The following is a 72,089-nucleotide window of genomic DNA, read 5'->3' as shown; positions in this document are numbered from 1 at the left end:
TTACACTCACCCACCGATGGTCTTCTCCAAAGTGACATATACTGTCGGTAACCAATTCCATTGGAGCAGTTCAGAAAAAAGGACCTAAACTACAGCGGCAGGTCAAATTCGAACCCGCGACCTCGGGATCCAAAGGCCACGGCTCTAACCGTTACGCTATCTGCCGTCCCGCGCCTCGTTTGATGAGAAACACGAGGGGAAGGAGTCACGCGGAGACCTCCCATGTTAACCGTGCCGAGGTGGGACGTCGTTCAGGTCTCGATCGCAATCTCTTCCGTCAAACCGGTTCACGGGAAACGATGAACGATTCCGCTCCTGCCTCGCGGCCCGAAGCCAATTCTATCGCCATCAGCGGGGCGTCCCTGCACGTCTCGCACGGAGTCCAGCGATGAGAGAAGCACGCGGTGTCCACCTGTCACTCCCCAGAGGCCCTCGAGCTCATCCAGGGTCTAGACCAAAAACCAAGTCGGGCGCTCACGTCGGCATGTTGCCTGATCTGTGCTCATAAAACCCGGCGTAAGCATCTCGAAGCTCAAGAGACGTTCTCGGCGAGAGGAAATCGCGGCGTTTCAGCAGAGGGACTTCGCTGCTTCGTCGCCAGGGCCGAGCAAAAGCTGCCTACTCGCCTAGAAGCGCGAGACGCGGGTTACCGAAGTCAACACTAAATGCACAGAAGAAGCAGGGCGGGGAAAGAGGTTCTAGGGCCGAACGAAACAAGGGGACATTTCTTTGCGGGAGGTGAAGGAGGACCCCGAGCTTCGCTCCTGGCGTAGCCTCGTGTCCGAGGACGGAATATAATCATACTCGCCGTCGCTGCTTTTTGAAGCCAAACTTAGGGAGAGAAAGAGAGATAAACATTGTTCGACCACCACCCACACATTTGCTCCGTGCCTTCGGTATTTTGAAAAACCCCTCACAAAGAGTGCTTTGCGAAGGAGTGCAAAGTGAAACGGTACAGCAGGGGATTGCCTGTTCGCTGTGCTTCGCATTATTATAACAGCAGGAAGGACTCGCGGAGCGCCGGGCAGCAGGGGGGTCAAAGACACGGACTTATAACCTGGAGGTCGCTAGTTCAATACCCACTGCTTACTCCAGCTGCAGTATCCTTGAGCAAAGTGCTTACTCTGCTGTATAGACGGGTCAAAAAAAATTCACATAAGTGGATATGAATAAAAATGTCAACTGAGCCTCAAACTAATGATGACTTTGGGAACAAACTAGGAATACCCGTGCGCTGCAGCAAGAATATTATCCGCATATAGGTACACACACATATACAATATCTATATGCAGCTACTTGTGAGATGTAGACTGGTTTATACAGCAGTACGTGACAAATTCATTGTAACCAAGAATCACGTCTGCACCCACATCCCTCCTTCGGTTGGTGCGTTTGCATTGTTTTCTGAGATGTATGTCACTTTGGAGGAAAGCGTCTGCTAAATGAGTTGTAATTGTAAATCGGAACCAAATTCTCAGCTAACTGGATACATACAGTGCTGCTTGAAAGTATATGAACCCCCTGTGTCCCTTAGTTTTACCATGAAATGGTTATTTAATGAGGATCAGTGTGTCTCATGTGACATAATAGGTGTGTAATGACCAATTCCATATGTTTCTTTGGAGGAAACACACAAGTAGTGCAGGTGTAAAAATCAGTGAAGCCCAAGTTGAACTGGTTACACCAAGTAGGTAAGTAGAGTCGGGGGTGGAAATCACAGTCATTCATTCATTTTATAAGATTATTTTAAGATTGAGATGTTTATTTCACTTTTTTTTTTTTTTTAAAAACAAGAATGACCATCCCTATGGGGCCCCACATATGTTCAAGCATCACTGTATGCACTTCTTTTTTGCTCATAATTACGCAGCCTGTCGCAAAGCCAAGAGTGACTACAGGTGTATAGCGGCTGTGGGACACCTTTGGTAAGTCAAACAGACATGGATTTATCTTACATAACGCACTTACCTTGAGCTCAAACCTGCCTACATAGGTCAAAATAAACCAGTCTAAATAAAGAAAAGAAAACAAAACAACAGAACGAAACCATGAATCACCGCCCTTGATGTGTAAATAAGGAAGTAAATCAATTATTGTTGATTAAAGCACTCTGAGCTAAGCGTGTAAATGAATAAACGTAAGCAGGCCTTGCAGAGATCAGAGACGTCCATGATGTGACACACACACACACACACACACACACACACACACACACAGACACACACACTAGATCCTGACAAACACCGCAGATAATCAGATGAGTATCTCTCCCCCCCACCCCCTCCATTGTTCTTCCAGTTTAAGGCTCAGTTATATTTCACTTTACCTGCAACCATACAGATACGTATCTGTCTGGAACGACAACAAAAGCTGCAAATCTGTGCCCGTTTATCATGTCTAGAGTCATGTGTTTTCATAAACATGGTGTGTAAAGTACAGCTGAGAAGCTTAAAAAAAAAAAAAAAATAAATAAATAAATAAATAAATAAATAAATAAGTACATAGGCAATAATGTACCCTGAAGATGCTACATAACTGCTCCCCAGTGAAAGATCCTCTATCTTTAGGGGAAAGAAAGGAAGACCTGCACTTTTTTGCTAACACGCTATCGATTGCAGATGCAGAGTTGATTTTACGATGACATCCTCCAAGATCACGAATGTAATATTTAGTGTATTTTATTTTTTGACATGCAGGGTAAGTGCGATGCATTTCTCATCTTTCAGCGGCCCTCCAGAGGCCGCCAAGAAGGATACCGATGGGCCGAGCCGCACTAATTCGAGGTTGATATTTGGCAAAGGGCTCGTCCTGCCGGAGCGACGGCACCTCCTGGTCGGAAGTGTCACGGGGTTCACCCCAGAGGACAGCTAAAAGCCAGAAGACCCAGGAGTGTAAAAATTAAAAGGTTTAGCATTGATCGTGACTGGAGCGAGTCCACTCTTACGGGGTCGGCAGTGCTGGGCTGAATTTATCACGCCTGCGGAGCTCAGACCGACTGCTTCAGGCTCTTATCATATGTCTCCTTTCTGCTTGTGTTTGTATTCACAAGTGGGTCTGGACAAAAAGTACCTATTACACATCGTCACCGAGAAGATGCTCGGTGAAGGACACATCTTGGGCTCAAGCTCGCTGACATGCTGGAGAGGTCAGGAGACAAGGGGGAGAGAGATCAGCACCAACACACACCTCTACCTGCTGTCTGCTTCACGGATCAACCCGTGAGGCCACACCCAACCGATGAAGACAACTAAACTTGCTTGTTGGTGGTGTGATGGCACCGCAGTCCATTTCCCCAAGGAGGGAACGTAAGAGGGCTGCGGAGGAAATGGAAACCGGGAGAGCACCGTTCCGAGAAGGAAAGAAAAGAAACGAGGAATTAACGGCAGCAGTTCGGCTCCGTCTGCCTCCATAGGCGAGGTCAGCTCCAGTCCCTGCTGGGATTCAGCCAAGGATCTCCTAGGCAACTGACAGGAGCGCACCGGAGCCACAAATAGAACGGCACACACCCAGTGCCGCTCCCGCCCCAAACACAGCACGCATCGCACCACTGTGTCCCTTCTCCAACCTCCGACCAGACAAGGTATGTGTGCGTGTGTGTGTGTGGAGACAGGGAAGCACTTTGAACACAGCAGGTGCCACTTTGGAGGATTTCCTGCTGCCTCGTTTCCAGTAGGTCAATGGGAACCTCTTACACAATTCTACCCTAATTCACAACCATAATTCAAGTGATCATCGCAAGGGCGAAATCACGAAAAATAATAAAATCAAGTACACAGTGTCTGCATTGCCGTTTGGATACGCTCTAAGGCTTAAGCGGGTTTCATGCGTCGTGTGTTTTAATTGAAGATCAGTTGCTGCAGAGCTCAGAATATTAATGATTTCCTACTTGTTACTTTACTGTTGGGACTAAGGTGGTACAGTTAGGGTACAGAACTAAGAATCACACCTGTGCTGCTGTGGGGATACAGCATTTGGTGTGCTGTTAATGGAGATGCTTTGGTTTATAAAAAGAGGCGGAACACCCCATGGAGACCAAAGGGTATAAACAGATCACCCACACCTTTACTTTGCCCCCGAGGGCCTCTCCAACGTCCGGAATGGAAGCACGTCCGTCCGCCTGACACGTATCGCTCCTTTTGGCCCCCCGTTTCCCCATTAACCCAACCCCCCCCCCAACTTCCGGGGTTTCGTGAAAACAGCCTCCCAGGAAATGTTCCAGATGCCAGCATGAGCAGCACCCTCAGTGCCAGGGAGGAAATAGCTGTCGAGTCCGACATAACCCCCATCGACTGTCCGCCGCCTCTGCTCCGCTCCCTCGCTTATCACCAGCGCTAGCAGCTCAGTCTCAAGCATACTCCTTCGCAACAGCTTGGCAGGAGAAGTGGAAGAGCCAACAAAGCAGGCATTTCCTCAGGATAAACTACTCTGGGGCTCAAACCGAACCCCCTTCCCCAATATGTACCCAACTCCCCAACCCAAGGAGCTATGGATCATGGGAGGATTCAGTTCACAAGTTCACGCTAGATTGCACAGCCTCTTCATCACTGCCTTTAAAGCCCAACCCCGAAACCGTAGACATCATTCACTGAGCTTTGTTTTCAAATAAGAGAACCTCATTTCCTCTGTCTGAATGGCTGTTCTAGGAGCGCGCTTTTAATCACCAAAAAAAAAAAAATCAAAATCGCACTTAAAAGCACTCTCCTTCCGCTCCGACACTCTCCTCGCCACTCAAGCGGACTCTTTACACTACCCTGGATACGCACTTCTCGGTCGCTGCTATTATGTCTGCAGGAACAAAAGGCAGAAGGAGCGAGGATCCGAAGCAAGAGGTACGTGCTCTCTTTGTTTCATCGCAGAGGAGCAACGTCAAAGAGCACGTGGTATAGAACCAGCAACCGTCGGAAAATGCGGCGTAACGTGATGCTCTGCCAAAAATTTCAGGTGCAAAAAATCCCCCTAGATTTAGCCCATAAGTCCATTCACTACTGTCTGATCACATTTTTTGGTCGCCCAGTAGTTGACAGGTTGTCCTGCCACACGATGCACATTCTTCCCAGCTACACAGTTCATTGGGACAGAGCTGCTCTTATTCACTTTGTGAATTTCCAGTGTTCCTCCACTACCTCCCCATACTAGAGGAGAGACAAGTGAAGCTCTAGAGGTTTTTTTTTGAGGGAGAGGTGGCAGCTGTAAGTTGTTTTCTCTGCATGAAACATAGCCAAGTCTCTACACCGCAACCTACAGACAGACTGAATCAAATTAAATGAGATTTATGGCTGGTCCCCACGCCCATCAGACTCAACATTATAATTTAGAAAAATGTTGACGGAACTTCCAGGAAAGTTTAGTTTTCCTTCCTGAAAAACCATTTAGTTCTGAAACCCGTTGATATTGCAAAGCTCCGAATCCTGTCTTACACTTTGGGCAAACATTACATAATATTGACTTACGTAATGCTTGTGATCGTGGAATACAAAGACACGTGTGAACTGCAAATTCAAATGTCATCAGTTCAAACCGTAGTCTTGGAATTTGCCTCGAAAGTCGACAAACACACGAGTACAGTCTGTAGATGTCTCGAAAATTAAACGAGGGAATTAAAGAGTTAACCTTAGGGTTCGTGCCTCATTCGGCTACCGGCAGCAGCCAGAGCAATCGGACACTTTGTTAGAAGAAGCCCTTTAAATTTCAAAAAGCACACCTGCATTGTAGACACATTCGGCAACACTGCATCCTGGTATTTGCATGTAACGTGCAGCAAGACATTTTTAACGTGATGCCAGCATTAATTGCACCTGCACCCATGTTATTATTAGCAGTTCTGTGGTTCCAATTAGCTTTAATTACACAACAAATAGCATGGAAAATTCTAAACGCCAAGCCTCGGTGCCACAGCCCTCTAGAGACTACAAAGCAAATACAGAAGAGCGCAACAAAATCTCTGAGGAACTGCCAGGGAACATCCCAGAAAACACCCACAAGTCAATACTATTGTATATTTGGCACAGAGAAAAGCATGAGCTCAGATTCCCTCAAAATGTTATATAAGAAACACCCAAAAAGTCCCAACTCAACACTTACAAATACATCTTCCTGGCTCTTCCAAACACTTCTCCGATAAACCACGTTCAGGGGTCTTCCTAATCCTGGTCATTGATTTCAAGAAGAGATCATGTCAACACTAATGACATTTGGGATGGTTTCTGCACCGCTGTCATGAATTTTCAAAATATTAAATGGATTTAGGTTGAGATCAAATCAAATCAATTCCTAAAGTAAGTCTGAATTATTTAAACTTAATTTACCACACATTCAATCAAATCTCTTCTGTGGGTTTCCAAACTTTGGGGGGGGGGGGGGGGGGGGGAATCCTCTGGTACCTGGACACTGCAGAGAAATGTCCTGAGCTCTTCATCAAGCCTCTGCTGTACTCAACAGAGCGATACTGCATTGTTCACAAGGGAAATAACTTGCTGACACAGATCTCAGCAATCCTTACTGTACACACAAAAAAATGAATAATTCACAGCTTCTGAGGGAACAGATATTTGTTTAAGTGAGAAAGCCAAACCTGATCTCTCTCTTTTGACATTCTCTTTACACAATAATGCAGCTCATATAAAACAAATTCAGAATTGCTATCAATACAGGATGTCACTATGCTGAAATGCAGGGTTTGTTCTCCGAATCCTGACAATAGTTTCATTAGAATCATGATTTTTTTTCCCCCCCCCTCCCCCAGATACACACAAACACATGGCTACAAATCATTCAGATCGTAGTGTTCGCTTTGTGTTTCTAAAACCCTACGATGTTTGAAAGGGTTAAGGGATAACAATTTCGTTATTCAAGATCTTGGGACAGAATTATAGTGCATCTAAAGGACTAAAGAGTGTTACCCATTTACACAGCAGGGTAAACGTTACTCTACTATTTCAGGATAAGTATCTTGACCAAGGGTAAAACAGCAGGAGGTGGGATTCGAACCAGGGTCTTTCGAGTGGAAGGAGCAGCTCTAAACCCTATGCCACCTGCTGCTCAATTTCCACTGATTTCAGTTAACACCTTTAATTGCTGTGTTGTCGCAAAAAACAACAGGTGACCTTCCCTGGGTGTGCTGTGGAGGATGAGCTCAGGGGTGCTGGCTATGGCTTGAATAGATGTGCACGGCATGGGTGTTGGTCGGAACCCAGGTTGAGGCCCTGCGCTGTGCACACTGTGCCAGACACAGAAACGCTGGCAACGAACCGGCCAAGGACTCCTCCTGAAGAGCCTCATCTGATTCCTCCATCCCATTGTGTCACGAGGAGTCCTTCCCAGGTAGAATAGTGATCAGGACATCATTAGTTGGAAGGGGGCTCCAAATGAGCTCACATCCCTTTAACAAATAACAAAATAAAGTAATTTATTAACAGAATAACAAAGAAAAAAAAAAGTGATTTATGCGCCTAGACACAGTCCAGATGGACTCTTCTCTTCAGCCTCGTACTCTAGTAGCACGTTATCTTTAGTGAAACTGGATTTCTTTTTTTATTGTGAATGTGATGGGGAGGCATAGCCAGAGCAGATGGAGCCCCCTGGAGAGAACCATGGGAGTTCTGGGTGCTTCCGCAGCGAGGGAATTGTGGTCAGAGCCCATGTGCGGCTGTTGTAGCGAGCAAGAGTGAAACGAAGGCTTTCGCTCCAGAGGGTTTTGGTCTTACAGTCCTCCGTTCACCTGCTCATTTCCCCAAAATGGCTCAGATACAACAGGCAGTATAGAGGCTAACGCCTTGTATTCAAAGGACTGAGGTTTGAATGCTGTTCCCGTCTTAGATCAAGGTAAGCGAAGGGTAAGAACTGCCAAGACGACATTAACTTATAGTGACCACGTGCATAGTTTTCATGGTAAAGGAGAGTTCGGAAGTGGTTTACCATTTGCTTCTTCCACGCATGTCTGTAGACCAACACTGTCACATGGAAAAAAAAAAAAATGCAAAATGTACAAATTCAGACCACGTTCTTACCCTGAAATGCTCCAGTGTATAAGTTGTTGAAATAGCTATCTAAACAAACAAACAAATAACTGTAAAAAGCTTACTGTGCCAGTCACACATTGTAAGTTACTCTGAAGAACAGCATTAGCAAAATTCATTATTCTTCTTATTACCATTATAATAATCATTGTTCATAATAATAAAAACAATAACACAAGAGAAAACATTTAATCTGTTTGCATATGCTTTTTTTCCCCGAGATTTTTAGTTTTTTTTTTTTTTTTTTTTTTTAAAAAAAGAGTTGACAAGATAGGTAGTACAAAACAAACAGCTTGTTCATCTAACTTGTATCTTGGTACACATTAATTTTTGCTGTGTCTTCCCAAGTGTTTCCATGACATCCAGTATTAAAAATAGTGCTCATCTTCAATAACAGAGTCAAAGCCAAGCGAGACCCATCTCTCCGGAGTTCTGAGAGAACTGGGGGGGGGGGGGGGGGTCAAACTCAGAGCAGCATCCTGCCAGGGTGGGGTGTGGAGGTAGTAGTTTTTCACCCTATCCATCCCATCACCTCCTAGGCAGTCAGCTGTGTATGTGCGTGTGTGTGCATCAGTCGCATCATATCGTCACATGTCAGGAGCAATCTACAAATGAGCTACTGACATGAAGAGCTGTAAACAGTTCTGGTTCGCTTTCAGTTTCCATCCTCCATTTCCAAAATTCAATTCCTGGCACTATAATCAAGATGATGAGCATCCCCATCTTTATACAACAAGGCAGTTTTGTCGCCCTGGGTATCGAGCAGTAATCAATAAAGCAGTGTGCTATAGATGTGTGGCAGCGTCACTGCGGCTCTTCTTGGAGAGACTGGAACAAAGTGTCTCCGGCTCTCAAATGGGATCCGAACAAGAGTCTTGTTCCCATCGCTGCCATCCAGAGAGGGGCCGTTACCAACACGGTCATTCCCAGGCTCTGGGGGGGTCACTGTCACTACAACAGCCTAACCTGCTGGCTACCTGCCCTCTTTTTTTCTCCTCTTCCTTCTCCTCCAACGTGGAACCGAAACCAAGCATATCGCCGCAATGCAATACCATGCCATCTATTCATAAATAAACCTTTTATTGTTTGGTAGTTTACCATCTGTATTCATACTTTTCCATTTCGGTAAATTGCAGAAGCGATGTAAAATGTAGAGACGTATCTTGGAGATACTTTTGCAGAGCATGAAAACACACATTTACTTTGATTTTACATGACAACATCTGCGAGATGAGCCTCGGAGGGATTCACTCAGCTTCCCTCCAAGTCCTGCCACAGCTGGGAGTGACAGGATGCGAGTGACAAACATGACAGTAACCCAGCGAGACCCCTGCTCATAAAATCGGACCAAATCTGCCATGTTTAAATGTGCAGCCTTATCAATACACAAGTGGGAATTTGGTCATTAAGTGTCGAACAAGGCACTGGACAGAAGTGGAGTCGCAGGTCAAAATAATGAGTGAGTAAGGTGGAAGTGAAATGAGCGCCCTTGGTTTCTTGGGGAACTGAGAGAAAGGACAGGATGCCAACACCCTGCTTGTGCCGTGTTCTCGGTTTCTGTACAAGCGTTTGCGGCGGTCAGCACGGAAGGTAAAATCTGAGCCGTTACTGCAAACTCCGCCCCCTGGGGTTAGTCCGGCTGCAGGCACTGCAGTTAACGTATGCAACGGCCCAGAGGGTCGAGGGGGATCTGCTGAAATTGCTCGTTTAGTATAGGTTTACAAAACAGTTTCCTGCTGATATTTAACGCAGACCGTGCTCTGCTGTCTCTCCAGAACATTCTGATGACACAACTCCATTAAGCTGCTCAATATCCTTCTTAGCTTAGTAAAGAGGTTAGAAACTTGAGAAATAACTACCTCCGTTGTGCTGCAGACTGGCTGTTGACAGCGGTTTCTCAAGCTCAGCCTGTACATACATATTTAACTGCCCTAACTGGAATGAAGTGACCGCTAATAACATATAAATCAGTGCATTCATCATCCAAGGGGTTTACAGACATGTCTTAAAATCAGACTGGGAATATTAGCTGATGTTGCTTTTGCAGCTTGAACAGCCCAATTAGAGATAGAACAGCTGTTCCTTTCTTTGGTTTTTAACTTGGATCTTAAGGGTCAGAGGTTCCTTAATCACTGCATTTGCTTGAGCGCATTTCCGTCGCCGCTTGATAATACATCTCGACGACATCTTGTGCCTTTCACAATTTTATATGATGCCCGCTGAAAAGCACCGGCCTTCAGTATGTGTCCAAGGGAAACAGGAGAGCTCAGGCAGTTATTCATCTCCTCTCTCGTAAACACAAGCATCTTAACAGGCTGCCACCGGGTGCTGATAAATCCTAGTTAACATGCTAGCGCAACCGAATTTTCCCAGCGTTGTCGAGTTGTCCCTTCTCTCACTCCTTGCCAGATATTGAGAGTCCTGGAGGACAACCAAGATGTGACAAAACGAGAGCATGGCCGCATTCCCATGCGCATCGCTCAAAGCAGAATTGGTTCATTGACACCAGCTGTAAACAAGATGCCTGGCTGAAACAGAAAATGCACCTAGCCTATATATTTAAAAGCAAAATCACGATCGATTGTCCTGATTTTGTGCATTCTATTTACAACAAGAATATCTGTTATTTTGAAGGCAACTGGTAAGGTCCAGATAAAGACGGTTAAATCATGAAAAATGACCCTGGCATTTTTGTGGCATTCCGTCATAACTGCAAAAGGGTCCGCTATATAATTTTAGACTCAAGTGTCAAACATAAGTCACCCAACAGAAACCTGACACACTGATCATCTCCTGAACAAGGCCCACATTAAAAAGGAAAACATATACTACAATTTGAACACAGTGCTTTGATTTAATCAGGTCAAAGAATTACAGCAGCGGCTCATCCTACTGCCATGAACCAAGGCCAAATTCAGCATTAAGCGTAGTGTCTGCATCAGCAAAACCCAATATGTTTTGAGAAAATGGACATACTGGCAAAAACGGCACCCTGACTTATGAGTTAAGGAACGTCTCTTACGATTACATTCTTTTTACCATCAACTGAGGTGTTTGGGGAGTTAAAGTGTCACTTTTTTTTGTCCTTGCAAGTGGAATCAATGTCAAGGTATCCCAGGCTCTCAGACCTTTATCACTGACGATGACTTCAGACAACAGAATGTGCAAAAATATATTTCTACATACGATGCAAGCCACTCATGGACCAACACTTGTAAAACACCTGAAACAAAATGCAGAACACATCAGACATGCACATGAATTCAAACAGACGAGGTCTAAATTTTCATCTGTGATGAAGATCTTGATCTCCGTTGCCCTCTCCTCCCTGTGTTTCTTAGGGGCCACCCTGTTTTCAAGTCTAAGGAGTGATCCGAGGAGTCCCGTTACAGATCTGTCAACTCAATCCCAAGGCCCCGGGAACTCTCGAGGCCTCTCAAACACCTATAAGCACTTTTCCAGACTCCACGACCCAACGTGTCGATGCCGTAGCAGACTATCGGGTTCCGCAGACACCAGAGAGGCTGGGAACCAGCGAGTCGGTGACAATGTTCCGGAGCGGAACTTGGACATTCTGACTAGGATTACAGGCTCAAATCGGGAAGCCCTGTGTTGCCAGGCCCTAATGAACCCCGTTCCAGAAGGGAAGAGAGGCTGAAAAAGCTATATGAGCAGGAACTGAATCACATGCAATTTTAGCACGCCTCTGGGTTTTGTGACACAAGTGGGCTGGCTGAGCTGTGTAACGTTTACTGCTGCCTAATCTCACAGACCTGCACAAGCCAGCGAAAAGCAAAACTGAACCCATGTTATTAGAGATAAGCAGCCTCTAACTGCCAAGCACAACCTGGGGTGTCCTAACTATGATGTACTGCCACTTCTCCCCCCATTCCGCTCTTAGTAACATTAACGTATTACATGTGCAAAACCAATGTACTGTACATGTGATCTCAATGAACTGTATGTTAAATGCCAATGTAGCATTTACTATAGTTAATAAATTACATACACAGTATATTGGCACTGAACATAGAAAAAAAAAAACAGCGTACTGCATGTGTAAAACTAATTAATTTTATGTACGCAGATTTTTGTAAAAATCAAGATACTGTACATGTAAAACTGCTCATGTAACATTAATGGACTGCATATATAAAACCAAGTACTGCATGTAAAATAAACATAACAGTATATGTAAAACACAGAGTGGCAATCCTCAGGAGTTGGCAGATATAATCTGTCACAGCTTCTTCCATCTTGTCACAACTTGTTTATATCGAAGTAGTATCATCCTATTTTTATCCTATCAAAACGAATAGCATCAAAGCGACACAATGATTAGATCTGCCACAAGAAAGAAAATCATGGCATCTAAATCAGACCTCTGAGCAGCAAAATTAAAATAAAATCAAAATACAGCACAACATAATGATTCTGTCCTTCCAATAACACTCTTGGAGCAATTCACAAACCCGGTGCCGTTGCCATAGAACAAACAGTAATAACCCATCAGCAATTAAAACCCTCAGTCCTAGACCGAAGTACCGCGTTTGGCAGTAATGGCTGAATTTTTACTTTTAAATTACAGATCATCGTGGCATGGCGGCTTTCCATCAGCATGTTGGTAGATATGCAAGGAGTGCTTTAAAGCCATTACGCTGTCCGAAGAGCGTACCGTTTCGTTATATTTCAAACTCGACCCTCTCGATCACCGTTTACTGCGGTACAAAGAGCCAAGCCCACATTAACAAGATCTGCGTAATTGTCCTGTTACGGTTATTCAATTAATGTGCAGGCCTGCATCTCCGAAAGAGCCCCGAATAAAATTATTGCATTTGGAAATTATATTAGGATGAGCTCAAGTAGGAAAACGATGCACTGAACGTAGAGGCCGAGCGCTTCCATTTTGCCCGCTGCACAGATAGAAGATCCTCTCAACAAGACACACTCATTCCTGCGATATCTCCAGAAAAACAAGCGATTAGGACACAGGCAGCTGGGGGACAGCTGGCGATAACGACACTGAGCACATTAGCTTAGGATCACGGCGCACATGATGTGTAAATCGCAGAAATTCTCCTGCTTAATAAAAGGATTATTCACTGCTTTGTTTCTTTCAGCCCCACAGCACTCAACCAGGAGCTCAGCACTAACATGGCCTTCGGAAACCTTAGAATTATGGAATTGTATTCGACTTTTACGGTAAAACCTCACTCGGTTTTTTCGGCAACAGGAAATGCAATTTCGGCTAAACATCGAGAGGCAGCATTCCCCGTTTTCTAACGTTTCGATAATTATCATCGCTGTGTCACATTACTTATGCAGTAACGTTGTAATCTCACAATGCAAGTAAATGAAGAATAACAGTGAATAATGCTGCTGTTGTCCAAGAACTGGGAGAATTCTGGGAATGTCTGGGACATTTCACATGAACCCACGATTCATTATGTGGAAGTAGAAGAGGGAAAAAAAAAAAAAAAACCCATCCCTTCTTCTGTAAACATCCCAGCAGCTACTGTGTCACTATAGCTGTTTACCCTGTAGAGCAAGAGATACAAAGTGCTGCTACTGGTCCGTTCGGCCTTCGTCTCCTGAAAAGAGTGCGGCGTTTGTTTATTTATTTACTTTAATTTTTCACAGTCCAGGTAGGGCTGGGGTAGTTTTAAAAAAAAAAAAAAAAAGGCATTTATTTCAAGATGCTGACCAAGCTAGCTGCCCAACGGTTCACCAGCAAAGGCAACAAAAACAGATTTGGCAGCACCTTTCAGCTGAGTGGCGAGGCACGTCTCCAAGTTGAAAATATCACGAGCTTGGATGTCAGCGCAACTGCTCCCGTTGCGGCGCTTTCCGTGCGCTAACCCACCGGGAGCTGTCAGGCTCACTTCCTGCAGCGCGCCGCAATTAGAACGGCGTGTCCGGGTTTTCCTTTCTGCTACGCCGTAAACGTAGTTGTGACACCGGGGTCGGCCTGAAGTTCATCCGGATGCTCGAAGCATTTTTTTTCCACGTAGCGTATCCCCACTGTGGTAACAACGCGGTCCCAGCAGTGGGATCGGGGTTACGGCGAGGGCATCGCACTGCACGGCGTCTCATATATGCATATATTCTCTAACTGGCCATTTGTACTGGATGCTGCTCCATATACACCTGTTACTTGACTGTGCGCTGCCTTTATGCTTAGACCGTGACCCAGCGCTGACCTCCGGATAACGCGTCCCAACCACGTCTCGCTTTACGTGCATCTCTGGGAATCTAAAAAGTAGAGACACAGCTTGCACACCTATTTTGCTCCAAAGCCACACCTAAAATCTGAGGTATAGACAATGTGCACCACTATTAAATCCCTTACTCTCTAGCGAATTTCGTTCAGCTAATACAACAGGAACACTTGTATTTTTGCTTCCCTTTTACCCCAGTAACTTAATCACATCTCAGATTAACTGTCTCCTCTTTGAAAGTAGAAAGGTTCTGCATGCACAACATCCTGTTTTCGCAATAAGATAAAAAAGTTCAGAGTCTAACAAGATGTATAATAAACGAAATGTTAATACGTAAAATCAACAACGGAAGGAGAGACGTGTAGGAAAATAATTCCATGCACTTCGTACCATTCATCTCAAGGTTAAATGGACAGTGGGTCTCAGTACTGCTACTGAAGCAACTGGTTTCAAAAGGTTTAATGCAAGGCGTGTTGCGCTCTAGAGAAAAGTGACAAAGTGAGACGTCATGGCTGAGAAAGTCACTGGATCTGGAATCCAAGGAGAATGTCTGCTGCCTGACCATCCTTTAGTCGTGTGCAGATGAGCGCTCGCACTGGGTGTGGACCTGCCGTCTCGGCTGTCGTGGCGGAGTTGGCTGTAGTGAAGATGGTCGGCAAGGACACGATGGTCCAAACAAGGCAGGCTGCAGTCAACTGTCATGATAGCACAACATGCAACTCGAACTCTACGCTTCTATAGATGAGCCATTGTTAGAATTTTTGGATCAAGTCAGGAAAAAATAAGTACTGCTGAGAGTGGTATATGGATTATATTCACAGTAAAATGATTAGTATCTACTGAAAAAGTTACCAATCCATTTGTTGCTAGGCAGTGAAGCCATTCCGAATATTAAATGTAAGCACTATCCATTGCATCAGTTGTGAGCCCCATCCACGGCATCTGCATTTAACAATGTCAGCGACAAGGTTATCGTTCAAGACATAAAAAACTGAGCGGTCCTGTTTGAGAGGGAGATGTAAAAACAAACAGAAATAAAATTAAATGCACCTGAAATACCTTTGCAAATTAGAGTGTATTTCAGTGTCATTTGCTTTCATGTCATTTTGTGATTTTCATATCTGAAAACCTAGGTCTTCTAATATATTATTTTTCGCACAGTACTTAGCTAACCCCTGCATAGGGAAACCTTAAAAACACCTTCAACAAGAGAACCCCCTTCTGTCTATAGCATCCCTCATGTTGCCATAACTACAGCCATTAGCACACCTTCCATGGTTATAGATCCCTGAGGCAAAGGCTGGCAGACCTTTCACGGGCTGAAAGGTTCACATTTAGACTGTTTCGCGAACTGTGTGTATAAAGATGCCTTTACCGCAGCATTCGCTGCCGGGCGAGACAGCAAACTAGCCATCACCAAGGAGGGAAGCCGACAGGTCAAACTCGAGAGCTGCGCACAGGGATCAGCCCTCACTGTCAAAGTGTTTTGTTTAAGTCTATCTCAATTCATCTAGAGACCCAGCCAGGTCCCACCAAGTGTGACCGGCACCAGAGCACGACGGTACACGACCTTCCTGCTTCTTGCCGAGAGCCGGTGGCTGAATTAAAACCGAAGGGTATCGTGAGGAGCCGAAAAGGCCGTCTGGCTTCTCCAAGTCACTCTGATGTCACAAACTGGATCAAAAGCAGAGCCCATGTTGTTTCCATCAGCGGGAGGGAGGGCCCACACCTTGCTGTCTGGTTAGGATTAAAATTAGACTTCCAACTGTCAGCCACAGAGCCTTCCAGGAGAGTGAGCTGGAGAGGGGCTATAGAACGACTCCCCCCACACAGTATGATCAACACAATCCATGACTCTGTCCTCCTCCATCAAGAGATGCTGCACTGACAAATTCACACCTTCCCCTTAAAAGAAGGAGAGTGTGGACTGTATGTCTGTGTGTACGTGTGGGGGGGGGGGGACAGTACTCCTAAAAGCAAATATACCAACACCCACAATGCTAACCTTACTCCCACTCAACCGAGAAAAATGCGTCAGACTTGGATAACAGCTTCCACTAGTCCGCTGTAAGTGTCTTCATTTTAGCCGACGGTGCGAGATCATTCTGATCAATGGTTTCCCTGGATTAGTGCACAAAAGACCCGTTAAAAGCAAGTAAGATTTAAATCCAACAGCCCCCGAAACATAAATAGACCTATCAAAATTAAATTGTACAAGTTCAAATAAAAACAATGCATACAGACACACAAATATGTGTCAGTGCTATATTTTAATAGTGAATTCTTGTATCTACTGGTCACTAACTAATGGAATCAGTTTCAATTTACTGGAAATTCTCTGCTGCGTAGTGTTTCCCGTGTAATAAAAATTACTCCCCCCAACCCAGCAGGGCACAAAATCATGGAATAGGTCCAGTTAAACTCAAATGGATTGCTCATCGATCTATGGTGTGCATAAATTTCAGCACGGAAGCCTTTGCGCTGCAAAAAAAAAAAAAAAAGATTTATACATACACACAAACACACAGTCCATTGATTTGCTCAAAAAACAAAACTTGAGCAAAAAATGCCAAAAATATTTCTTATACCAGCTATCCAACTCTCAATCATTAATAATTTACATTATTGTACATATTATATATGCATGTAACACACCCATATTTTACATTCAAGTTTTATGCACATGTAACAACACGTATCTGTACTTATATGTAGCTGGGTTTCAGTAAGGGGCAGTAAGGAGGGCAGTGTTTGCTTTACAAAGTGTTACAAAGGAGCTCCGTACGTGCGGTGCGCCGATGCTGCACGCACGTAGCAACAGGTTGGAGAAAACGGCATGGTGACAGCCTATACGAAGCGATCCCTTTCCGCTCCTGGACAAGACACGAGCAGGGGAAACCTGCTCTGTGCCTTTCGTTAAACTGCGCACTGATATCGGACATACAGGGTGAAGGGGCTCTCGGGCAAGGAGGGGACACTCCTGGGGTAGATCACAGAGGGTTCCAGAGAATGCTCCACCCTCGTAAGAACAGGACCGAGGTGCTGAAGCTGCAAACACACCAACATTCCCTGGGATGCTGACAATGTGCCCTAAATCACTGAATAACTAAACAAAGGAGCATAGGCAGGGATTCTGAATATGCCATCATCAGCACACTTCACTCAGCGTCCTGCGCTTACAGGCGATCTTAGAAGCACCAAGCATCTCTCCTTTGTGTCTGCAAAGAGCTCGCGTTCAGCTGGAGTGACGAGTGTCACGGCAGCAACAGAGCAGCAGGTGCCAAACATGTTCCCTGAGAACCGGGGCGGCATCTCTCTGCGTTGTCATACATGGGAGGGAACTCTGTTTACGAAGCGAAAGAATAGAACTTCCCTCGAAAAACTGCGAGAAGACGCTAATTAAAGGGAGACTGTTCCAGCGAGGGCTTACGCAGCAGCTCCCTGGTCCTCGTCGCAAACATCTAAACCTCAATACCAGCCAAGCCATGTCAACAAAGAACACACCCTTCTTGAGCGCCAACATCCAAACAAAGGCAACATCCTCCCAGCTTTCAACCCGAGACCTTCGAAAGGCTACCCAACCATCTGTTGGAACAAGTCGACCAGGAGCAAAGTCAACCTTTATTCTAGATGCTGGTCAAAGTAAGGTGAGACTCGCCGTGCCAGAAAGACACTTTTCGCATGTTTACCTTCTTGCCTTTCTTTTTGCGGTGAGCCGGCTTCCCGGAGCCCTTATCCTTGGCTTCTTCGCTCATTCTGGGGCTCTGGATCTCCTCTGCGTGTTATTCCAAACGCAAAGTGCCAGCGTGCGGCGACTCCCTCGCCCTCGTCGCTCGCTCAGAGACAGCCGAGGCGCATGTGGGGGGGAGCGGGGGGTGTCCGACACGAGGAAGGCAGATGCACTCCTGCCCGGCTCTCGCAGCTGCGCCTTCCGCGCCTTCTCTCCTACACACGCTCCAGTCGAGCTTAGGTGGAGGAGAAGGGGGTGGGGGGGGTTCGGGTGGTGGCGGTGATTGGGGGGTGGGGGGTGTCAAATCCAGGGAGTATTCCTGAAAAATCGGTATCCTTTGCTGGACAGTTACGGCTGCTTTTGGCCGCTCTTGCTTCCGCCACTGCTCTGGCGCTCTTCGCCCACCTCCAGTCTCTAAACGGTGCTGATGGAGAGACCCTTCCTTGCAGCCAAAGAGAGAGGGAGAGTGTGAGAGAGAGTGCGAGAGAAAGGGAGGGAGGAAGGCAGGAAGAGGCTGGGAGGAAGAGACACACACACACACACACACACACACGCACGCACGCACTTATACAGAGAACGAGAGAGAGAGTGTGAGAGAGAGAGGAAGAATAGATGGCTTCAGGCGCTCAGTGTCCTCCCCGCTGAGAAGGGTCTCCTCCCAAGCTCTCCTTGGCATTCAACGCGCGCCCTGGGAGTGCCGGGGGGCCGGAGTAGACCTTCCCATTAAGCGAGAAGCATCAGGTCCTTCCAGAAAAGGAAGTGTCCGAGCACGGAGCCCAGCCAGATCAGATTACTGGATGTTGAAGAAAACCCCTCCCTTTAGATGGGAAGGTAGAGGGACAAAGAGAGGCAACAAGACGAGCGTAGAGAGCGGTGGCCGGCGACCGAATGGGGCTGTTGCTTTGTTTATCTAATTTTCTCCCTCGCTACACGACGAACGAGGTCGTCTTCGCCGAGGCTCCGTTGGCCACCCGGCCCCTTGACGCAGACACAATAGGAGCATAGAATTACTGGACGGACGCCGAGCCGTCATCCCCCTCCCCTCGCGGAAATGGGTGCCCGCCACATCGCAACATCTCCTGCAACCTGCTAATTGCGCTCAGAGGAGCCGTGGGCATCGGCGACAGGGAGAGTGTCAGTCCCAGGCAATAAGAAGGGGCTTTCAGATAGCAGGACAATACAGCTTCCATTTCGTGTCCTCGGGCCCATTAATAATGCACAAAGCCGGCTCCTCTGGCGAGACGAGACATGACGTATCATCACCAGTGTGCCCCGCTGCGCCAAACCCATCCGCGCCACCTCTGCTCTGGCACTCAACACCACTGATGCCAGTATGGCATGATCCAAAAAAAAAAAAAAAAATATGTAACCCTTGGACATTCCGACTAACGCTCAGCATCTTCTCTTTGAGATGTTAACATTTGGAAAAAAAATTCGTTTCATTAATCGTCACTAATTGAGTGAAGGGAAGCTGACAAAAGAGGTCATAAGATTTGCGCCAGACAGGGATGCGGAACATCCAGCGTTGGTTAGAACCTGCAGGGCTTCGGCAGCAGAGCATAACGTGGCCTCCGCTACGCCGTTACCACGTTAAGTGTCAAGGGTAAGAAACCTTCCCGCGGGCATCCAACATTTATACAATAATTCACAGCATGGAACGAGCTGCCATTCGTATCATTTAGGAATCACGGAAAAATCCTACTGAGCTTCTTTAGCCGACTGACTTTATACGAAGGCGGGTTTTAAAATATCAAAATGCAAAAGGTATTGGGAGGAAGACGCACGCGCCGCCGCTCCGGTCTGCTCTCTGCTGGTAGGAGGAGGGCAGGACATAAACAAGGCCCCCTCTCCCTCAAACTGGCTCGACCGGGTGCGAACCTGTTGTTGCGAAGACCACGTAAGACACCGAACAAAACGTAAGAGGCCAAGAAGCCGCCCGCCTTTTTCGCACACATATTCCCTGCATCTGCACGGTTACAGCAAAAACGACATCGTTCCACAGACACGTCGGGAAAAACAAACGTGAAATGCGTCCGCTGCTTTCTAAATACCAAGCGGGCAACAAATCCCCTCATTAGCTTGGCATTCATTTTACATTTGTTTAAAACGTCACTGTTCTTTGGGGAGAGGGGATTAGAGGTTCTAATATTAGATGGAGGAATTTGTGGCCTTTTTTAAATTGAATTTACAACAGGAACATTAACAGGGTGGTTCCATCCTTGTGATTTTCCTTCTCACACAAACAAATCAATCTTTTCAGAACAAAAATAACTTATATTGAGGGTTATAAATTTCAAATCACTAATGTCACTTTGCCTTTCTACTGAAGTACATTTTCCAGATGCGGAGCGGAGCTTAATCGAGTTTCCGACGAAACGCTGCATCACAGCCGCAGTGATTCACTCGACGGGACAGACGGAGCCACAAAATGCATCCCTGTCGCTCTCCCTCGCTCTGAAAATACCAGGGACCCTCACCCCCTCAGTGCATCTTTGGTCTAATTGTCCTCGATTCGCTCTGGCAGAAGTGGCTCCAGCTTTTTCGCACCCAGACCGAGGCGAGACATCTGGGTGGGGGGGGGGGGGGATGTTCTCTCTGCTTCCTCACCACCACTCCATGACCTCATTCCAATTGTCTGGTGCTTTAAAGACACACAGCCTTGTCTTTAACGCTACACTAACAGCCTAGCTGGTCTTTTCATCGCCCTTACACTATACGCATAGGCAAACAGGGTGTAAAAAAATGTCGAACTTTCCGTTACTATACAATGTCTTCAGAGGCGTAAAAATAATAATAATAGTGGCTGGATCGATATGTTCTCGAGACTGTGCTGGGCAGTCGCAGGACACCTTGGCAGGGACGGCTGGGACGAGCACAGCAGGGCGCTGGACTTCACAAGGCAGCGCTCGAGACGTGGTGCAGGGTGAAGGTAAGGACGGGTCCTTGTACGCACCCGGGTCATGTGAAAGGAGGGCGGCACTTGTTCAGCGGTCACACCGTCAGCTTCTTCACCTGGAGTCCTCGTGGACGAGGCATTTGCAGATCACGCGGAAAGAATCTCGCTCAAGAGGTTCCATCGGCGCACGCCGTCCCTCAGCCGCCCAGCAGGGTGGCCTTCCGCCGTATCGATACGAGCAATTTGAGAAATACATTTCAAAAGGAGTGACAGTTTTGCACCTTTCCCTGTTTGACATCAGCTCCCATTTATACATCACTACCATCTGCTTCACAGCCTCACCCAAGTCCCAGATACTTGGCATCAGTCTTCAAAGCCACATCGCAAATGCGTTCAGTTTATAACACTTAGTGAAATTATCCAGATGTAACACAAAACACATTGTGAACATGGGTAAAGTTTTTTTTTTTTTTTTTTTTTTTTTAAAATATGCCGTTTACTCATTTGTTACTTTTTTCATTCCTACTAATTGTGTTGGGTGTGAATTATGCACTTAAACATAGGCCTAAGATCACCCAAAACACATTTTCATTTTTTTTTTTTTTTTCCTAAATTTAATCCCAATTAAGTTAATCAAGGGCAATTGAAGGGCTGTGTGTGTGTGTGTGGGCACGAATACAGTGAGTTTTGGGCTCCTACCAAAAACTTAGCCATTTCAGAATAATCGAAGAAGCATGTATTACATTAATTAAATGGATCGTCAGACTAAAACTTGAATGTAAACCAAGAAGCAAATGGAACAGAGTGCAGGCGGAAAGAGGGGAGGAGCTCCCACACCTCTACTAACCACAGTAATGGGGAGAATTATCACGTTACAAATGTACAGATTTCTAATAAAATAGTTATAATCTAATCTCCTGCAACGGGCACTCAGTCAGGGGTGGACGGCGGAGGCGTCGCAGCTAAATGAGAATTTTAACATCGACCCGCTGTTGGAGCTGGATGGCTGGTAACTGTCTGAGTCTCCCATGTTGTCAGAGTCTGTTCTTCACCTCAGATAAGAAGGAACCGAGAAGGAGAAAGCAGTGAAGAATTACACAGTGGAATATCGCACAGTGCCATTTTCCAGGCTGTGTTACATTGAATTATTCATTTGCTTCACTGACGCATCCAACTGAATGATGCGACTTCGTAATTTGACTTTTTTGTTTTTTTTTTTTTTTTTTTTAAACACACTTTCGCGGGGCCGAGTCTTCCGATTTGCATCGGTAGACAAATCGGATGACTAATATTGCAGGTTTTCGAGGATCTCAGGAAATACTCCCTGCTTGAAATTAGTGCTCGTTACTCCACAGATACTCTGCTCGGAAATTAAGTGGCCCTTTCAGGCTCAAGCATTCGGGCAGTAAAGGAGGTCAAGCACAGGCAGAAGGAACTCGAGAATGCGATGCTTCAGATGGGTTTAGGATCTGTCACTATTCATTTGTCTCCGGTAGAAGCGCGGCACGCCACCCCGGGGCAGGTTCTCGGCAGGGCTGCTGAAGACTTCGGTCACCTAGTTTGGCAGCTGCTGTCAGTGAGTGACTCTACACTCCTTCAATCAGTGTTTACCACTCCATGTGACCTCTGTACCGCAGTGCATAAAGGAAGGAATGAGCTATGAGGGGTGCGGTGTGTTGCAGGACAACGTGCCTTCAAGGTAGCCAGGTTGGGCGTTGTTAACTGCTGAGAAAAATAACTACAACTGAACTGGATGCAAAAAATTGAGGTGATGATTAAGGAAAGTTCCTTTAGTCTTGGAAATCCTGAAAACGTGCGCAATTAGAGCACACACTCCGATAATGTTGTCCGACAATAATGCTGTTGTCCAAACGTTGACCGAGGAGCCTGAAGAACACTCGGTAGCAGGTTGCCTCGTTCGCCCTGCCATTTGATCCCTGACCTTTTACCTTTTGTGTTCAGGTTTGTTCTTAAAACTAGCCAGATTTCATTTCAGCTTGCAAAGACCATCCCCGTTGAGCCAAAACTAAGGTGTTAACTCAAATCTGAACTAGAATAATCTATTAATAATGAAGAGAAGAATTCAGTTATATCTCTTTTCATTGGGAATATACCATCGTTATTCTTCTTGCTCTAAATTTGTGGAGGCAGTTTAACAAATTATTAATTTCTGGTATTTATTCATCAGTGTTGTTTAGCTGACATATATTATCCAAAATTAACTACAGCATTAGGCTGACTGATAACAGTTGAGTACTTTACTGGAGTAATTCATGGTAAGAATCCTTCTCAGGGGTACTGCAGCAGCAGGGATTGGGGCTTGAACTGACCTTCGGCTGAATCTTTTCAAGCAGTACATATGGCAAGTAAATCTCACTGGCCATTAAACGTAGCCCCTTAGACAAAAGAAAGTTGGGGAAAGGACTAAAATGAACATAAGCATATTATTGTGGCTTGAAATTTTAGCCAGAATAAGGATAACACTTTGTTTAAAAAAAAATAATCAATATATTTTATCAATGTATACATGCCTGCAGAGCTTCTCTGTGCATTCTTCACACTTTAGTCTGGAATGTAGCATCACATGATGAAAACTGGTTACGTAAACATGGCGTTCCGTGATGAACGCTGAAGGTCCGAGGCAAACGGCAAACAAAACCAGTAAAACCGTGGAGCAGAAAATTTACTCGGAGCGTAAGATACTGCCGTTTACTGCCTGCAGGAACATTCAGTTCCTTGTTTCCTGCTTCCGGAAGGTATCGGAGCCGGCGTGCCTCCAGAGACGATCTGCTAACTCAGCACCCTCCACGGGCACCGCGCCGCTCATGAGCCCGGGAACTGCCAAGAGTAACAGCAGCTATCCTCCCAGGACACTGGCAGGAACGGGCAGCACCGGGGTGGTGGGGGGGTGGGGATCAGAACCCGCGGGCCAAACTGTGCGCTCAGTTCCGAATCGAGTCGCTCTGTACGAACTGACACGGCACCACGAACTTCATCTGCCTTCCACAGCAAAATCTTACGGCTGCACTGGTCCAGCCAACATTCATTAATCCTTCACCCTGCTGGGTCTTTATCTGGGCTCATTGATCATTAACTATCTCGTTCTCAATCGGTGAAACACTAACAATGCGGAACTCGGGGCAGATATAGCACATTAGCTACATGTTTTGCACATAAAACCCTTTCTGTAACTTTGAGGGCAGAATGCATTGCCAACAATCTACTTGAGCAGAACTTCCCTTCAGGTCTACAATAGATTCAAACAAGTCGCATCGCAATACCCAGGCAAGCCATGCTGCAGGTATATCATTGAAATAACCATAAATCAGCAAACATTTCCTCCATTAGAGAGGCCATGAGCTCCAAACTCAATACGATTGCTATGACTATAGAAAAACCACATAAAGCAGCGAGCTGTATAATTTGCAAAGTGCTATAAAGGGAGAAAAATGATAAGAGAGAAAAACACAGTGCAGTATGAGTAAAGGCAAAGGTGATTTCACGTGCTCCTCTTGCTGGAGCGTTACAGTTTACATTAAGCACCACAAAGGGATTAGACTTCAGCAGCGACTTTTTAGACAAAACCAGGTGAACTTTGTGAAAACAGCACAAGCCTGGACTAGACCACTGCTGCAGCTACACACCCTTTTCTTAGTCGGCTCCAATGGACGCGTCATTAGGTAAGGACAGATGTATTGCATGCTAAGCATTCCTCCACCGATAACCTCATCGGAGCGAATCTGAACCCTCTCTCAAATGCCCCATATGGCACAACACATGCATATTAGTTGCGATATTTTGGAGGCGGTGTCTAGGCTCAAATAAGCTCAATTTGCATGTTTATCTTAAATACACACTCATAAGGATTAAGCGGTCATTCTGCCTGTCTGTAACACACAGCTGTAATGTATATTTTTACTTGCGTAGCTCTTACTTTTGTAACATTTCCCTGTTCCAGGCAGTGACTCAATGACGGTAACCCCTGCAAACTTCAAAATATAGAAGCAGCACGCATTGCGCCTCATGGGATAAGGTCAACAGATTCAGTTGCTGCTGGAAAATCTCTAAATGCTTCAGTTTGCTTAGTGTCACTGATGCCGTCTCTAGACAGGACAAAGCACCATCCATGGACCTTTGAGAGGGTCGCATCCTGTCCCGTCTTTATGGATTGCATTTTTCTCGGGCTCTGATCACTAATGTTAGAAAGCTATTGTCTTCTTTTTTTGCAGGAGGGTAGAGCAATCAAACCAGCATCATTGTATTTTATTTCTAAAAGAGTAATGGTACCGAGACAATGGTGCGTTCCCAATTTTATACAGGGACTAATCTATGATTGCAGACTCAAGCCATCTGTAATCACATTTCATGCCCGTACACTGTATTGCTCCACACAAAGAAAAAAACCAAAAGACATGGATCTCACATCTGTCTTCCTGCCAAACTGGTGATTTAGGCCATTAAGACATGGAAGAAAGGCCCAGGGAACTCCAGGAGTTGCATTACTCAGTTCTCGTCTACAAAAAAGGCTTGGACAAGAACCTGAAGTGTTGGGAAACTTCCCTCCTGGTCTTGCAAAAGGTGGGTCACTAAACCACCAACCATCCAAGCAGATCAGGCCTTTCGGAAGCGTCCGTCTAAACCAGACCGAAATATTGAGGTCAGAATACGACAAATGAAGTGGGATTGTTTTGGGGTGGTGAGTAAGGCAGGCGGAAGATGACTTTAGAAAAGAGGACACAGTGGGGAAAACAAAGCCAGTTTTCATGGGGGGAGGGGGAAAGAAAAAAAAACAGGTCCTAGGTTTGGTATGACAGCGTGTCGTTCGTGGACCACATAACCAACGAAAACCTTTTCATTTCATTTCAATGGGAACTAAAATGACTGACTTCTCAGGCTAGAATTATGTATTTATTTATATAAAACAAAGTTGCGAAATTGTGGCTGTGACACCAGTTTAAACAATGGCAGCATAAAGGCTGTGTAGTAAAAATCACCAAGATTTACAATGGTACCACTGTAAATTTAGACTTGCTTTTTTCCCCTCAGACAAAAACACTTTGGAAGGGGTCCGTTTTACTTGCAATCGTTTAATTTTTTATTACTACATAATCTTAAAGTTGTTCCATTGAGCAAGTCCTTGATAAATACCCACTTCCCAGTCTAGCGAGAGCACTTGGACAAAAACAGACAATGCGTCAATTAAAGCTGTATCTTAAATATTTTTACCAAGTGCCACACTATATGCATGTTTATAGAAGAAAATTAAATAAGCATAAAGACAAAGTTTCAGTGTAATTTTTTCACTAAATCTCACTTACCAGAACATGTTTTTACAGAATATTTGACACTAGATTTAAATAAGTTTTTTGATATAAATCACTTGAATGTAGAAATGCAGGATTCATATGTTGGATAATTTTTGGGATGTATATGATAAAGTGACTTTGATTTTATCAGAACTTCCTCCAAAGACTAATATTTGAGAACATTATATTTCAGATGCCATTCTTAAGCAGTGTGCTTCACAGGTCAGAGAACGAGGCCCCTGGTTGTGAGGGTCATGGGTTTGAACCCTGGGCGAAACACAGCTGCAGTCTCGCGGGTCAATGCAGTTATCAGAACTGGGCCAGGCACACCAAGTGTAAGCAAAGGTGGTTAATTGTGTGGTTAAGAATGGGCTGGGGAAACCGTGCTGAAACCGACCCTTGGAACTGAGAGGTCATTTGAAAACAACGCAGCTGCGAACGTGAGTTTTGCGTTTCTCGGAGCCGTCTTGTCCTGCCTCGTCCAGACGGAAAGAGCGATGACCACTGCGGCTGGGCCGGGAGAGGGGTATTACAACAACCGCTGCCCACATCAGTTCAATGTTTTCAACAGTCTTCTTCCATTGTCAGAGATGTACGAGTGTTTCGATAAGTCGACAAGGGGTAAAAGCAGCAGAGAAGTGAACAGTGGCGAGCCCCATAATTTGAGAAAACCAGATTTTGGCCAGAACAACTTTCTAGGTCTTTCCTCCTCGCAGTGACCTGCATGAGCTTCTTTCTTCCGGCGTCAGCTGGTTAAATATTGATTATACACACCATCACATTGCATTCCTTGATCATAACAATCTATCAGGGCATCACATCTACTATCAGACCTCTTCAAACTCCTCTCAACAGCATGACGATTTAGTAAACTTCAAGGGAAACCAAAGTCGCTTTTAAAATGGTAAATCTGTTCTGTTAAAGATGCATAAAAGCACGATTCATTTTCAGTTTGAGATTATGTATTGCATCCCACAAAATGCAGCTCAAACGTAGCCGAATGCATCGTGTTAGCAGCACAGTAAAAGAACTGGCGGTCAGTCGAAACCCTGTTCCTCGCGCTGTCTCCATGGTTGCTACAGTTCATCTGCCTTTTGGATTCTAGACAACTTTACACTACAGGTCCACACATTTAGCGAATGGAAAGGGAGTTCTTCCAACAGAATAACATTTACATGTATTCATTTAGCAGACGCTTTTCTGCAAAGCGACGTACATCTCATAAAAAATACAATGTGTTCTGCAGATGCATGATTGTAAAGTGCAGTTACTTTGTTACTTTCCCCCATATGAACCAATGCTCATCACATGAGTAGCTGCATAAAGCATAACATCCATCAAGATGCTACACAGACTACATTTCAAGCAGGACCCAATCAAAATCAATCACAGAGAACCAATCCAGCAGATTTACAGTAAAGTACATACCATGGTTTGCAGAGACACAAATGATGACTATGCCTGGAACAGAATTTAAAAAAAAAAAATGCAGAATGTGCACTAACTTCTGTATTATACTGTTCTTTGGCTCTTTCCTGCAACGCCGCATAAATTGCCTGGACAACTGCCCTCATGGCGTCTTATGAGCAAGGCAGCAATTAAGTGATCCGAGTTTAGGCCTGGCATCTGTGACAATAACTACAATTACAACTAATGACTCAAATAAGTAGATTGTGTTGCAGAGGACAAGACGACACCAAGTTTCCCTGAAGAGCTTTCTCAAATAGCCAGGTCAGTGAATCTTACCATACAGTTGACACAGCACAAAGTCACTTAGAGTCAGCTTAATCCTTCTGATAAATGTTGGCAGCTGGTTACATGTAAAGTTAATCTAGGAAACACAAAGTCTTCACAGCTGACGGGTGAAAAATGGATGGTATCATTGAGCCAGGGCCTGAACCTCCATTATCGGAATTTAGGCTGAATTTCTCAGTTCCTCTAAAGGAAACACTCGAGCATCTTCAAGGGAGATACAGGAATATATATAATTTTGGGTAACAATGTCACGCCTGAATCATTTCCCAAACATTTACTGTGTCACAGAGCAGTTATTTTTATCTATATCAGCCCTACTCAGTGTTGACTCGCCCTATTATGATGTTCAGTAAAATAATTTCTTATGTAAATAGAGGGATAAAGGCTTGAACCTCAAAGCAAAATATGACCTGACACTCTGCCAATGTGAAAACCAAGACTTGACTGAGTCCCATTCACATCACTTCTGAAATGAATCATCAGACAGAATTAGAGGATCAAAACAGAGCGTCACAGACATTTCACAAGGCATGTTTAACACACCGAACAAATTGTGGACATTTGACATTCTGCTGAAGTTGTAATGAAAGACACACCATTACACTGAGCTTGAGTTTAACGAGGTTAAGGCACTGAGGTCAGTCAACGTACCGTGAATTTCGGAGCACTTCAGTTTTCAGGTAACCTCACAGTCACAACTTTATTTTTAGTAAACATCCTAAACTTCAAAATCTCAAAGTACTGTGATCTTTAATACTTGCAGGAAGTGATCCACAGAAGACGAATTCACACAATTCAAGGAACTGCCAGTACACACAATTCTGCACAACAATCATCTCTTTTTAAAACAGAAACGAACTGACTTTAAAAGCATAACCTACACACACTTGCAAAAAACAGGAAACAACACCCTGGAATGCATTTTTTTTTGTCCATGTTGGCCATGCCATTAATTGATTTGGCAGGTAAAACAGGTTATTATTGTTTGGGGCAAAATTCCGATTCCATCCTGCTAGTTGCAACAGGTAGAAGATGAAACTGGGGGGGGGGGGGGGGGGGGGGGAAAAATAATAATATATCGATTACGAACAGGAAAGACGCTGCAGCGTTTCAAGATTGAAACGAGAGGAGACTATATCATTGGCTTCAACAAATGTGTATTTACGTGCCAGAGGCCCCACCTAGGTGCAACTTGTTAGAAATTACAGTATATGCATAAAGGGAATGTAATCAAGCAATAATTAAGTAGCTGAAATAATAAGTAACGACAATAACTGAACAGCAGCTGGTAGTGTACTGGTTAGAGCTGATTACTTTGTACCCAGAGGTCGCAGGTTCAATTTCCACCTCCAGCTACAGTGGGTCTGGGGTTCGAATCCCACTTGGAGTGCCTTGCGACGGACTGGTGTCCTGTCCTGGGTGTATCCCCTCCCCGTCCAGCCTTGCGCCCTGTGTTGCCGGGTTAGGCTCTGGACAAGTGGTTTCAGCCAGTGTATGTGTGTGTAAACGAGTAAATAATTGTAAATAGCTTAACATTGTAAGTTACTCTGGAGAAAAAGTGTCAGCTAAATGAATAAATGTAAATAACAGATAGGCAAAATTTATGCAAACCAGCTACATATGGGTTCAGACATTCCTTTAGCAACATAGTATAGTGGATGACACTGAACAACTTCACGGGACATTGCCTTACCAACCTGAAACGGTGGCTCCTCCTTATTAGAGATGACATTGAAGTACAGTTTCAGCACCGAAAATTTCCTAGAGGGATTGGATTTGTAGTCATGTGTCTAAATTGGTGCAGAAATTCTACTGGAGACTAACAGGGACACAAACCAAAAGCAATTTCATAATTCAAGAAATGAACAAAAAACACAATCAAGTTAACAGGCTGAAAAAGCAAAGTTCTCAGTATTCTCTGTTGCCTTACACTAAATTACTCTTGTCAACGTAGAGAGGAACGGGAAATCAGGACAATGCCGCCAATTACTAAACAAGTCATTTCTACTGTTCCATCTGCAGTTTTCAAGTCTTGGTCTATTGACTAGAGTTTGAAAACCTTAGCAAAGTAAAACCTGAATAAAGACCACTGGTCATGTGAAATAAGGCACCTAAAGCAATATTGTATATTTTAAAGTGAGATCCTCACATTTATACTTATTCCTTTAGCAGATGCTTTTCTCCAAAGCGAAATACAATGATTACTAAGGTCTTTTTAGTTGTCAATTTTATCCAAGGTCAGTTACAATGCTAAGCATACCACACTATACTACTCAAAATAATTCACCCATCTATGCAGCAGATTTATTTAAAGACATGGACAGAGGACATACAAAGCACGGGTGGGTGGTTACCCATCATCACTTGCTAAATATCAGACCGAACAGGAGCTGCAAAAGAAAACCAGGGGTAAAAATACAGGCTTATCTTCTTGCTAGATTTGCCTGAGCTACACAAACTTTGACATTAAATGAGCAGCTATAGCCAGCGGGGGTCCGACAGATTACCCAGTGCCCTACATGAACTCCCCTGTGTGGTCGGGCCAGAAACGGTGAGTTTTGCCAATATACGGATCCCATCGCCGAACACCTATTGGATGATGATCACTATTGCGGTCTGCTGAACTTGTTTACTTATCATATAGTGCCATCTGAATAGCAACTGCTTTGAATGGTATGCATAGTATGACCCAGGAACCTTTTCAATGTTGATCTTCAGAAGAAAAGCTAGCTATTTTAACACGCAGCCCATGAAATCAAAGCAGCCCCTGAAATGTCGGGATCAACTGTACTTGTATCTTAATTTTTTTTATAACATAGATCTGGCGGAGCCATTTATTCAAGAAATACAGTAAAATAAATGTCCTCATAATGGATCTATAAACTTTGAGGCCTGCTATAAAAGTGAAGCCTAAATTTTACATGTCTGTCTGAAGCCCTGCAGACATGCATAATACCAACACCGATCTGACACCACTGCACTGTGGTGTGTGTTCCAGAAACACTGAATAATGCCAGCAAGGTAAAGAGATGATTGTGCAACTATCCAGATGCAAGCTTCCTTGTTTCGTATCTGCATCTGCGTTAGCTTGCCGCCAACAAAGAGACGAAGACTGATGGCAACAGGAAGAGTCCCAAACTCAGCATTCCCTTAAAGAATGAAAACTGACATCAGTAATTATTGAATTAAAAAATAAAAAAATAAAAAACCACACACACACCAATTCCATATTTCAGATATTATATTTAAATATCATCCTCTGTCCTTCTGGTTTAAGTACATCTAAATTATTACTCTGATTCCTGAGCGCAGCTGACAGACATGCGTTTGTTATATTCCAATGTTGCCAAAAAATGACCCCGTCTGGCTTGAAGCCAAAGCCATGGGAGGCACAAAGCATAAAATGTTCAGGTTTGATTGCTTGAGGTGCATTTTGGCTCAACGTCCCCATGGCAACCAAACACAACTGCATGATTTCTCCATGGCAACCAGAGCTCCCTGGGAATACTAATGCATGCTGAGCTTCGACCACTTAGGAAATCAACAAAGGAGATGTACAGCAAGAAGGTAAAAGCAATGCTCTTTGGAGCTTGATTACATTTGAGGGTTTTAAAAAATAAGCGTTAAAAAAAAAAGAGGAAAAAACTGATTAACCTCAGAGGAGTACAAGATATATATATAAAAAAAAAAAAACTCTACGACACAAGTTTCAATGAGCTATTATTTCCACATTTTCAACAAAGCCACAATAAATTAAAGGTTTATAATGACTTACCTGTGTTGACACTGTACTTACAGACATCATGTTCATTGCAATCACAGCATCACCTGGTATTTAAACCAAATGAACACAGTGCTGAATTACAGAATACGTAATAAAAGTGGATGTAATCACTCAAGTACTTCAGCACACATGTATTTTCTTAAAAACATAGTATATTGGGTGTTCTAAAGAATGAACCCTTTGAGGGGCTAAATCATTTTTGTTGAGCATTAGCGCCTTCAGACACATTATTTGTGTATTTCTGGGTTCTGGCTCAAAATAAAAGGGACAGCTAACAAAATTCCCTCCATGTCTCACATCCATATATGTGTGATTTTCACACAGTAATGTTTACATTTCATTTATTTTGGTAAAATTCAGAAAGTTACATTTTAGATCATTAAATAGAGGAACAACTACTGTCATTGCTTTGAGACTTAAATGTCAACGCACGCACGCAGTGGCTGAAACCCCTTGTCCCAAGCAGGGCTGCAGCAAACTGGAGCCTAATTCAATAACACAGGGCGCAAGGCTGGAGGGAGAGGGGACACGCCCAGGACGGGACGCCAGTCAATCACAAGGCACCCCAAGTGGGACTCGAACCCCAGACCCACCGGAGAGCAGGCACCGGCCAAATCCGCTGCCCCCTACATGTCAACGGTTTTCATGTATTTTGCCAACCCAAGTGCACAAACACTGAGTTACGCAGCTAGGTGCAGATCTAAGAAATAACGACATGACCCAGGAATTGGTTCAGAAATAATTCAGACCCAAAAAATGTATAAATATGTTAAAAAAATGAACTGTCTGAGAGTTGGTCCGTCTATCTTACTAAATAATGCAATAACGTAGCGTGTGCTAAATGAAGACTTTGCTTCACGCGCTCAGTAATAAAACATGAACTTCTGTGTCGAGTAAATTCTCTTTGGATGTGGAATAGGTCAGCCTTCAGTGTTTAAGAAAAAACGACTTTAGAAAGATCAGTAATAACTCTTTTGTGACTTGCTCATCCTGCAGCAATTGCCAAACTAAAGTGAATTTAATGTTCGGACATCATCTGTTACAGCATTTTGCGCAAATGAATGGGGGGGAAAAATTAAAACCAAAATAAAAACTATTTTTCATAACTAGTCATTTGTTTACAATAAATAAATAAATGAAAGATTTAATGAATGAATGAATGAATGAATGAATGCAAAATTTACAGATTTTTATTAGGAATTGCTCTGTTTCTTTCTTCTCCTGCTCACTTTCATGTGATTTATTCTGCATGTATAGCAGTAAAACTGACAAGCCAAACTGGACTCATCTGTGAAAGCTTAATCCTCATTTAATTACACATATCTACAGTCATGCATTCTTAACATAACAAAGTATATCCTGCAAAGTCATTCTTTTGCTTTGCTGCAAGCGCAGCACAAAAATAACCATTTTTCAAGCCAGCTTGCTCAGAATTTGTGTGGAGGCTGCAATATACAGTATATGAATAAACGAAGGTTTGTCGCAAATTACTGTAGATAACAGAATTATTGCTTTTCTTCTGTATTTAATCTGTCATTGGGGAAAGGTCATTCTATCAGAATTCCTCACATTAAAAGATTTGGTTTCACTTTCAGACAAGAAAACCTAAGCATGTTCTTACTCTGCGGTGAAAATAAAGAAAATGTTAAGCCTTTTCACTTAGATCTAGTCCACAAAATAATGTGCACATCATTTGTAACGTGATGTCGCTCAGAAATTATAGCACAGGGCACTAACTCTAGCATATCTGGATGATAAGGAAATAGCAGCTTGAATCGCTGATAGTGGAGTAGCATTTTATAATTGACAGGCCATTTGAATGGCCCTTTGGAACCGAGTTTGCACAGTAAGAGTTGAGTCATTCTTTCTTACTTCTAGAGCAATACAAAGACAATGCAGTGCCTCCAGCCACTATGCTCAAGAAAAATGTCTTACAATATATTAAAGCACAAATTCTTTAGATTTTTGCATATGTTAATGAAAACAAACATTAAAAAAAGTTCTTTAAAACAGATCTTGCTGTAATGTATTAATGAGACTACAACTCATCGTTTAAGCAAGTTATTCATTAACAGGTAGACGAGCACGTACCTGCAAATCATTATGAACGTTTGTCTGGACACGCAGAAAAATTTAGCAATTTAATCCAAAAAACTATTCCCACAGATATACGCCGTGATTAAGATGCTCCAGAGATCGTTTGTCAACATTCCTGCAGGTTAACACCATGCAGCCATTCAGGGACCTGCATGCAAGGGGCGATGTGTTGCGCAACATTTTGCAGGTGTTCAGAATTCACGGGAAAGCACTGCGTTTGGCACGGATTAGATTGTTCTGGAACAGCCCAGGGGCTTTCCGTTTTATAAGGCAGAACCAGCTTGAGCCGGGCAATTTCCTCCGCAGGAGCTATTGGGTTACTTGGTCCGGATAGCTCTGGAGCCGAGACGGCAGCGGACTTCAAGGAATGCTTTTAAACACAGCGATGAAGTAACTGGCACAAAAAAGGGGACGTAATAAAATATGTGGTCATTTAGGAGCTCCCTCATCCTCGGCCGGATTGTAACGGCTCTAACGCTGGACTGTCGCGGCGGCCCATTCGCCTTGCCCTGATGGAAATTCTCTTCGCAGACTGGACTCCTGCTTGAAAACAAGCACGTCCAAAACGTACTTCATCGGGTTACCCCCTTTCTGAGACAGGCTCTTTTCCCAATTATGAACAACACAAATTGGCACCTAAGTAACACTGAAGATAAATCAAAATGTTCATTACTTAAATAGGTGACATAGCGCAGTACCGGAGATTTACGCTGCTCAGCAGCCAGCGGCTCATGTATGCGCGTTATCAAGGGCCTGCAAAAGTGAAAGCAAACCAACAATGGCTCATTATGAGAGAACAGAGACACAGTTGTTTTGCTGGAGATTGTTTAAGGGCCTTGGAGGTGTTGAAATAATGTAAACACCAGATATGGTACTTGGCATTTCTAAAGCATTACTCAATAAACTATCACATCCGTACCCCGAGATCGCCTTTTGGTGTTCAAAAATACATTCAATCTAAAGATTTCAGGTTTACGAAGACGCTCAAGAACATTGTTCACCGAACGCTGCCGGAGCTGTCGGGCAGCGAGCAGCTCCGCATTTGTTCGGATGTTGGACTTTATTCATAATTTGCAGCATTATTTATTTACAAATGGAGGGTGGGGGGGGGGGGGGGGGTGCAGCCTTGGATCCACACAGCCATGGCAGGAGTTCTCAGAGCATTAGCTTACAGGCCTGGCTTTTAATTCGTGTCACAACATGGCCTTCTTCTGAGAAGGGGGGAAAAAAAAAAAAAAAACCAACACCGAAATTGCAAAATGATGACGGACTGCAGCCATTACTACAGCGAAAGGGTTGGGTCCGTTAAACACCGAAGGGTTCCCGTGCGTAAAACGCCTTTCGCGACAGCGAAAGCTTTACAAACAACACGGTGTCCAGGACATAAGGCCACTCGGAGAAAATGCAGATCCACACACACACACACCAATGAGCCAGCGGGGTTTTCCCTTTACACCTTACTGTCAGATTTATTAGCTGGCCTCCGCTAAGGAAAATCGCGCAACACAAAAGACATGTCTCGACTCCTAAAACGGTCGTGCAGCTAGCGTAAATGAGCTGCAAAATTTTTCCTCGGGACCATTGTCAACGCTGTGCTCCTTATTTTTCTTTCAAGGAACCTTGATGTTTTTATTGTCGCACACCTTTTGAAATGTAAATCCAGCGTCCTACAGCAGAACATACCCAAGATCTCTGAGGGAACCATTGTCAGCAAGTTTACGGAGTGTTATTTGCACTGCGTTAGCGTGCGGCTGCTAGCAAGATGGAGAGCTCAGCGTTGACAGTGCGTACAGCGTATTCAGTTCATCTTCATTTTCTTTCCCCCTAAAGTCTATTCTCCTACTGGGTCTGTTCCTCAGTTTCTGCCATTTAAAAGGTTACAATGCAGTGTTTTAACACATGAACAAAAAAACAACTTTTGCAGATTTTTCGGGACGTGACAGAGCTACTTTTTGGAGAGCTGTAATCCCATCATTATCCCCAAATATGGCCATCAAACTAGTTCTGCCATAAATATACATTAAGACGGTAACAACTCAAAAAATAAGAACATTCAAACAATTTCATCCACGCTTCTGTAACTGCAGCTTTCTAAAAACTTTTAACGCTCCTTGATTAAGCATGGAAATGCGCTAGCCCCATCAAGCGATGTGGATGCTACTGAATGTTTGACTGCTTGGTGGTGCACATATGGCAACATTCCTTGAGTTTGAAATAGCTCAGGGACTTGCACACGGTCACCTGGATGGATGTTGATATCCGCAAGAGTACATGGTATATGGGGAAATGAGGTGAAGATGGTGCTGGGTGCGCGTTGCTGCGAACAGCCGAGAAGAAACAGTTCAGATCTGCGGGCATTCGTGGTGAAGGTCTGGAAAACATCCCAGTCAAATTTTTATGCAAAAACTTCCTAATGCACCGAGCACATAGAATAAGAGGGATCTGCCAAATATTATGACAGCTCCAGAAGCTCTTGTCTTTCACACAGCTGTGAAAGCTATATTTAATCTTCACACTGGAAACTCACTGTCAGCATTGGTAAACCTACCAGAACAATGAAGGGCATTATGTGCAATGGAAACGTGGACCCCTTAAACAAACTCTGCCTTGATAAGGGACCGGTAATAAGCCTGCTATTCAAATTTACTAAACCTCCATGTTGATGCATCTTGAAAACCAGCTGCAAGAGGTCAAGCACTCATCATAAGTAACATAACTGTACTGAACTGTAGAAGAGTCTCAGAAGGTGTTTTTTTTTTTTTCCCAGATTGGGAAACTACTTTTCAGATCCTTTGATAATAAAGTGAATGCAAATAGTGTCAGAAATGCTCGTCCGTCCTCCATTAAAGTCAAAGTCATGGGACAAGTCAAGAGAATAACTATTAACCCAGTCAGAAGCCACCATGACGAATTTGTTTCTGCCAGACATATACCACAGAGAGACACACACACACACAGACTACCTCCTGTATGTCCATAAGCTCAAGTTTACATGACAGAAAGGGCAGAACAAACCGGCTAACCCTTGCCAATGAGGGCCATGAGGAAAAACACTAAAGCTAATGTATGCAGGAGCAGTTGTGGTGTAGCCTTGAGCTCCACAGAAAAGTTCTGTTTTCACAAAAAGCATCAAAATAACGTGGGGTTGAGGAGATTCCCAGTGTCTGTGCCCTTGACACATTCTGATCCCATAGCTTCGAGCCGACTAAGAAACCATTTATCCACCCCCTACAGGATAAGTACTTTCTTTTGAGTCTTCCCAGCCCATTGTCTAAATTCTCATTCTTGCAGACAGATATATCAAGGTCATGACTCAGTATTTCATGGTATGTTAGAGTTGAAAATAAAACCTACCACCGCAAATAAATCTCACATGAATGAATTTTGCTACAGGCTAAAACATTAGCTGGAGTTTATCCTGGGTTGGTCAACAGCAAAAAAAAAAAAAAAAAAAAGAAAATTCCCAGGATCCTTTCTATGTTTCATCACAGTGGCAGATTTACCATCACCAGTTGAAGGTGAATCTATAGGACAGAGCTTTCATGGGTAACTACATGTTAAAGTGCATTGTGCATGGTCTGTGAGTCATTCATACCATGTTTTTATGTTTAGGCTACTGTTGATTTTTCTAGTTCAAACAAGCACGCATTTAATGCGGTTACCTAAAAAAGCACTAACCTAGGTGGTAGATTTCTCAATACATGATTTATCCTCAGGGGGTGCGGTGGCGCAGTGGGTTGGACCACAGTCCTGCTCTCCAGTGGGTCTGGGGTTCAAGTCCCGCTTGGGGTGCCTTGCGACGGACTGGCGTCCCGTCCTGGGTGTGTCCCCTCCCCCTCCGGCCTTACGCCCTGTGTTACCGGGTTGGCTCCGGTTCCCCGTGACCCCGTATGGGACAAGCGGTTCTGAAGATGTGTGTGTGTGTGTGTGATTTATCCTCTTCCATCAGTTATTACAATGCAAACACCTCCATTAAAACAACTGAATCAGATGTGTCAGTTAAACAAATATTAACTTTAAAGAACTAAGACAAAACCTCGGAAAAAACTTAACTGAATAGATAAGGCCAGAGTGACACAATTAGGTAATAGTTTCAATCTGCAAACATAGAATAAACAAAAGTAAAACCATTATGAATCATTTTTTCTGCTTTGCAACAAACAATTCAAACAATGAATGGGCAATACAGTTTCACAGTGGTGTTTCAGTGCCTGGGCTGTACAACTGGGGGTGGGTTTCCATTCCTGCTCAGTCTGTTTGGAGTTTGTCTGTCCTCTCTACTTGCATGGATTTCCTCTAAGTGCCCTGGTTTCCTCACACAGTTCAAAGACATGCGTTTGAGGTGAATTGGTATACAACATGTCTGGGCATTGTAAATTACCTTAGATAAAAGTGCCAGATAATTACTAAACAGCAATCACTGCATGTTACTTTGCTAAATGAGTAAGTGTAAATAAATGCATGTTATGTCACAGCACAAGCTACCGGTTTATTCTGTACCAACGCATTATGCAAAAATTAAAAATACCATTCCCTGCCTGCTGAAGTTTAATATGAATGTCCAATTCAATTTTAATGTGACTTCTAATGCAGTCATTAAATAATTGCACTTTAATTGGCTTTTTCTTCTAATTACATCTCTGGTGCAGTCTTAATCTTAATAACGTGTCCATTTCAAATCAGAACATTGACTATAAATTTATTTTTGTCAGATCTATAATTCTTTTTTCATTCATTGCAGCAATGAGGAGAAAGGAGGCTGTCCAAGCACCTTCCTCTCTCGCACTAAACAGGAGATTCAATTTATTAATTTCTTTTATTCTTCTCAGCAAAAGTTCATAAGGAAACAAAAAGAAGTTTAGTATGACACACTCTGCCTTGCAGATGCCATGTCGGTGGGCCCAGTTTGATGAAACATAAGTACAAAAAAAAGTATATTGTAGTGACAATGAAACCTGAAAATCACGGCTTAATCTTTCACTTCATGCCAAAAACTCTGAATAAAGACAAATTAAGACAAATAACTAAATTAATCTGGTAGCTTTGAAACAGTGTTTTCTGAAATGCCGTATGACAAGGCTGAATTCTGCTACAAAGGTAATTTGAATACTTTCACCGTTTCTGTGCCATACGCATTGATTAAAAAAATAAAAATCAAAGGCTGTCACGCAATACACAACATTAGCTCAATGAAGCAAAGAGGAAAACCTTAAGCACTGGTTGCATAGCAATCGCACATGTCGCCTACACTCAATAAGACACCAGGATTAAGCGCCACAAAGGCACCTTCGGGGTCAAAGAGTATAGGTTGCCTTTCTATGAATTTCAATAAAGAATGAGGAACTGACACTCAACTTTAAAAAACTAATTTTTGACATGGAAAGTTTGTTTTGACACAGATCCCCCCAAGTCAATAATTTGCTCTGATGACTTCATCTGCAAGCGTTCTAGGGGTAGGAAAGATCATGTGCTTCACGACGCAGCTTAGAAAGTGCTATGAAACATAAAGTTTGACGATGTTAAAAATTGATTGTGCTAAAAATGTTGCTAGTATACAGTGTATATATTTGTATATAATTGAGTTAATAAGACACAGTTAGAAGAGCATGAGAAAGTTCTGGGCACTCAGAGCAGAGCGCAACTCATCGCTCTTGATAAGTAAACCTTTCCAAAAGGTCAAATTCAGGCAAAGATCTGAGTTAACTGGGCGTTGCACAATTTTCCTATCAAATGTTATTAAACCGCACCATCCTTTCCACTATTGCATGTCCCCTTTGGCGTTGAGTATGATTAGAACTAATAAAGTAACTTGACCTATGCAGTTCTGGTTTGTCATCACAAAGTGGTAACTGTACAAACTACGTGTCATTGTGTCATCAGCCACTTTCAGCCTCTGAAAGACAATATTGCAGCTGTAGTCCATTTACGGAGTTATTACATCATTGGCAGCTGGGAGGCGGATATAAAGAGCACTGCTGTTACAGCCCAAGAGCCATCGCAGAGTTGATGTGGCAGAAAAGCCCGGGATAAATGGCACCATGTGAGCGCTCGCTCCACTCGTATTGTTACTCATCGGCTTGGCATCAGAGCAAACGTGAAGGGAGTCTCTCTTTCCTCTTTTCTCTGTACCATTCCGGGTCGCCGTCGAACGAGACGGGGCGATTCGTGGCAGTTGTACTTGGCCCCAGCTATTGGCTGTCCAAGAAACGTCACTGGGATGATAAACGTATGGCAAGGCCATCTGTTTTCCGAAGAGGGTTCGCATTCAGCGGTTTGCTGAATTACAGCTGACCAGTCACATGACCCCCGGCGCACAACAGAAACCATAGTTCTACATGTGCCCCCCTCCAAAGTTCAGGCAAGCATAATGTCTTTTTGTGAGAGAATAAGAACATTAGTAAGAAATAAAGATTTCTGATTATAAATAAAATGTGATTTTGGATTTGTAACAGATAAAAACGCTGAAAAGGAAAAATAATTGAATGTCATTACATTTATCCGATGCTTTTCTCCAAATCGACTTACAATGTTAATCTACCTACAATTATAACTGAGCAGAGCCTTTGGTAAAAGTTTAGAAAAAACAGGGTTTCTGGCCCTTGCTGGTATTGTCGGAAAAAAAGCCTCATTCTGTTAAAGATACAGTATATGAAATATGCTTGAATGTATCAGGTGGCACATACAGTAAATAAAGTAATACTCTATATCAGCTTCATCACAGGATCAAAGCCTCTCAGTAATTTGCTATGACGGGCCCATATTAAGTTTTGCCGTAGCATAAAAATGTACTAAAATATTCAGATCTTAAACCTTTAACTTGTTCGTTTCTATCCTTTGAAATGGCTATAAGTCGAACCAAGTAACATACAATATTTGTATAAGTCAAGGAATCAAAGTAACAGGTGCAAAAAAAGTTTAACGGTTACGCTTAAGCCTTACTCATCAAAAAATGATCACTCCAAAGTCAACATCTTTAATCCCAGTCATCACCGGTGAAAGCGATGCAGGCGTATTGCTTAGAAACATCCCTCACACCTTCCAAGTAGTCATGGCATCTGTAAGAAGATGTGGGTTTGAATTAACCTGGTATATCGTGTCTAACATGGGCTTCGTGTTCTAACATTTCACTTTTATTTTGATGCTTCTTCTCAACCAAAAATGAAAATATCAAATATAAATGCTTTTCCCCCCCCACATTAATGGTAAACTATTACTGTTATGTAGACAAAAGTAATTTGTTGCAGCTCGGGCATTTTCTGAAATCTTTAAATACTTTAATATATTACTGTATAATTTGTCAACCAGCATCCCTACGAGTACGTACTTACTAAACAGGCTTGTGGAATTATTTTTAATGTCTGTAGCTAGGCTCCACCTTTTCTTAAGAAAAGTATGCACAGTCGAGTTCCACATTCCGGCCCTCCAAACATGTCAGTCCAGGCACGGTTTAAATGCCAGTAGTTATTTCATGTGCAAAGGCAGCATATACAGTATGATCATATTTTTATAACACAGTATTAATTAAAAGAAAGACCTTATTATAGATTAAAAGGAGAATGTTGCCCGTCGTTGTCAATTAAGTGCCAGTGATGAAGGTGAACATAAGTCTCCATCAAGAACTGTGCCGTTAAATTGAAAAATTACCATGTTAAATATGCAAACTCCTCTAATGGTCGTTTCTCGGCACGGTTTTCTTTAAGTAGTCCCCGATTTCACGATATCGCCTAGGCGCACGGCCTGCGGCACAGCGCAAGTAGCGCTTTTAATTGCGAGCGGTCACGTGCCGCCCTAATTGGACGCTGCGGGGTGCCACGCGTCACGGGAGACGCGTCAAGTCAAGTGCCGGTGTCCACGGACGCGCCGCGGTCAGCGCTGACAGGGGCGCCAGCGACGACCACCACCACGGACAGGGGTAAGGTGAAGTGAAACGAAGAGAAAAGACAATGATTTACCGTAAAAAAATGAAATAAAAAGTACATCCCAAAGTCTGCGCACCACCCACCCCAAATGTCCATGATTTTCCGGCGAAAGCGCACGAGCCCTGCTCCTAGTAAACGTGCATCCATAACGCGTTTCGCAGGTCCCCTGATCCGCGGATCCGGATCTCACCTGGACGCCTTCGCCTTCGCCTTCACCTGGCGTAGGGGAGGAGGCCATGTTGCGCTCGGGCTCGCGCACACTCGACTCGTCCTCGGTCCGCTCGCGACAAACTCTTCGGGTTCGGCGCCCTTAAGCCGTCACGGCGCGCGGACAGTCCATACGCTTCCGTGGCCGAGACGTGCGCGCTTCTCTCTTCCGGTCAGCACGAGGAGGTCAGTGCCGCTCCGACCGCAGGTGAAGCCCGCACGCCGCACAGGTCCGCTCTCACCTGGCTGCAGGAAACCCTGCCTTCGGGATCCATGAGATCTGGCGCGCGCGCGCGCACGCGGGAGGGTGCGGCACGCGCCCAGTCCGCACACCTGCAGCACACTAAGTTAAAAGTAAACTTTTTAAAACTAAATATTGTACAAATAAGCAATGTGTTCAACTAAAAGGTTTTTTTTTCTCTCCTTTTCCTAACACAAAGAATAAACAAATGTCTGAACTTCAGTTATTTTGTAGCGGCTGTCATGCATTGTGGATCATGGGTCAAGGTAAAGTGAAAGTTGGGATTTACTGGATATTCTTAATATAAAATGTGCTAATAAAAAAAAAAAAAAAAAAAAAAAAAAAAAAACACGGGTGAAAGTTTTGTTCCTGGTCCATGTTTGATTATAAGGCTGCTTTTAAGCAAAGTGTGAAAAGCAGACCTGGACTGGAAAGCGCAAGGGAAGGATCACTGTGACACCTCGACCTGTTTGCAGAGGCCCACTGACCACACCTATTGGTGAGCGGCCCTCTAGCGCCCCCCAGTGGCCCTTAGGGGGCTGTGTTTTGCTCAGGTGGTGCCACAGGATGGGCTTAAGTTCCAGAGTCTTCCTAACAAACTCATCATTAACTTGTGTCCTGAATAACCAAAGGTTCAATGATTTCCCCCCCCTCCAAACACACAAAATCCCCGCCTTTTAAACATGGAGAATTGAAAATCCAGATTTCTAATTGAAATCTAAGTGCAGAATATCAGAACCGCTCTGGGCACCTGTAGTTCCAGGTTCAAAACCCCCCTGTCCCAAGTCACTTATTCATAATAGGTATGTGAGCTCTATTCTTCATCCCTTTGCTTACTATAATTTTCTCTTGAAAGTTTTTTTTTTTTTTTTTTGTGTGTGGCACTGTTGGACAGCAGGTGTCTCAAACCTGGGTTCTGTCCGAAACCACCTGAGATCCTCTGTTCCACCTGCTCACATCTCAGTCTGCTGCCCTGCTCTACTTCCACATAGTACAATCAAGAAGTTATTTCAGAGGAAACGCAGGACAGACCAACCCCCCCCCCCGGGCACTTGTGGACTTACTGACTGGAGACTGCTGGCCAGCTTCCAGAGTGTTTGAGTTCCTTGCTACTTTCTAGTTTTCTTCCTCACGTTCATTTTGCTGCAGATAAACTTTGCGCCTGGATTTGTCACCATGCAAAACTTCCATGTGTGTTACAGGTCACAGCCCAGCTCACTGTGTGTGGTGTCTGCATGACCCCCCCTGTGTTTCTGTGGGTTTCCTCCCACAGCCCAAAAACATGCATTTCAGGTGAATTGGTGAGTGTGAACTGTCCCTACAGTGTGTGTGTGTGTGTGTCTGTGCTATGTATTATTAGCATTACTGCTAGTAATATCATTTCTAGCAGCATCATGAAGTGAATTAGTCCATATACCTCAACACCTAATGCTTCCAGGATGGACTCAAAACAACTGCACTGGACAAGATGTTACTAATAATGGATGGATTCTGTTGTTTTTGTATTAAGTGCTAGTATTGATTGTAAATTGATTTGGGTTATCATCTATATGTCTTTAATTGTAAAGCTTGAGAGGATGCTTTTAAATGCACAGTATAAACATATGAATGTTCTTACTAGTCAATTATCAATAATAATAGTAATCATTGTTGGAAACCATGGTTACAAATGTAACCGTGGTAAAACTGGCAAATTTAATTTACATTTGGTGGTAAACAACTGGCAAATTTACATTTGTATTTGCATTAAAATAGTAAATCAAATTATACAAAGTGATTCCTAGGGATAGGTTCCCATACAATTTTTAAAAAAAAAAAAAAAAAAAAAAAAAAAAAAACCTTGACAATCACCCACTTAATGTCAATCAAGACAAGTGTCAGAAGTGAATTCATTAGACTGACAACCTTTCTCCAAGAAAACTTGCAATAAAAAGAAATCCTTGCATAATTATAGATAACGATAACAAGGTGGAAAGCCGTTCTGTATTTAGTATATGAACATAACTTAGTTAGGCGTTTCATGAAAGAAAGAGGGGAGGGGAAAAAAAAAAAAAAAAAAAAAAAACCCACAACAACCTACCACCTCCAGTTGTTTCAAAGACTCAGTTCTGAAAAACAAAGATTTATTTTGTTTCCTGCACCACCTGTAATAGTTCGGTTTCCAGCACCGCCCGTCTCTTCTCTCGGCGTTATTTCTGCCTTTGCCGCACCCTATAGCTGCGCCTTTCCGCACCGCCCCCCAACTCTCCCATTGGTCCTTTTAAAAGAAACCGAGCGACGCGATTGGTTGGATTTGAACGGCGTCAAGGCTGCCCGTTTCAAAACCTTTAATGTAGCTGTTCGGTTCAGTGCTGCTGGTTGGACGGTAGGAGAGTTGCCTCAGTGAACAAGTTTGATCCCAAGGTTTGTTGCTTATTTATCTTTTATTTTTGTTTATCGTTTACATGCCAGGGTTATACAATTTAAAAAAAAAAAAAAATCAGACGTATTTCTGAACTTAAGAAGTTAAATACACTCTTAAACTTTAGTAAAGCGGCCGGTTGCGCATTCATTTCCCGGAAGTTCTAGTTGTTCATCTTAGTTTAAAAAGGAGATTTTTCGTTTCGTAAACTAAAAGTCACTTGACTTGTGTGTTCCCATCGTAAATGCGTTCGAAAAGTGGTGTACAGGCGGTTGATGAGTTTGAAATCTGTCAACATGTGGCTCCCTCCCGGCACGTGCACGTTGTCGTGCGAGTCCATTAATTTAAAAAAAATACTTGGAGGTGACATTTCATTTTGTCTATTTTTATTGTAGCGTTTCATAATGGAGCATATATTGTGGTTGTATACAGTACATTGTAGTGTGCATGGATGGACATGTAGTAACCTCAGCCACCCGAGGCTCTGGTTGTTGGTTCGAGTCCCTGTTCATCCTGTGTTACTACCCAGCTGTACACATGATAGTCACTTTCATGATTAAATGTCTGGCTGTGTGTGATCTCTACTCAGACTTACCTGTGGTGAACAGCCTCTTTTTAGGAAGGTAATACCATGCTTTTTGTTTCACCAGAAGACTAACCCAAATGGAGGATTACTTGAAGATAGAAAAAATTGGAGAAGGTGAGTATTTCTGCAAGGTCAGTTGAAAGGCTTTGAGACGACACCTCTTATTTACAATTTGAGGATTCCTGGGGGTTGAGGGGGCGGAGGCATTTTTCTTCTTGGAGTATTTTACACGAGGTACTCGTTGCAGCATTCCAGAAAGTTCTCGGAGATGTGCAGGAATGATTTTTGGGCATTGTCTTCAAAGCGGCAGCTGTACATTTTTTTTCGCCTTGGAGAGCAGGGCTCGGTCTCGCAGGTACAATGTCATCACTTGCTCCGGTGTGTCTTGGCCGCTTTTTCCAGCTTTACCCGAAATTTGGTGTGGCATCTTTGTTGCGCAGTTGAAGAAACATCACTCTTTGCCACCATCACAAAATAGGACTTAAACTGATGGGTGTGATGACTGAAGGACTGAAGAGGCTCACCATCTTACTGATATATGGTCAGGTGTCCTTGACCATGATCAGCCACTGCCACAGCTCACACCGGACATATGCTCTACAGTCAGTCTCCAAATTGTCTGATCGGGCCTTGTGTTTGGTTTCTTCGCTCCATTAAGCTGCCTAAAGTACTCGTGTTTCATTGTGGTAATTTGTAACAACCCACAACTTTTTTCTCTTTTTTTTTTGGAACCCTGCTGTGTGTGTTAGGTAAAAGTCATTGTACTTCTTTTCGTTCTGAAACAACTCTTTTTCAATGTAAAGGTACGTATGGTGTGGTGTATAAAGGCAAGCACAAGTCCACAGGCCAGGTGGTAGCCATGAAAAAGATCCGCCTGGAGAGTGAGGAGGAGGGCGTTCCCAGCACTGCTGTGAGAGAGATCTCACTGCTTAAGGAGCTGCAGCATCCCAACGTTGTGTGGTAAGGTCAGAGTACGTCTGCAGTTTTCTTTGAAGGTCACATTGGAAGCTCTAGGTAGAGAAGTGTGATGGACTCATCTTCCCTAATCTGTCCTCAAGCCTTCTGGATGTTCTGATGCAAGAGTCCAGACTTTACCTCATCTTTGAGTACCTGTCCATGGACTTAAAGAAATATCTGGATTCCATACCATCTGGACAGTATATGGAGCCCATGCTGGTGAAGGTACGGAACTGCTTGCATCCTGTCACTGAGTTGGTCTTTGTTTCTATCTCTTATGTTTTTATTAATTTAGCTGACACTTTTTTCCAAAGCGACTAAGTGTTAAGTTAGTTATTTATACAGTTGGGTAATTTTACTGGAGCAATTTAGGGTAAGTACCTTGCTAAATGGTATTACAGCCCGAGGTGGGAATCAAACCTGTGACCTTTGGGCATTTAGATGCGCAATTACAATTGAAGTACAACTTGGAATTAACAAAGTGCTTTCAGTGAAAGAGAGGATACTGGTCTGATACCAGTTTTTCTGGTACGCAGTCCACATCTTATGTACCCAAAGTGGCTTACAAAGCTAGATGCACTAGTAAGAACGAGTCACTCGTTCTTGTACAAGTGAGCAATTCGGAGGTAGTTCCTTCCACCCCACCAGGACCGAGCCTGACAAGCAACAGACCTCTGATTTTGGGTTTCTCGTCATCGGGACCACCAAGAAGCAGCAAGGGGAGGAGCATAATGCTCTTGCTAGGGGTGTGGATAACAATTCAGTTCCTTAGCTGTTGGGGTGCTGGTGCTTTGATTGTCTTTCAGGCCCTTACCAGGGTCTTTACTGATCCAGAGTTCACCATGTGATCCCACATCAGTCACTTCCTACTTGTTTTAGGCTGAGCCGCAATGCGAGATTTGATTTCCCTTGATGTTTCTAATAATTTCTCTCTCCATAGCTTCTGTACATTAAACATTGTTTTCTTGTAGAGTTACCTGTATCAGATTTTGGAGGGAATCCTCTTCTGCCACTGCCGCAGAGTCCTTCACAGAGATCTGAAGCCACAGAATCTGCTGATAGACAATAAAGGCGTGATCAAGTTGGCTGACTTTGGGTTGGCCAGAGCTTTTGGGGTCCCAGTGCGTGTTTACACTCATGAGGTAAATGGAGAGCGGTTGGGGTAAGGTATCTCCTCCAGCTTTCCTATCCAGGTGTTGCTGTGATGTCTTGTGTCTAATGTGCGATCCATGTCTGGATAGGTGGTGACCCTGTGGTACAGGGCACCTGAAGTGCTGCTTGGAGCTTCCCGCTACTCCACACCGGTGGACATCTGGAGTATCGGGACCATCTTTGCCGAGTTGGCCACAAAGAAGCCTCTGTTTCACGGAGACTCTGAAATTGATCAACTGTTCAGGATTTTCAGGTATGTTGGGCTTCAAAACTTAGGCTTATGGGTGTCCTCCTGACAAATGTGTGATGGTGGTGACTGAGCTTGAGAAAATGTTATTTATTTCAAGGCTCATTGTCTGGAGTCTTTGTAGTTTGTGCATGTGGCTTATCTGGAAGAGAGTGGGGATTCGTTTTGTAATTGCAGGACACTTGGAACTCCTAACAACGATGTGTGGCCAGATGTGGAGTCACTTCCGGATTATAAGAACACATTTCCTAAGTGGAAGTCCTGCAATCTTTCTTCTGTTGTGAAGAATCTGGATGATGACGGAATAAATTTGCTTTCGGTAATTTTTTTTTTTCCTCTTATTCTATTTCAACTTTTGTCTTGTTTGTTCTAATTAACATAGTTTTTTTTTTTCCTCAACAGAAAATGCTGATATATGACCCTCCTAAGAGAATCTCTGCCAGACAGGCCATGAGTCACCCTTACTTTGATGACCTTGACAAAAGCACTCTTCCTGCCAGCACAATCAAGTACTAAATATGAGTGGGGAAAAAATAATTTTCCACTTTTTCAGTTATGGTTTTTCCTTGTTTGTTTGTTATATTCATGTTTTGTTTTTTTTTTTTTTTTGTTATCCACTAAATTAACAACTCAGGTTGGAGGCCTTCTGTAAATAGCCCTGTTTTAGAGCTGTGTTCATATGCTATTTGGGTTCTCTGACATGCAGTTTTGTGTATATTTGTTTGTGAATTGTTTCATTAAAGTGCACTTTTAAACCCAAATTTTAACATTTCCTGTGATGAGATCATTTTCCTCAATTACTCCAAATGGGGGTGCTTCAAGGAGCTTTTCCAGGACTGCAGTTCAGCAGATTGAGCAAAATGTTTTGCAGTTTAGGTTACACTGAAACTTACATTAAAATCCTGCCTGATTGTTTTGGGGATCTGATCTCAGATCAGCGCACAAACTGCTGGTCCGTTCCCTTCCAAAGTCAGCCATGAAATGTTCTTTGTATCTCTGCAAATGCCAAAAATAAAGTGCTTTCTCGTACTGGCTTTACCGCTGCCAGGGAACTGTTATAGTTTGGGTCGTTCATATTCCACATATTTTCTTTTTTGACTGTCTAATATATGGCAGTACTGTTTCTGAACATACCATTAGATGTATTCGTGAATTTGAATAAACATTTTAAACGGGTTTTTATTTTTGGTATTTGCATCTGTAGCCATGTATGCTGCAATGGAAGCGTTTAGTGGTTTAAGAGTCTTAAAGGGGTTGACATGTATGTTGAACGCTGGGTTCTGTTGAAGAGGAAGTTGCCATGGTTGCCACATTCCCTCTTCTGACATGTCACCCAGAAAGCCTTCAGCACTGATGGGTAAAAAAAAAAAGCTAAATTTGGAATACAGAACTGTATAAAAAAATCCGTCGGGGACTTTTTATAAGAGAAACTGGTTTACCTGCCTTTCACTCCAGTTTTAATGGTGATTATACTGTCTGAAGAGTAACTCTTCTGTTGGCATTTCTGCTTTTGGCAACAAGCAACAGAAATGCATTTGCAATCTTGTGGATACGGTGTATGATCTATGATAGGAGCTTCTGTGATGTGATGTGCGTTTAGGGAGAGGGACCATCCAAAGTGTCTCTTTAGAGTTTGGCCACTTGGTGTCTCTGTGAGAACATTTGCTGTGGATTAGTGAGTCAGTCCCTTCCATGTGGAGAAAGGCAACATTGCATTCAGACCAAAAATGACTAGCTGAATCAGATTCATTTATTTTAATTATTCTTAATTTTTCTGGATAAGTTCTCAATATGGGCTGAATGTGAAATGTCTGCAGATCAGTGAAATCACCAGGAAAAGAAGCACTTGTGTCATGCTCTCTGAAAGATGAGTCATGTTTCGCGAAGCCATTTCCTTAAGGTTAAGTTAAGGTCGCTTCAAAAATACAATATTCAAGCCATGTGCTCCTGCAGGTGTTGACTCAATTCAGAAGGCTTGCGGCGCAAATCTGCATTGACAGATCGGTGTAAATGTTGGTCCATTAAGCCGTCATTTCCTCCCCATCCTTAATCGCAAAGATTAATTTTGTTTAGAGCTTTGATTGACTGTCGCTTAAGTGGCATTTTTCACAAGTCCCCTCGTCCTCGTGTTTAATGCGCGAGTCTGAATTCCAAGGAAAAGGACCCCCATTAGCTAAGCATGATCTATTACTTTTATTTTCAATGCAGAGTTTCTGTATTCCTGAAACAGATGTGCAACTTGACAAGCAATAGATCTGTCTCGCCATTGTTTGCTAGTCGCTGCTCAACGGCCCTGACCTCAGCGAGGTAAAAGTGTGTGTGAGATGCTGTAATTACAGACTCCATCGATGACTTCTCCAGTGCGCCCGGTGGTTTGGCCCTGTGGACTGGCCTGCCAAGTGAGGGTATTAACAGAATCCTCCTGTCATAAAAATGGACACATGACACACCACACACACACACACACCATGCATTTCTCCCTAGCAAGTCAAGTTATATAATGAGATTTTGTTCCGATAAGGTTTCAGCCTGACGTACCAGACACGAGGGAGCCGAGCGTTACCTCGTTGGAACCAGACAGCACAGATGTTTGTCCGTATAACACCAACCGTCCAGACGGTGATAATGGTAATGAACTGTTACAGGCAATTAACAAATCCCGAATATGTTCATCTATAATGATCAAATCAAACCTTGGCAAGTTTATTTTTGTTGGCTACTCTCATCCTTATTGGCTCCTGCTCTTACTGGCCGGGTTTTTCACGTCTCCTTTTTCTTTCAGTGTGTTGTGTTGTAGACGTTACACACTGATATCATTTATACATGCAATACATGAGAAACCTGAATCCAGAGGGGTTTCATCGGAAAGACGCAGCACAGCTCTTACCTTTCATACCTGGGAAGTGAATTCCGTGCAACATCCAACAGCTCCTTCAGCACGGAAGCTGGTTTATGCTTTTCAAACACGATGTTGAAGGAGTCCGCTGCGTTAATTAGGGTCAGGTCACATTTACGGAGCACATGGCACCTGCTTGTTTCGCTGATTTATCTTCATTCACTCACCCCCATTCATTAACCACTGGTCCTGGTCAGGGTCACGGGTTCACAGCCTATCCCAGAACCGCTGGGGCACAAGACTCTGCGAGGTTAACGCTGGACAGGACACCAGTCTATTGCAGTGATTTACGTTCATTACAGCAAAAATTTGGAGCAAGAGTGTCATGCTAGTCCCCTTCACATTATGTCTGTTTTTTAAAACTATACCTTTGCCTTCACTGATCCAGGAGGCAAAAGGAGACTGTGAAGTCATTTAGTTCCAGGTCCCCACACACACACACACACACAAAGTATTGTGCAAAAGTTTTAGGCACTTGAGTGAAAAGCTGTAAAGTTAAAATGCTTTCAGAAATAATGCTAATTAATAAACTTCCTACGAAGCTTAGTAACCATCCATCATCAACAACCGCATGGTGCAGCGGGCTTGGCCAGGTCCCGCTCTCTGGCGGGTCCTGGGTTCGAGTCCTGCTTGGGGTGCCTTGCGATGGACTGGCGTCCCGTCCTGGATTTGTCCCCTTCCCCTCCAGCCATACGCCCTTCGTTGCCAGGTTAGGCCGCATCCCAACTTAGGATAAGTGGTTTCAGCCTCTGCGTGTGTGTACACTTTGACGTACAAAACCCTTACTGCAATATTGTAACTTTTTGCAGAAGGAATGCTTGGAAATCTAAAATATGCTCTTTCCCATTGACACTAATGCAGAAGACATTAAATAACCATCTAAAACATTTTTCTGAAACATCTAAGTGCCTAAGACTTTTGCAAAGTACTGTTTTTTCATATATATATAAAAACCACCTGCCTAATATTGTGTAGGTCCACTTTGTGCTGCCAAAACAGCTCTGACCTGTCGAGGCATGGACTCCACAAGACCTCTGAAGGTGTCCTGTGGTATCTGGCACCAAGACATTAGCAGCAGATTCTTTAAGTCCTGCGAGTTGTGAGGTAGGATCTCCATGGATCAGACTTGTTTTTCAAGCACATCCCACAGTTGCTCGATCGGATTGAGATCTGGGGAATTTGGAGGCCAAGTCAACACCTTGAACTGTCATGTTCCTCAAACCATTCCTGAACAATTTTTGCAGTGTGGCAGGGCCACTGTCATCAGGGAATACCGTTGCCATGAAGGGGTGTACGTGGTATGCAACAATCTTTAGGTAGGTGGTACGTGTCAAAGTAACGTCCACATGAATGTCAGGACCCAAGGTTTCCCAGCAGAACATTGGCCAGAGCATCACACTGCCTCCGCCGGCTTGCCTCCTTCCCATAGTGCATCCTGCTGACATTTCTTCCCCAGGAAAACGACGCACACGCCCCTGGCCGTCCACATGATCTACAAGAAAACATGATTCATCACACCAAGCAACCTTCTTCCATTGCTCCACGGTCCAGTTCTGATGCTCACGTGCCCATTGTAGGGGCTTTCGGCGGTGAACAGGGGTCAGCATGGGCACTCTGACTGGTCTGCAACTACGCAGTCCCATACACTACATATTCTGATACCTTTCTATCACGGCCAGCATTAAGGTTCTCAGCAATTTCTGCTACAGTAGCTCTTCCGTGGGATTGGAGCAGACAGGCTAGTCTTCGCTCCCCCAATGCATCAGTGAGCCTTGGGCTCTGATGACACTGTCGCTGGTTCACTGGTTGTCCTTCCTTGGACCACTATTGGTCGGTACTAACCACTGCATACTGGAAACACCCCACAAGACCTGCCGTTTTGGAGATGCTCTGACCCAGTCGTCTAGCTATCAGCATTTGGCCCTTGTCCAAATCGCTCAGATCGTTACACTTGCCCATTTTTCCTGCTTCCAACACACCCAATTCAAGAACTTTTCACTTGCTGCCTTATATATCCCACCCCTTGACAGGTGCCATTGTAACAAGATAATCAATATTATTCACTTCACCTCTCAGTGGTTTTAATGTTTTGGCTGATCGGTGTATATTTATATAGTTCCAGCTTTACAGGTCACAGATTCACCTGTTTGAAGAAACCTGGGCAACATTCTTCTCTTGCTTCTAATTGTAAAGGTGATGAAGGCCAATAGGCTTTAGAAGGCATTAAGTTAAATGGAGCTCAAGCACAGACCTCTAACATGCACTCCTGAAGGTTGTTTGCATTTTATAGTGCTTTTATTACTTTCTTGCAAGCACCCCTCCTTGCCTTTGGCAGCTGGCCACTGTAGGAGGCACTGGCAGCATTCCATCTTCTTTTTAAGCCCACTGTTCTTACCTCTTACCTCTAGTCCACATACTGCTCTGGCTTTTTACCTATCAAAACACACCCCTGCAAAACCTGTTTCAAAGTCCTTGTGCATTTCTTCAAATATTAGGATGGTTAAGTTTATTATATTTATTGCTTGGGTTCTTCAAATGGGTTTTTATCCTCCAGTATTAGTATTTTTCACTATAACAGATTTATCTTTGAAAGCCTGAAATAGTGCATAACGACATAGCACATTTGAGTTACTTTCTCAAATTTTTTGCATTATCACTCAATCCATGGCATAAAACACCCAAATGCCTGCAGAGAATTCCTGAAAGCCTTCATCTATTATGCCTATACACTTTATCTCAGTGATTGATGGCTGTGTTGAAGGTAAGAGTTTTGGCTTCAAAAATAGCACAGAGACATTTCTGCAGAAGCAAAATAGCAAAGGAAAATATATCTTGTGTAACAGTAATATAAAAAATAAACTCATTTTGCAGGTGAAACATAACTAACAGATGGGTGCTATAAATATACATATTGAGCATATTTCTCTTACTAAGGTTTTAGAAGTATAGAAAGAGTAAAAGATACAATAATAGTATTTACACACACACACACACACACAAAAACTGAAACCACTTGTCCCGAGCAGGGTCGCGGCGAACTGGAGCCTAACCCGGCAGCACGGGGCGCAAGGCTGGAGGGGGAGGGGAACACACCCAGGATGGGACGCCAGTCCGTCACAAGGAACCCCAAGTGGGACTCGAACGCCAGACCCACCTTGCCAAGCCTGCTGCACCACCACACCCCCCAATAATAGTATTTAATACTGTATTAAAATCCATAACCTCTAGTCTGTTGCTCTGGTATTGACCTAAAAGTGCGTAAGAGAGAACCATAATTATATTAAGTCATTGTATTATATTAAAAATACGCAGAGTAGAAAAAACTGCATTCAGACCCTGGGCAGCTGGAAAAAGCACACTACGCTTAAGTAAAATCAATTATTTATTCAATATTGTTCCCTTTTAAAAATAAAGAAACAATTTAAGGATCAGCATGATTGAAGGCCTTGGAACGGAAGAACCAAATGAGCCAGCCACTTGGTTTTTAGCAGCTGATGACAAACGCTTTGCACATTCACTGACAATGACAATCAGATGGTATCTAGTAAATAGTGAGACACACTCCACTGACTGCTTTGGTTAACTAAACTAACAAAAAACTACCTGATAAACTGGAACTGTGTCTTTTTTGTTTCTCAAGTTTCAAGATGTACTGCTCAGTTCAGATGAAAAAGATCAATCTTTTCTTACTTAAGACACTGTCAAAAAAAAAATCTAAAACACATGGAGCTTCTATATGTACTATACATGGAATCAGGAACAACCTTCCTCAAAGATTTCAAACCTTCACCTTAAAGCGTACAGAATAGCAGGAATAGTTCACAATATCAACACACACTATATTCTTAACAGACTATTGGAGGATTTAGTACCACCTTATGTGAGAAATGTTTTCTTTTACCATAAACAACTTGTGAAACAAGTAACAGCTAGTGCAATGATAGCAGGAATAATACACACAAAATGCAAGATAGCTTGTACTGTTGAGATTAGGTCCATGTCAAGTAAACCCTGAACTAATTTATAGTACTAAGCCCTTCTAATTATAAGATACAGCGTCATATTTTAATTGTAAGATATAGTTCTTATGATTTTTCTTTAAAGACAGATGCAAATGCTGTGTGACACCAGCATATTTTAGACGTTGTACAAAAATATTTTCACATCTGCAGTTAAAAGTGTGAAATTTTGCAGCTCCAGGTAAAATGTGCCAGGGGCTGACAATTTGTGTTTTGTTGACACAGCAGAGCTGTGTTTCCATACAGGCAACTAGTTATTGCATTCACATTTTGGATTCAATCCAAGCCTGGAATAGGCGCAGCGCTTGCTAACTTTGACAATCGAATATTCGAATATAATGAAGATACACACAAAAATCCAAGGACTCGCATGATGGACTCTCATGGTCTTCAAAAGGTGCCTTCTGAAAACGAGTTCTTTTCAAATGCAAGGTTATTCTCATAATGATTGCTACTGTGTCAGTTATGAACTTATATCACTTCACTATATGAATCAACAATTACAGATACGCAGCACAGCGACTGATGCAGCTAAAAGTATTACTTGGTATATCCTGTTTACCAATCACAATTTGCATTTTCACACTGAAATATAAACTTCCAACAACAAAAAAATGTAACATAACAATCCACAAAATCTCCATCCACTGTGTGTGTAAAGCAGTATTTGGGGAGGGGGGCATCATCCGTACAGTCTGATGACTCCTATTCGCTGGGCACACCATTTGTGCTTCAAACGGGATAAGGGTTATTATCGACCAACATTATACATAAAATAACACCAGTGCTTCAACAGATACATCCTCTGAAGGTTAAGACAAGAGAATATTGAAGCGGATTCGATCGCACACCAGTGCCACAGTCACAGAGGGGCCCAAATACTCCTGCCAATCACATCACCCAATAATGGGGCCCGATTAATTGGGCCAATTACACAGCCCAGTCAGAGGGTTGAATTGCACAGCGTAGTCAGGCCACCGCAGCTGAGGTGCTCCAGAAACACCACCTGCGCCTGGAATGATGCTTATTGAGGAGCACGTCCTCCTTCTCTCGCTCCTTCTTCACGCGCTGGTAGTGGTCCTCCTCCTTCAGGTACCACACCGGGGGCCACCTGTGCTTCTCAAAATACTCCTGGTTTTCTGTTCAAACGGTGCAACAAACTAAGTGTTACTCATTCTGCCATGGACCAAATTTAAAAGGCTAAATAAAGATACACGGCAGAAATCTGGACATCACCTGAAGGATCCCTGCTTACTGTGTTCAGGGTAACCTGTTTGAAATAATGTGCCTGATACACTTATAAAGTTGATATAGGCAAACTTTGGTTTAGTTTGTACTTATTTCTACTACTGAAAAGAGCAATCAGTCAGTTCCCCTAAACTGCTAAATTATGCAAATTGTGTTACTGCAAAAAATGAAATGAACCACACTGCATCTTGATTAGCAACTATTTATCATCTGTGGTTCACATACTTATTTCAGGTACTTTTTTCCATACGTTTGTATCGCTTAAAAATTCAAGAGCTCAAAGCCACTTTTGTTTATGATATATGTCAACTTTAAACATCTACCTGCAGCATAGTTTTGAATATCGTTTCATATTGTAGCAGTATAACTACCTAACATTCTATGAAAGGACTAGGAATGCTTACCTGGTAATTTGGACTTGATTTCTTTGCGGTAATTGGCACAAATGCTGTTGTAATGAGTACAGATATGATGTAAGCACCAAGCAGCTAACTGATTAGCATTATGGAACTGTAAAGTGAAACAAACAACAGAAAAAGTTCAGTGAGCAACAGTCATATGGAATTCATCAAATTTTCTGTATTATAAGTTGCGTAAAAGTTAATGGACAAAGTTACAGTATGAACCATTAATCTCATGTAAGTGACTAACATTTCAGCCTCCCACTCACCTGAGCAATTTCAAGATAGGTGAGGACCTCTCCATCTATATCCTGTCCATCTTTCGAGGCTTTCAGCAGCTCGTTGACAGCATATTGTTCTGTGGAAAAAGTATTTTCTTTTCTTTTTTTATATAAACATTACATTTACATTTATTCATTCAGCAGACGCTTTTCTCCAAAGCGATGTACATCTTAACAAAATGTTAAAAATTAATACTCAAGAGGTATGGCAACTCAAAAACAACAAAATAAGCAACTTATGAAGAACTCTAAATGCTGAATAACATAAGCAAGGGCATAGCTAGGAATTCTGGCTCAACTGAAAGAATGTTGTTCAGCCCCCCAGTAAAATAAATTCACTACTGGAATTGTTGTGGGCCACTAGAATCGTCACGACCTTACTGATAGGCCTAAATATAAGAATCACTTTCTAATTTATAGTACATCTGCCAGTGTTTTCATGTAATTGACATGAGACACTTCAGAATAGTACTAAGATCAACCATCTTTTCCCAGCGGTCATGGAAAGCCTCCCTTGCGTGACACTGCTGTCTAGCTCGCCTGTGAAAAGGCATTTTCACGAGCGGCACCCAGCAGAGAGGCCACACGCTGAGTGCTAACGTAGCACCTACCTGTCAGAGCTACCAGTCGAGGAAGGCACAGTCTGTTGGCCAGCGCAATCAGCTCCATCGGGTCCAGGTCTGCCATCGGAGAAAGCTGATTGGTATAGAGGTACTCCAGCACAGCCTGCATGCACACCCTGCTGGTGTTGGGGAAGGAGACCTGGCATGCACAGTGAGGAGAGGGGTGGGGTATCATCCAAGGCAGGAGATGAGTGTTTTGAGGACAATTTGTCCCTCCTGTTGGGAGGACGACACAGCCAGCAGGCACTGTACTCTCAAGCTTCTCGCATTAGAATTTCTCAAACAGTTGCAGAAAACAAGGGGATTTCGTAGAAATTCATTTGTAGATTTTGCGCTGAAATGAAGCTACGCCCTTTCACAGACCTGCTCCCTTTGTGCTTTGTCATGTTTTCAAATGCGGCGAGGTTTGCCATCAAGCAGTGTGAGAATGTTGTTGATCTTGTATGATTATTACTCTCATACACCATATATAAATGACATTGCTAGATCACAGTGGATGTTTCTAACCTGAGTGTGATTTTTTTTTTTTTTTTTTTTTTAAACAAAGGTTTGCACATACGATGACACATCCACATAAGTATGGCTTGTGGGCGTTTTCTGTTCTCAGAGTGAGAGAAGAGTTCCAGGATAAATATAAATGTGAGATTTCACTCAGTGTTCTGTGAAGTTCTCCAACACTTCATACCAGAGAAAACTAAGGATGAAAAATACTATGTACTTTTGACAAAGGCTGCCACAAATAGCCGCTGTAAACAAATTACCAACAAAAGTGATTACGTTATTTGCAAATATGAGAAATGTAGTTAGTTCCCCATATTACTGTAACAGGGCAGGAACTGAGGAATGATTAAGGTCCAGAGTTGCAGGTCTAAGTCAATAATAGGACACTGCTGTTTCAGATTGAGCTAATTACCATTCCAGAGTTACATCGGTAAAACATCCAGTTGATTTAATGATTAACATGCAGTACAATAAATCCCCTGAGTAGTGGCATTTCTTTGAGCAGTTTAATAATCTATACCTAACCTTTCTATTTTCTGCGTGAATGCAAGTGTACGTGAACAGACTCTGTGCACATGCCCAGGTGTTTAAACAAGTCAAATGCTGGACGTCACTGTATATTAAAATTAAGCAAAATAATTTTAGAATATATGACAGACTGACACAACACATTGACAGATTCCTGTAGTACCAGCTAAGAAGATCTCTACTACATTAAAAACAAAACATCATCCAGTATTTATTTCTTGCCTTTTTTGGGTATATTTTATTGACGTATAAAGGAACAACTATGCAGTTAATTAAACTGTTTCCAAGGGCAAATGCTGTGAGCACCCAGCCTTGGGATGAAGCTGATGCAGAGCCACATGGTGGTCCGTATTGCCGTTCCTGCATTACAGTACATTTTAAGAGAATACTTCTATTGTGATATAAATGTGCCCTAATGAATATTGTTTCTGTGCATGAAATATTAACTGGGGAACAGAGCCCCTTTAAGATGTCTCCAGGCAGGTCTCGTCTATGCGTTACACTTGTGATACATACGACATCAAGGACATTTCAAGGACTCCTCACAACACCAGCTTCTCCCTCATCTGCCTGGATACGCTGTCACATTTGTCTGCCTGGTGGTTCTTTGCAGCTCATTCTGTCTACAACTGGCTGAGACAGGCTTCCCTGAATGGGCCAGTTCACATCTGTCACTGTTACCGCTGGGCAGGTGTCACCCAGGAAGGCATACATCAGAGCATTTCACTTACATCTGCTTCAACAAGTTTGTTATCTTTTCATTATGACCCTAAGAATATATGCAATTATCTCTAAGTTAATACATTCTGTGGCTGCAGCAGGAAACAGACCAGAAAGCAGGTGATATGTTTACAACATAACAGTGATATCATTTTCTCTGTTGGCCAGTGTTATTTCAGGAGTACCGACATATGTCAAACTGTTCAAAAATAAATCAATTTTCCCACTGTAAATTACACTCCACTGGTGTTTTGACATTTGAAGCTATAATGAAGACAGACATTTCATTTTTAAGCATTGACAAAGATCTTTAAGTATGCTTTTAAAGGGTACATAATTAGATTATGTTAAATTGCTGAGTTGAACCTTGTGTAGGCATGAGCTGTGGTGATCTAGTACCATCTGCTTTCCGACTGGCAGGCTTTCAATATCGATGCTTGGAAGGGTAATAAAAAAATGCATAAAAAATCTGCTTTGGTCTGTAGCAGAAATGTCATTGTTGCATTTAAAACATACCTCATTGTTGGAGCTCTCCATGAATGAACCTCCGAATAAAGCAGCCATCCAGTCGCAACTGGATATCAGCAAAGGCTTGTGAGCATGGATGGTTCCGTCGTCCAAACTGAATTTGACATCTGCCAGTTGGAGAACTGCATCAACAGCTTTCCTCCAAACAGAATGGATTGCACCAATTTTTGGCAAAAAAATCTCTACTCTAGCCCACGACTCTTGATTGACCTTTTATTAAACAAAAAGTAATCGACAACAATGCACAACCTGCAAGGTTTTTCTTTGAACAAGTTTGATTTTAGTAACTGAAAGTCTAACATGCATCAAAAATTGACCTTTCAAAAATGCCCAATAGGTCCAAACAATAATGCTTTTGGTTTGTATTACAGTACAGGAACAAAATTCAGTGTTCTTTTGGGATAAATTATCTCAAAATGTTGTATTACTGTTTCCTTGTACACTTACAAATATGTTCTACAAAAGAAAAGAAAAAAAAATGCAAGCACAAGCAGAATATCTTACCTGTGAAAGTATCCTTAGCTAAGCATTCTTTGATCCTATTTGCTTTTCTGACATGGAACGCTTTCGTAATTTCCTGATTCATGAAACCTTCCTTATTCATGATATTCTCCACCATCATTCTTAGGTCAAAGACCTCAAGAATCTCTGCTATTTGAGCGATTTTCATGAGGTCCTTCTCATGTTCATCCAGTTCCCCTGTATAGAGGAACCGAAGGACCGCGCTGAATGGGCCAAGCTGGATGGAATAGTCCATCTTGACCACCGTCATGGGGGCTGGGGTGTTGGTCACGGGGTTGAGGACTGTCTCTCTGTGGATGCTGTAGAAAGCCTTGCTCCAGGAGGCCAGGGACAGCTTGGTCCTCCTGTGCTTCCCACTAAAACTCATCATCTTCAGGGTGCCATCGCTCTTGGATGCCCTGAGGGAGCAGGGGGAGAGAGTGGGTGTGGCAGCGGTGTCCTCCTCTGTATCAAGGCTGAGGGTTCTCATCAGTTGGTCTCGTCCGTGCCGTTCAGTCACAACCAAACACTCAGATTCATCAGAGAGGTCCATCTGAAAGAGGTCATAGAACTTGGAGGATGAGGTAGACAGGTAGATCCTGTGAGCAAATATGCGGATGTGGTCCTGCACAATAAACATCACATCAGCACAGAAAGGACTGTCCAGTAGGTGTTGTGGGCCATTCTGGCTGGTGGAAGGACATTCTGGGATCCTTATCAGTGGTGGCGGGGCCTTGGGGGGTAGGAAAGGAGCCTGCAGAAGGGGCCTCTGCACTTTCCGCAGGTGTGATTTCCAGAACTGCAAGTGCCTCCGTGAGATCAAAGCAGCTCGAATGGCGTTGTCAAAGATATCCTTAATGCCAAACTGGTCAAAGACACTTGTCTCATAGTAGGGAATACCAAGCTCTTTGGCCACTTCCCGGCCTCTCTCCGGTGGTAATATATCACATGGTTTGATGGGCCTGCTCAGGAATTTAGGCAAAATTAGTTTGTCTTCTATAATATACAGCATAACACACACAACATTCATATTTAAAAAGCTCTAAATTCTCTTAACATTCACAGTTTTACAATGCTACTATTAACATTTCAAGGTTGTGTTTTACACTGAAAGTCAAGGAGAACAAAACATTAAATTTCATCTTATTACAATAAAAGTAGTAGCCCAACAGACAATGGTCCAGTTATCTAGTCCAATCATATTATCAAAGCTCTAGGTTACACAGAAGTCACTATTGCAGCTGATGGTTATTTAAACAGATAGAAACCTAGATGTGACTGGGCATGACCCGTACCTGGCCAATGGGCGCCGTGCACGATTGACAGCCTCCAGATCTGCATATCTTAGATCCAGCTGACACCCTACTAGAATCACAGGGGTCCGTGGACAAAAGTGCTTGATTTCTAGATACCACATAGTCTTCACATGATGGAGCGAGTTGGGGTTGGCAATAGAGAAGCACAAGACCACCACATCAGACCTGAGGGGGAAATTGAGGGGAAAGCATCAAAAGTCATCACCTTGCCCTCTTCCTTCAAGCCCAAAAGAGACGCAGTGCAAATAACGACAACGACGGCATGCTACAATATCCAGCACGTGTCAAACATCACAGGCACCAAGCGGAATCTGCTAAAGCACCACAGTCCCATAGACTCCAACGGTCATGCAGAAGACTTCCCCACGTGTTCAATGTCAGCTCGAGGAAATGCCACATTGATCTCCGAAGAGTTGTGAAAACATTGCCTCTTTCATGGCTGGACAGCCTTGGCAAAGGAGTCTCTGCTGGCAATGCTTTTTGAGACTGCCACGCTGAGGGTTGTCACGGAAAACAACAAAAACGAGACCATGCAGACACGGTTACACCGCTGGCACAGACCGCCGGGAGAGAGGTTAGTACGCCGTCTATCCTGAGAAGAGCAAGGCTCATCACATTAAGGAAACAGAAGCATGTGGGTTCACTTGCTTATCTTTTGAGCAAAAGGAATCGTGCACCACTGGCTGACTCGGCAAGCAAAGGGTTCAGCTACTATGGCACACAATACTCAGTTTTATTTGCAAACCAGATCAAAAATGCATATAGCGTCATGAGGAGCTACATGACTACCAGACTTACAGTTTCTCTCATTGCCAAGTCCTGTATATAGAGCATCCTATAAACAAAAACAGGTACAGCACAATACTACATTTTGCCTTGACTTTTAGAATTAAGCAACACACGAAGGATGAAGAATTAAGAACAGGCCACAGGTTTTACAAGACAAACTCGGGTATGTTTATGCGAGATGTTTAGGTGTGGTTTGACAAAGGGCTAGTGTTGGTATGGCTCTAGTGTTACGAAATACCCTCGAACGTACAGCAGAAACTGCTGAGCTAATCACACTGATAAATACTTCAACATGATGCAACAAACTCAAACAGCTGCCAGGCAAGGCCCCTTGTAGGAAACTTAAGTCTTTTCCCCAGACAAAGAGGTGTCAGTGATGACTAAATGCACTCGGCAGTTTGAAGACCATTGTCAGAGTGGAAGCAACCACCCTTTCTGGGGGGGGGGGGAAGAGTGTTTACACAATCCATCAGAAGAAACGCCTGAGACATGAATTTGCAGCCACTCCCTGAGAAAATGAGTAGCAAAAAGAAATTTGCCGCAGGAGTTCCAAGTCAGGTACAGTATCCACACACGCAGGCTTATGAATGGATTTCTGGAACCAGTATATTTGCACTAAAAGTCAGAGCACCCATCTTTTTTAAGGTGTTCGCTTTTATCAAAAGCCCAAAAGGAATAGGGCAGCCTGGGTCCTTTTCATTGACTCTCCATTTGTTTTTGTTTGCTTTTTCTTGAATGAAGTCACTCGTTAAAATTTACCTGATGCACCTCTGCAGCATTCCTCAACTAAAGTGTTTGCTGTTACAACTGTAACTAAAGGTGAAAGAGGGAGAAAGACTGCCTTTTATGTACTGTATTTTGTACATCTACGCAGGAAGTGTCCGCAAGATAACACACAAATTGTTGGGTTTCTAGGGCTAGCAGCAGGGCACAGAGGCAGATGGACTGACCGTACACTTAACAGACATTCACTGGGAGGCATTTTATTCCCCTCTGATTCACTGACACATATCTCAGTGCCTGCAGGTTGGGCATCCATTCAGGTGATATTAATATCTGCACTTTTCAGGCGAGCTTCCAGCCGCACTCTAGACCTGGATCAGTAATGCCGAAAAATTGTATATGGGGCATGCAATAATGGGCGAGGGGTGTGTGAAATACCAGGAGTTTTATTTTTTTTAATGAGAAATAAAAAGAAAAGCTTCCCCAACATGACAATGTAATTGTAGCAACAGAATGACTTTTGAAGGGCAAAACGAAATACCTTCCTGCCTCAAGTTTGTGGTACAGCCATGTAAAATGGGTTTATCCTGTGTATACTGACCACCACACTATATCCAGGAAGAAAGAGTGTGGGCTGATAGCGTAGTGGTTTGAGCTGCTGGCTCTGGATCTAAAGGTTGCTGGTGTGGATCTCACCTACAGCTGTAGTGCCCTTGAGTACTTACCCTAAATTGTTCCTGTAAAAGTTACCCAACTATATACATTTATTCACTTAGCAAACACACACACACACACACACACACTTTCCGAACCGCTTGTCCCATACGGGGTCGCGAAGCCTAACCCGGCAACTGAGGGCGTAAGGCCGGAGGGAGAGGGGACACACCCAGGACAGGACGTCAGTCCGTCGCAAGGCACCCCAAGCGGGACTCGAACCCCAGACCCACCAGAGAGCAGGACCCGGTCCAACCCACTGCGCCACTGCACCCCCTCACTTAACAAACACTTTTCTCCAAAGCAACTTACAATGGATACAACTTACAGTGGATACACTATGGGTGAACCTGAACAGCATGTCTTTGGACTGTGGGAGGAAACCGGAGCACCCGGAGGAAACCCACGCAAACACGGGGAGAACATGCAAACTCCACACAGACTAAGCAGGGATCGAAACCACGTTCTCTTGCACCACTCAGGCGCTGTGAGACAGCACCCGCTATATAAATGAGTAAATAACTGTAGGTACCTTAACACTGTAAGTTGCTTTAGAGAAAAGTATCAGATAAATAGAGACCTTTGATCATGTAAGTTTAAGACTGCAATTCTGCTTGCCACTATCGCCTCCTCTCATTGCTTCAGAATATGAAATTATTCCCACGTCATACTTTCGTCAATTACATGCAGTTTATCAAGCAACTGATGTAATCAAACATTTTCTGATTTACACTATATCCTAATTGTCTCATCAGCTGACACCAAGGAAGCTACAGTTCAGAAACAAAAGTTTAGATACATAGATGGTGACAGTGCTGGCTGGAATTCCACACTGCTGTGGTTTCTTTTCTAAATTACTAAGCAAATGTGTACTATGTCACATAGTTTTAACGATTTGCACATTAACAATTACATTTAAGTGCAAAATAGTCGTGGTTAATTAAATATGCTCACTGTAAAGAGCAGGCAAGCAGTTGGAACCACTGTTCTCAATGATTATGTAGTATTTGAAACATACATTTATAAATGGCACACAGTGATAAACACCATAGCAGTTACATAGTTCCTGAATCTCTTTTGCATCCATCTGATACACTGTATCTAACAAGTTTGAACTATTCCTATGTAAAGCCAATTTTATGATATTATGCTGACACATCTCTGAAAAATGCAGACATTTGGTTTCCATTGAAAAACAATTAAGAGGGGAAATTTTTGCATAAATAAGTCTGTGGCTATTAATTTCTTAACCTTCACTCATTTACTCTAATTTTTCCCATGACCTTGAAAGTTGTTCTGTTCGGTATCAGTCATCCCTGTTAGTGGCTAAAAGGAACAATGTGGATGGCGACTTTATGTGGTTGAGAGTAAGATTACGTCTTTTGTGTGGGCATCCCTAAAAGCACATCCCCAACTTACCTTCCATATGCAAAGCGCCTGTCTTTGTGGTGGTCTCCAAACGTGTCCCATAGCCGTAGGGACACACTAACATCATCCACAACATCACGGGAGCGTTCCAGCACCTGTACTTCCATTTAGACACAAAATGAAATTCAAAGTAAAACAACATAAAGTTACCAATAAGTTAATAAGTTGAAAAAGTAGATTACATTATTGAAACTCAGCTCCATCTTCTTATCACAAGCCATGTATAGTATGTTCTGCAGACAATGACAAACAGTAAACACATTTGATCTAACAGGTTAACATGTTAGTGCATGTGTCTTCTAGTTCAATGCATTTCACAGAATTTCAGTACACTTCCATCTTCTCTCATACTGCTGGAGATCAGAAAGTTACTTAATTTTCTAATTTTTGTGGTACTACCAGCCCGCACCTCTTGGCAAACCCGGTACTGGTCAATGGCCCAAACAGTGGGAACATGGGTGGCCAGGAGCTGGTACTGGGTCAACGTGGTGTTGCATGCCCTTGCACAGATGAGTCGTGTTTTCCCTACAGCATTGTCTCCCACGACTACACACTTGATGGTCTCTACGTTTGGCCTCTCGTAGTCCATAACAAGGTTCAACGGCTTCTTCCCTTCAAGACAAAAGGAACAGTAAAGACAAAACAATACATTCTACATTATCAGGATGAAAATGCAAGATTTGCTTCCTCGAAGACAAAAACCATAAATAATACACACACACATTTTCAGAACCACTTGTCCCATACGGGGTCACAGGGAACCGGAGCCTACCCGGTAACACAGGGCGGAAGGCCGGAGGGGGAGGGGACACACCCAGGACGGGACACCAGTCCGTCACAAGGCACCCCAAGCAGGATTCGAACCCCAGACCCACCGGAGAGCAGGACCGTGGTCCAACCCACTGCGCCGCCACACCCCCCCCATAAATAATACGATAAATACAATATATAGTACTCTTCCCAATCACCTGCAAAACCAGTAACAAAGCAGTCAGAGCTAATTTGTGTTTTGCATGTATTAGAGTTAGGGATTATGTTACACCTTTACCACCAATATAGATAAAAGTGTTACAAAGCAGGTTTTGCTCACAGCATGAGAATTCATTCTCCACTTAATTTTCTTTAATCCTTCTTTCGTCACCACCCCCTCCAGTTAAGATTTGTCCAAGCGCTGAATATCAAACATCAGCAACACAAATAACAAAAATCCCTGCTCTATTAAAGGTTTTACTCACAGCTGATAAGTTATGTATAAACTCTCTACTTGTCAAGCATCACAAATGCATTATACAACACCTATTTCAAGACCGATTTAAATCTTTAATTCAGTTTGGAAAGTATATTGTATTTATTGCTATTCTTATATGTCAAAACAGTAGACTATTCACATATTTTACAGAACATAAAATCTTGGTTTAAAAGCATTAGCAAGAATTGCTATTACAAAAAAAAAAAAAAACTAATTTGTTCCTATTGTCAAGGGAATCATGCAAAAGGAAAGTGAGTGTTTGGGGTTTCTCTGTCTGGTAGCCTACAGTGGCATCTTTACTAATGAGTCATTAACTTCCAGGCCACATTCCGGTGTGTGTTAGAATCCATGAGACCGGTAAAAACACCCCACACCATAAACTGTAGCCCGATACCTGTGCCAAGTGTTCAGTACTAAGAGCACGATTAATGATCCAGAGCAAGAGGCTCGGGTGCGAGTGTCAGCCGAGTTGCGCAACGTAAACACGCGCCGAACTGCAGTGCAGCGCGCTGCCACGCGCCCCGCGTCCTCCTCGCGCAGCCCGCCTTTTTGCCTGAAAGATTCAGGCGCATCCTTCACTCGTACTACTCGCTAAAACACACATTTTATCGTTATCACAACGTATTGTAACACACTGGCGTTTAAACTGCATTCGCCTACTACTAGTAATCCTTGTAGAATAAGACGTGAAGCCACTAAAAATATGCCGTTTTAACTGGTGACACGTGAAGCTCGATTTCTGACGTGTCATTAGTATTTTCACGCACCGCATGTCGTATTACCTTAACGTCAATTAATTGTGTGTATAAAAAAAAAAAAAACTGAGCAACAACACGAACGACCGTTTTCAACTTACGATATTTCAAAATTAATAAGCACATCATGTAAACAAACTAAAATTCTTGCTCTGTCTGTTCCCTTCTTCTTCTAGCCAACTTGAAATTTCGACTCAGAACACCAACAACACCGCCGCAAGGAAATACATGATTTACAGTTTCATATTTATTAAACCAAAACATTGTGCTTTAGAACCATAATACCAACAAAAACCCGCGAATAACCTCACTCACACACACACCTCATCAAGAGAAAGACACCACCCAGCTCCAGTCCAGGTGTCCACAACACAGCCAGGTGTCGGGCATGAAAAAAAAACAGAAGAAGCACCTACCGTTGTGTGTTTTTTTTTTTTTTTTAATTTTTTTAATTTTTTTTGAAAAACCCCCAAGAATTGATCAGAGAGCAAAAGAATAGTGTACTAGTAGTAGCTACCGGACTGCAGAGCGAGCCTGGCGTTAGCTGGGGAAACGCTGCAGGAGGACCATGTCGTGTTCTGTGTTTATCTCTCCGTGGGGGGAAAAAAAAAAAAAAGTTTAGTTTTTTTATTATTATTTGTGTTGTTTATTTTCGTTCGGCGTTACGATGGATGCGATGCGCGCCTGGCTCTCTCCTTCCCGCTATTTTCCCCTCTGTCCTAAACGCGCATAGAGGAAACCGTTCGCGAGCGCACGGCGCGCGCGGCTGCGGCTTCCATTGTGACGTCAGCAGCCCTCCCTCCTCCAAACCCCCGTTCTATTTATAGCGCAAGCATAAAATTTCATTGAGGAAAAAAACAAGGGCGACTCGCGAAGCTGTCTGGCCCTCCGACGCGCGCGCACGCTCGCCACCTGACTTTGCCCAGGCGTGCGGGTGCGCGCATGCAAACGTATTGAGATGCTTGCTTATATATATTTTCGAAACGTCTCTCTTGGACAAGATAAAAGACACAAAAGGTTTCTACCGCCCCCCCCCCGCGCCTAAAAAGAGATGAGCGTTACGGCCAGTCGCAGAAAACAGCATCAGCTCAAAATAAAAAAAGAAATGTTTGTATCAGCCGGGTGGAAAACGTGTGAACGTTTGTTAGATTAGAAATTATCTTAATTTCTATCTCAGCCTTCTGCCACCTCAGAGCCGTCCGGACACCAGAGACCAGTGATCACTGGGAGGATTGGGACACAGGAACAAGCAGCGTGTTTCGTTCCAAATCCTCAAGTTTATTGTGTGTTCACATAGATTATATACTATTTATTTGCAGAACAAAGAAATAAGTTTTCATTGGTTTAAAAGGTGAGTCAGGGTTTAGGGACATAACCACAAAAGGTAATGTTAAACAACAGAGCACTGTGATTGGTTATACATATAGAGAGAGGATATATTATATGATACTTCAGTCGCATCCGTTGGCCCTTTTACCTTAAACAAAAAGAGAGAAGTTAAAACAAGAACTCCAACGTGCACTCACATTCTTGACAGGTCTGACACAAACCAGAAGAACAGGGAGGACAGAGAGGTCAGAGAGGTCAAGGTAGAGAAGAGACAGAGAGCTAGTTATTTCTCACAATGTTAATACCACATTTACACTAGCAGTCCCATAATAACTTATGTACGTATAAATATGGATAAAGACAACAAAAATATTAGCAAAGAATGTTATGAGATGCATAGGGGGTGTGGTGGCGCAGTCCTGCTCTCCGGTGGGTCTGGGGTTCGAGTCCTGCTTGGGGTTCCTTGTGGCAGACTGGCGTCCCATCCTGGGTGTGTCCCCTTCCCCCTCCGGCCTTACGCCCTGTGTTACCAGGTAGGCTCCGGTTCCCTGTGACCCCGTATGGGACAAGTGGTTCTGAAAATGTGTGTGTGTTATGGGATGCAAAGTGGACCTACTGTTAACAGACTTCCAGGGAGATTATATGTCTTAAAACTGGCCTTGTGACACAAAGTAAACATAATATTTTGAAATATTAACTGAATTTGGCTTTCAAATGAGCTTGGGTTTAACCCTAACCGTAACTCTAAGTTAATGCAGAGTAAAGCCCTGGTAAGGACCCATTCATGGCATCCTTCCACAGCTTAATGCAGAAAATTTAGTGGAAATGGCATTGCTGCAGATGGCTGAACTCTGTATTGTAATTAAATTGAGTGCATTACACTGATGAAAGCAGCAATAAAATTTGCTGTGTAAATTGTGTATTAATAGGTGTAATACAACAATATAAAACAGCTTTAATGTTGAAACCAATTCAAGTCAAGGACAGGGCCCTGGTGTTTAAACCATGCATGGTTTCATGCAACATCTGCAGCTGCTGTCTTGGTCTAAGAGACTCCCATCTGCTGAAGGTTAGATTAAACAAAAGAAACATTCCATCACAAAAACAGGGGTGCCACGGTGGTGCAGTGAGTAGTGCTGCTACTACCCAGGTTCTGGGCTGTGGGTTTAACTGTGGCTGTGAACCCTCCTCTGTCTGTGTGGAATCTGTGTGCTTGGTACATGTCTTCGGAGGTTTCTTTAGGGTGCTGCTGTCTCCTCCCACAGTGCAAAGACATGTGCTTCAGGTGAAACGGTGGTTCTAAATTGCCTTCTTTGTGTGTGTGTGTGTGTGTGTGTGTGTGTGTGTGTGCGCGCTTGTGTGTGTGGATTGATTGCCTTGCAGTGGACTGGAGACCCATCCAAGTTGTGTCCTGTCTCACACCCAATGCTTCTCGAACTGCCTCTGTACAACTGTGACCCTGCAATAGGCAATTGTTTGCTGATACTGGATGGATGGATTGATCACAAAGGTATTCAAAAACGAAACGGTTAAGAATCAAATCTTTTCCACCTCATATTAAAATATCTAAAATATTTTCATGGGACAAGCAGATGAGCACTAACCTGGTTTACTGAAGCTGTGATCCAATGAGCATGAATGTGTTCACTGCAGGCACTCTCTGTACTCGTATGTCACGAAAATCATTTATGTGACTTCACCACTCAGACATCCCTCCCATCTGAAAGCTAAAGTATGTTTAGCGCTGTAGGTTTCTGTAGGCCACTGGACGACTCCAATGCAGCCTAGTCCATTAAAGACATTAGAAGATTAAAAAGGGCTCCAGCGTCTGAACCCTGGTTATCTTGATTGACTGCAGGATCAAGTTTTCAAAAATGGAACCCGTCACCTTTGACGGAATCACTTGCAGTCATGTTTTCAGGACACCTGATTTCACATTCCAAAGTGGCCTAATTAAACAGGCTAATAAAGTTCATTCTGTTTTAATAATGTACATTCTAAATTACAATACATTTGCATTTCTTATTGCACTTGTGCCCAGCAGGCATATCTTCTCACTAATAAATCAAAGTGTAATTGCTTTCTAGCATCTAATTTTGTCATACACCTAGGTTCAGTGTCAACCCAAGTATCAGTGCAGCATACATTACAGCAGCGAGATCAATGTCATCGATCGATATAGAAAAAAACGAGATTCAAACAAATGCGATGTTCATGAACGTAATTGTTGAACGAGATGCTCAGTGTGCAGGTTTACTGATAACGTTTTAATTTAATTCCTATGCATGAGGGTATGAAAAGTAAGAGTGTGACTTAAATTGCAAATACGTAGATGTGCTTCTATCCACCTTAATCCGCCTTCATTCACACACTTCTAGAAGCCTGTGCAGCACTTATCATACTGTATATAATGGTGTTTGTTACATTTGCCCATGTAATGCTCCAAGAGAACCTCTGGTGGTCCACAGACATGCAGAGCACGTGCTCCAGGCCCCTTTAAGGCTCGCTGGATACGGGCGCAGAAGACTCATTTGCAACTCCCCTGAGTGGCACGCAAACCGAAATAGCTTCCATTCACGGTGACTCTGCGCCAGCCACGGGAGCGTTCGCCAATGCAGACGTGCATAACTTTGTCTACGTCCCATATTCATATCACAGCACCTGTTCGAACCCTTGAAGCGGCTGAAGGGGCCTTGAAGCGGCACATGGGAGCTGTCTGGCTTTTTCTGCTGCAGGCTCATTCATAATTCCACCAGAAATGTGCACGGCAGCTGAGAAGTGGGAGACGGCGGCACTGAGCGACAGCCGGGCTCCTTTGATCTCGCCTCTGCGTCCTTCCTTCCGAGGTGGAATTATTCTCAGTGTGTGCAATGAGACTTAGATGGCTTAGGCATCCAGCTCTGCGTGGATCATCGCTGCTGTCGCGGCCTTTTGAAAAGGAGGCGGAGTCTCCTGCAAAGCGACTAAGGACGCTGTGCCCTGGGGCCACTTGACATTGTCCACCACAGAGATCAGTCTCTCCTAATATAATGAAATTTTGCAGCTGCACAACGTTGCCATCCCTCATGCACGTTTTCATAAATTCCCTTCTCCATTAAACACATTGTAAGTTTGCACTGGATTAAGACATCAAGTGAATGAAGAAATAATGAATGTTATTTATTCATTTAGCTGACACTTTTCTCCAAAGTGACTTATAATGTCCAGTTCGTATACTAAACTACATGGAATAATGAACTCATTTAGACGACAGGTTCATTTTTATTTGCCAGATTCGGGGTAAATACCTTTTTCAAGAGCACAACAGCTGGGATTCAAACGTGGGTCTTCCAGTTATACGGAAACAGCTCTAACCACCACGCCCCCTGCTGCCCTGTGATGCCAGCACTAGTAACAATAATAGGTTTGGATCCAGGTGGATTTTAAAGAAGTGAGAATAAATCAGCGTGAGCACTCAGTTACCCGTACGAAATCCAGCAGCAGATATGATTGGTCATATACTGAATTACGAAATAGTTATGCAAGTGAAATGTATGTATCGTATGAGATGTATAAAGTATATTTTCCATCTGGACGCCGAATATCTCCTTCAAAACATGAACGACGGAAACCTTTTCTCCATAAAATGAGCGCAGACTCTTTCTCAGTTACACTCAACACTGTTATCTTTTGCATCTCCAGACCGATGTGAAAATTTACTCCTGCATGTTAGTGCAGCACATAATGGAGCAGCTAAGGGCCTTGACTTTATTTTAAAGGGTTCCTGGTTCAAATCCCAGCAGTGGCATTGCTCTAGTACCCTTGACCAAAGTATTAAATCTGAATTGTTCTACTGATTTATCCAGCTGCACAAATGGGCAAAAATAGAGAAAGTACAGTGCTGCTTGAAAGTATGCCAACCGTACAAGGATGGTTATTCCTCTTATATATAAATGACTATGATTTGCACATTTGATTCTACTTACGTACTTGGTTTGATCAATGCAACTTGGGCTTCACTTATTTTTACACCTGCACTACTTGTGTGT

At 43.3% G+C, this 72,089-nt stretch overlaps 2 protein-coding genes across 4 annotated transcripts; one reads left to right on the top strand and one right to left on the bottom strand.

Moving 5' to 3' along the window:
* Window positions 1–43,444: 43,444 nt before the first annotated feature.
* On the top strand, window positions 43,445–48,273 carry cdk1 (cyclin dependent kinase 1). Of its 2 annotated transcripts, none has more exons than XM_018761000.2 (8): window positions 43,445–43,470; window positions 45,221–45,270; window positions 45,960–46,116; window positions 46,215–46,338; window positions 47,085–47,255; window positions 47,355–47,518; window positions 47,690–47,831; window positions 47,915–48,273. In XM_018761000.2, exons 2-8 carry the CDS (start codon window positions 45,234–45,236, stop codon window positions 48,026–48,028), a joined length of 909 nt encoding a protein of 302 aa, XP_018616516.1. In that variant the 5' UTR covers window positions 43,445–43,470; window positions 45,221–45,233; the 3' UTR covers window positions 48,029–48,273. The 2 variants fall into 2 exon arrangements, with proteins under 2 accessions (XP_018616516.1, XP_018616514.1); XM_018760998.2 differs by lacking the exon at window positions 43,445–43,470 and adding an exon at window positions 44,508–44,572.
* Window positions 48,274–55,052: 6,779 nt separating this feature from the next.
* Window positions 55,053–67,536, bottom strand: rhobtb1 (Rho related BTB domain containing 1). 2 transcript variants are annotated; one of them, XM_018760808.2, is made up of 10 exons: window positions 67,149–67,536; window positions 65,138–65,340; window positions 64,720–64,823; window positions 61,054–61,239; window positions 59,762–60,720; window positions 59,246–59,364; window positions 56,969–57,119; window positions 56,346–56,434; window positions 56,080–56,185; window positions 55,053–55,566 (listed from the first exon to the last, which is right to left on the bottom strand). In XM_018760808.2, exons 2-10 carry the CDS (start codon window positions 65,315–65,317, stop codon window positions 55,397–55,399), a joined length of 2,064 nt encoding a protein of 687 aa, XP_018616324.1. In that variant the 5' UTR covers window positions 65,318–65,340; window positions 67,149–67,536; the 3' UTR covers window positions 55,053–55,396. The 2 variants fall into 2 exon arrangements, with proteins under 2 accessions (XP_018616324.1, XP_018616323.1); XM_018760807.1 differs by lacking the exon at window positions 67,149–67,536 and having other exon boundaries at window positions 65,138–65,407.
* Between the last annotated feature and the right edge of the window lie 4,553 nt (window positions 67,537–72,089).

This window comes from Scleropages formosus, chromosome 24 (assembly GCF_900964775.1).
Source record: "Scleropages formosus chromosome 24, fSclFor1.1, whole genome shotgun sequence".
NCBI lineage: Eukaryota > Metazoa > Chordata > Actinopteri > Osteoglossiformes > Osteoglossidae > Scleropages > Scleropages formosus.
Note: the sequence above shows the minus strand (reverse complement) of the source record. Positions and strands in the feature narration are given on the sequence as shown.

Coding starts and splice junctions, on each gene's coding strand:
- cdk1 (XM_018761000.2), top strand. CDS start 45,234: ATGGAGGATTACTTGAAGATAGAAAAAATTGGAGAAG. Junction 47,256..47,354: donor TGCGTGTTTACACTCATGAG/GTAAATGGAGAG, acceptor ATGTCTGGATAG/GTGGTGACCCTGTGGTACAG. Junction 47,832..47,914: donor ACGGAATAAATTTGCTTTCG/GTAATTTTTTTT, acceptor TTTCCTCAACAG/AAAATGCTGATATATGACCC.
- rhobtb1 (XM_018760808.2), bottom strand. CDS start 65,317: ATGGACTACGAGAGGCCAAACGTAGAGACCATCAAGTGTGTAGTCGTG. Junction 60,721..61,053: donor GCACGGCGCCCATTGGCCAG/GTACGGGTCATG, acceptor ATTCCTGAGCAG/GCCCATCAAACCATGTGATA. Junction 57,120..59,245: donor TGGAGAGCTCCAACAATGAG/GTATGTTTTAAA, acceptor TGTGCATGCCAG/GTCTCCTTCCCCAACACCAG.